The sequence below is a fragment of the Euphorbia lathyris genome, chromosome 7 (genome assembly GCF_963576675.1).
Source record: "Euphorbia lathyris chromosome 7, ddEupLath1.1, whole genome shotgun sequence".
Lineage (NCBI taxonomy): Eukaryota > Viridiplantae > Streptophyta > Magnoliopsida > Malpighiales > Euphorbiaceae > Euphorbia > Euphorbia lathyris.
In genome coordinates, this window is record NC_088916.1 from 79,796,060 (window position 1) to 79,868,148 (window position 72,089).

The window sequence follows — 72,089 nt, forward strand, 5'->3', positions numbered from 1 at the left end:
AATATATTCATGTAGGCTCTTAATCTACATGGTATCCCATGTATTCTAGTGTATTACATGGTCTGTTACAGTTTGATTTGCTTTCATGAAGTATATTGTCATTTATTTATATAGAGTATGTCAGCAGTGACATGTGTTTAGATGAAGTAGTACGATGAATTATACAGTTTGACACCCGAGCCAAACGGTATAATACATCGGACTGCTGCTTCATCTAAACACAGTCCAGTGAATAAAGAATATAAAAAGGCGGATGAGAATTGGATGTGCCATCTGAAGATTTCAATCCTCCGCCTGTTTGATAGGCGTGTTAGACAAAAAAAAAATGCCACAACTCCACAAATCTATGAAGCACGGACTCTTCCCCGGGGTCGTCGTGGCCGAGTCGGACTCGCCGGACTCGGGGACTCGGCGGGACACGGCGGGGACACGGCCGGAAAATGGGACACGGCGGGACACGGGGGGACACGGCGGGACACGACTGGGGACACGGCTGGGCTAAAAAAAAGTTAAAAATTAGGGTTTTTTATAAATTTTTTTATAAAATTTAAGGATCAATTATGCAATTTGTCAAAAATCCTAAATTATAATCTCTCACGAATTAGAATTAGGTCTTCTCTCCTTCCTGCGCAAATCACGATTTCAACCCCTGTGCTGCTTACATCGCAGTTCTCCTAACATCACGATTTCGTTTTTGTTTGGGAATAATCAGAAACAATTTCTTCTCTCCTGGGTTCTTCTCCTAACATCACGATTCTGATTTGTGATTTAGCACGTTTTTTATATATTTTTATATCTAATATATATATAATTAATTATATAAAATTTGCCGTGTCCCCGCCGCACCCGTGTCTCATATTTTCTAAAAATGCTGTTTGCCGTGTCCGCACCCGTGTCCGTGCTTCATAGCCATAAATATTTTAAAACCGAAATACAAAATGGGAAATAGTTTGGATTCTTACTACAAAATGTGTCAATATCAGTCTTGGTGATAGGAGCTCAGATGACATAACATAAACATAGATACCTTCCTAAGTAATGCAAAATCTTTTATATTTCCTAAATCATCACAAGGTAAAGCCATTCTCTTTATATGTTAGTGTATGTTATACTCATGAAGTGGATATCCATTTTATCATTTCGAGGGAGATCTTGCTCTTGTAAAGTGAAAGAATAGCTGTTAAATTTACTGGTTTTTTTCTCGTTCTTCCCTTTTTCCTTGTTCGAGCTTAAATAGGTTTGTTTGAGTTTTTGATTGGTTTCAATTACTTTCGCATGCTTTGATCATAAATAGACTGTTTTGGCCCTTGATTATCTTATATTTTGGATTCTCTCTTTGGTAGAACTGCCAATTTCTGACACGACAACATGATTTACAGAGAAACCTGCTTGACACGGCCCGTTTGACACGATTATCATTTTTGTGTTATTTATATAATATATAATCATGTGAAATTTATAGATCGCATAACACGATAACCGGTTTTGACACCCTACTTTTTGGTTGCAGGAAGAGTATGAAGTTGTTAAGAGAGATCATCATCGGCTACTTTTGTAATTATAGTTGGTACGTGGAAAGGTTTAGCATATAAGTGGTGGGTTGCATCCGGTCCTTCAAAGTTCGGCACATCTTAAATGACTTTTCCTGTTTCATTTTATGAGTTCCAGAGCGAATGGCAGCAAGGTGCATTGCCTGCCTCTGATTGCGTTGGTTATCAGATATCTATTGTTATTGACATTCGTGATGGATTTACCTAATTTTCGTGTTGCAGGGTCCTCTTGCTGTCCCAGTTCTTCAGTTTGTTGCTTAATTAATCTGTTGAGACTCAACATATATAGCAGCAATAGGTAGATAATGAATCTTTCAAGCATTTATCTTTGCTGGAAGTTATGAGGCCTGTTTTGATTTGGCATTTTGGCTACTATATTGCCGTTTCCGATTTTAATTTCAATTGATATCGGAACAGTTATGATACAGAACTTAAATATACTTGAGGATGTTTTCACAGTTGGACTTACTTGGACAGCTTAACCCGGGAGTCTGTTTATAGTGAATTGAATTTTTCGGTCTTTACTTTCAAGTGATTACTAACCCGGCACAGAATCGATATGGAATCTGCATTCACTGTTAGGTTATGGATGGTCAAGAATAATCGTGTCAAACAAGTTGTGTCAGTCAAGTTTGTTTCTGTAAATTGTGTTACCGTGTCAGATATTTTCGTCCCTAGTAAGACGGCATTGATAGTTCACAGGGTAGTGTAGTTGGATATTCTTTTGCTTTAAGTTAATTGATTTACGCATATGTAGAGGTACATTGAGCCGACCATTTTCGTCGATGGAATTTTAACCTTCTTTTATTTGCTGATTGTGCAGGGATTCAGAAAGATTAACCTGAATCAATGGGAGTTTGCTAATGCAGAAGTTATAAGAGAGCACAAGCCAATCCGTATTCCATAGCCTTTCTCGGCAGAATCAACTCGGTATTAACTGAACAGAAAACTGTGTCTACTCAAAATCGGTACGATTTATAGAACTATATTTGGCTCAACCATGAATGACACTTATTGCAATTGTTTTCTGAATAATAAAAGTATTGACATGTAAAATTTATATGAAGAAATTGAATAAACGGAACTCGCAACTATAAATTTCATGTCGCCGAGAGTTGAAGAAGCTGATCTCTCTACTTTATGAACTTGACATCTGGATTTCTCATTGGTGTTAGCCACATATCCGCCATTATTCTCGATGAAATGCTCCACAACAGATCTTGCCCCTTTGCCAATACGTGTTTCGCTCTTTTCGCCCCCTTCCCTAGTCCATACTCGAGCAGCCATTGCATTGCAGTTAGCCTCTGCCTCTCTGTATCCCACATGTTCTTCTTTTCTCCCGTCTTCACCTTCAAGCCTCCAATGTGTAAACTCGCCACTTTGAACTTCTTTTCCTCGTCATACTTGTCTTCTTTCGTGTCAATGCAGGTTGCAGGAATTAGAGCTATTACAGGGCCTCCGACTGCCTCGTACCCTCTCAATGGATCCCTTAGTTGGACAATAACTGCCACGGTTATTGTCCGCGAGTCCTCATTGTTTTTAATCCAATCCTCGAGTGGAATTGCAGAAGCCAAAGGATGATTTCGTTCTTTAACTGGGGAAACATCAAATGGTGCTTCTTCGTCTGTCATGTCTGCCTGAATTTTCAAGGCGTCAACTGACATTGCTTCGATTTTAGCCAACGCGAATGCCAAAACTTCCTCCAAGGCCAATGGATTTTCATCTACGTTCCAAATTCCTGTCGAAACCCTCTCTTTCCTGCCTGTACTCATTGCGGTCGCCATGGTTTTTACTGAAGCAACGGTACGAGCAGCGCTTGAGCTTGCACCCTCTTTGTTTCTCCCTTGAATGATTGCCGAAGCTATACCCTCAAAAGCTATCTGTTCAGCTGTTTTTCCCATCAGTTCATCCATCGGCATCAATGACGAAATTTGAGAGCTAAGCTCTTCAAAACCAGCAGCTGCCATTCTTTGAAATAATTCGACTCCATTCATCGATTTTTCGGATGGGATGATCACTGGTTTTGATAACTGCATAGCTAATTTAGGAGTGTCTTTCCTCGCAACAATGGTATCTAGAGGATTCATGGCGGCTAAGTAGCCTCCGTTTCTGGTTTGCACCACACAGCCTAAGCCCTTGCCAAGATCAGAGAGATACACAGCGGAATCCGCCTCTGTAGAATCCTCCTGTAAATTAGTGATTTCAGTCTTACTGAATTTATATGTTTCGAGCTCTTCCTCCTCGAGCAATTGAAGAAACTCTTTCGTTACAGTCTCTTCATCAGCATCTAGTATTTGTGATTCGCTTTCATCATCTATATCAACGTTTTTCTCTTTCGCCATCATAGATTCTAGAGCTTTTATCTGCTCCGCAATGGAGTCAAGCTCGGTGAGTCTCGTAAGGTGTAGCTGATCATGTATTATCTCCTTGACAACCTCACTTGATGTTGATTTTGCTTCAACATTTTCTTCAGAGTCTTCATTGGCAATCTCTTCTTTCTCTTGAATCTCAACTCCTTTATCAACAACATCGAAATCTAGGAGTTCGAATTCTTCGATCTTCGGTTCAGGTTCTTTCGGTTTCTGAACTTTAGGGGATAATGCAGGAACCAAGGCTGGCTCATCGAGATTCAGCTCATCCATTCCTTGAAGAGCTGCTGCTGCTTTTGTCTCCGAAGGAGTCCAAGCTTCAGTTCGACTTGACATCCTCGGACTAGGGACACTAAACGATGTTTTCGACTGTTTCCGACGAAATGAAGGCGAACTTCTCGATTTACCGGACTTAAATCCATCAGCCTGACTGTAAATATCAATTCCCCCATCTTTCTCCATGATCTGAAATCCCAATTTCAGAACAAGTTCACCTCCTTTCGCCTTCCCAAACAGGCTGAAACTGGTGTCCCATTGCCGAATCCGAGAACCTTCTTGATTCTTCTCCATTGATTCCTGAATCAAGTAACTTAAATCCACAGAACCTCTCCCAAAATCAAGCTCTTCAGCATCAACAGCAAAAGCATAAATCCAAAACGGCCGCGGCTCAAATTTCAGCTCCCGCTTCCCCTGGCCTGGAGTACAGTACACATGACATTTCACAAACAATGTCTCTTCAAAATCAGCAGCTCCCTGCGAAACTCGTGACGGCATTGTATGAACAGCACCATCCTTAGTCTCCTTCTTCCTGATACAAACAGAAAGCCGGAGTCCATTCATAGAAGCCGGAAGACCTTGTACTGCAACAACTTCAACAGAGAACAAACAACTAAGTTTCTGCATTCCAATCCGCGAAAGAGCACGAATTGGCTTCCACTTCCAAATCCCCTTCTTCTCAGTTGTATCTTCTGTTTCAAACAGCTTCTTGGTCTCTTCTTTCTTATCTTTCTGCTGAATTTCCTCGTCAGGTTTCGGCCTGGAACGCCATGGAGACAATGACATCCGCCTGGAACGAGTTCTGGCACTGGATTTGTCATCATTAACTTTAGTCTCATCAACAGAAGTGAGAGCAGGAACTGAAGTTCTTGGAAGTACAAGAGAAGCAGTCCTCCGACCGGCGGTGGCGGTGGAAGTGTGAGTTTGGTATAGAGATTGACTGAGTTCTTCCAGCTCTTCCAATAGCTGAGTATTGGAGTTTCTTCTACCGGATGCTGCAGCCATTTTCACTTGTGGTGAAAACAACTGAAATCAAGTGAAAACAACTGAAATCAACTGAAATTAAACTGAAATAAAGTGAAATTCAAGTGAAATCGTGTGAAAATCAAGTGAAAACAACTGAAATCAAGTGAAAACAACTGAAATCAACTGAAATTCAAGTGAAATTTAAGTGAAATCAAGTGAAAACAACTGAAATCAAGTGAAATTCAAGTGAAATTGAGTGAAATTAGAAGAACCAGAGAATGGTTGCAGAGAGGGAATGGAAGGATAAGAAATTTCAGGTGTTTGGAAGGGATTAGAGGTGGAGAAAAAGCCATGGAAGATTGATTAATTATTTGGTAATTGCTGGTCCATCTGAAGCCATGAATTTTTGTATGGGTTAGGATAAGAGAAGAAAGTTCTGGTTTTTGTTCTGTTTTTGTAATTTTCTCTCTCTATGATAAAGACAAGTTTCAGAACTAACATATGAAAAGAACTGGTATGGTCCCCATACTATTTATTGGTTTTGTCTGTTCAATAAATTTACTTGTCACAGAAACATAGTTTCTTGCCTTTTCTGTAGTTATTAAAATCAAACATTAAACCGGATTTAGACCTGTTTGGCAAATAGTTGTTAGCTATTAGCGAATTACATTAACTGATTGTATAAGCTTGGTAAAATTTAGCCGATTGGTAATATCTGTTTGTAAAAATGACAAATGAGGACATGGTAAAACTTTTATTTGAGGTTAAAGAGTAGTAATTAGGGGTAAAAATGTCCATAAAAAAGATGGAGCAATAAGCTAATTTTGGACCTAATAAGCTCGTTGTTAGAGATTTGACTAGTCAAACTCTTTAAAGTGGCTCAAATTTCTAATTTTATTCCAAAATGCTCTTTACTAAATTGTCATTTGCCTTATTTGGTAAAATTTGGTCTGTTCATACTCGACTCTTTAGAAAAATTGATGAGCTTCAGCTTAATATCCTGTTTGTGAGCTGCTCACGAATTTGTTCGTTAATTTTGTTAATGAATTTCTCTTGCGAACAACTCATCGATTATGGTCATTTGAAATTTCTTTAACACAAAAACCACGTAATTATGGAACCTACAAAACTATGTTACCGTACATTTCCCCTTTTATAGGAATATTATTATAAAAAAAAAATCGAACCAAACTTGCTCGCAGAGTGTTCATGAACATTATAATCGAGTTTGCTCATGAACCTATAACAGAGTCTGCTCGCAAACTTTCGACTCGAATTTCCTATGTTCAAGGTTTGCTCATTTATAAATCGAGTCCAACACGGTTGAGATGAACATCAAAACACTCATGGGTAGATCGGTTCATTTATAGCTCCAGTTTTTGATGGAAAATTTACATGACACAAATTTTTACATGTGTACATATAACAATTGTTTTGATTTTTTTTATATATATAAATTTAATACGTAGATAAATAAGAAATTATTTTTTATTTATATATATCACGTATTAAAAATTGTATTAAAAATTATATTATATCACTGCTTTATTCCTAAAATCAATTTTGTGACAATAAAATTAAGTTCAACTATGCTTGTCAATAAAGTTATTAATATTATAGCCAAATTTTAGGAATGAAACAATTTTTCTTTTTCTAAGAAAAAGATTTTTCATAATTCTTTTTACTACGTGTCGGTATGAAATGAACAAAAAAATGATATGCAATAACTATCATTGAAATGTTGCATTTGTGCACCAATTGATTTGACACGTCATAGTTATAGTTGTTTTCTCTTATCAAATTTGGGTCGGTGATTTTAGGTGCTCTTTGACAAAACTGAAAATTAAGTATTAAAAAATAAATACTAATTTTTAAGTGTTAAATATTATAAGTTCTAAAAGTATTAAATGATATAAGTGTTATAACAATATTAGTTGGTAATATTTAATTTAATATGTTAAGTTAAATATTTTGATTTATCAAAATAAGTGTTTTTTAACTTAATTGACTAATTTAAGTGGTGAAAAATAATCGTTATCAAACATACTTAAATTAAACAAGTGTTTAACATTTTAATTTAAGTGATTATTAAAATTATCAAAAAAGTCTAACTATTCTAAAAAAAAAATTATCTAATCGAAGAATCGAAAAAAAATAAAGGGAATTAGGATTCAGAAAAATCTTATGAAAAGTTATATTTCTATACACAATTAACTTTATAATATATTAACAATGTTAACAATGTTAATAAAAATTATACTAATAATAATATTTCAGTAGCTACAAATTATTTTATTTTTTTTAAATAAACATGGATGAAATCTAATCGGACCAAGTAATTCAACTGGGACTGGATCAACTGATTCATAATTAATTTGGCGATTTGAGTTCTTATCGATTTTTAAAGATAAAAAAACGAATTACTTTTTGAAAATGTGACCGGTTTCAGTTGAATCGAGTTGATCCAACCAATTCAGTCTGGATCTAACAACTATGAATTTTATTGATACAGAATTGATCCTAGTGATCAAGGACATATAAATAGAGAATTTGTGACTAGCGGTGCATTTCACCCTTTTATTACTTAACTTTATTTTCTTATAATAAAGTAGAAATTTGGCACATCATATGACATCAGTTGTGTTCACATGGATCCTAATAACAAAATGAATTTGGTTATTCACCGTTAGATCTAAACTTATTTTAGAGATTCGAATCTCCACCATATGATTTAAATGAGTTTAGATCGAACGGTGAATGATCAAATTTATTTAATATAAATGAATTTGGTTATTCACCGTTAGATCTAAATTCATTTTGGAGATTCAAATCTCCACCATATAATTTAAATGAGTTTAACTCGATCGGTGAATAATCAAATTTATTTAATTATTAGGATATATGTGAACACTATTCTGTGTGACATTTATTTAAAAACAACTCACATTTTTATCTAAGGGTAATTAATTTATTAGTCCCTATATTTTGACAAAATACACTGTTTAGTCCCTATATTTTTAAAAACACACGATAAGGTCCTTAATCTTTTTCTCGATGAACTGTTTACTCCCTAACGTTTTTCTCGGTGAACTGTTTAATCCATGTCGTTAGACTCTCATGAAGATTCTGTTAGTCAATTTGGATTTGAGTCAAAAATCTATTTAAAATAAAAATATAATGCCTTAACTACCCTTTACCATAAAATCAAATATATACGACCATTATCTTCATTGATTCTCATCTCTGCATTCTTCTTTTCTTTTATTTTCCTTTCCTTTAGACTCTACTGCATCTGAAATCAACTTTGAGTGTTCTTCTTAATCGTTCAGATTCATAAGGATTGGGTCTGTGTTCTTTTGCTTGTTCTCCATACAAATAGCTTCTTTTTCTAAATTGTGAACGCGATTTGTGAGAGAAAGACATAGAGGTGTGAATTGCTTTTGACCGATAAATAGTAAAGGGTAATTTAATCATTTCTGAATTTATAAACGGTAAAAGAAAATACATATATTAGATGTGAAATCAAATCATTTTACTGAAAAATATTAATTATAGTGACCCAAAACTTTAATACAGTCCAATTATTTATTTGACTATTTTGTAGGAGAAAAAGTTGACCAAATTTAATGTTGTGGAGCCCATAAACACTATGGGTTTAGATGGGCTCTACTACCTAAGCCCATTATTTTAGGTTATGCTACATACCAAACATTAGAAATTGAAAATTTATATGAAACTATAGTTTTTAAAAATTATTTAAAATTCTTAAAAAAAATAAATATTTAAAATTATATCAAATTATTATTTGAATTATGATAAACTAATCATTTTTAATATATTTTAAAGAGTTGGATTTATAAGTTACGAGTTTAGGATATATCTTTTAAGATTAGTATTTATAAATTGAGATTTAAAATTTATAAATTAGAATATAAAAACATTCCTAAAAATATAAATATAAATTGAGATTTAAATGAAGAAATCGAGAAGCATATCCGTAGCTCAGTACTGCTGTCCTTACTTGCCTTTTTCACTTTTTAGCCGTCGAAGCGTCCCGCTATTACTCATGAGAACTCGAGTAAAGGTGGGCCCGGTGAATTTTGAGTGACGAGCAGTGTATATTCCATTTGTTGTTTGTTTTAATGGTATCTTTAATAACTTTTTTTACTCTTCGTAATTTATTTTTTGTATTCGTGAATCATGTATTAGATATAACATATCTTTATATAAGGTTTTATTTCTTATTGTTTTCGTATTACCATTGTACTCATATTATCTAATGAAATTTTAGCATTTTAATAAAAAAATATAAAAACATTTCTAAAAAATAAATATTATATTTGGAATTAAGTTTTATAATTGTAATTTTTAGGTGACTTTCATGTAAAAAGCCTAATAATAAATATTTGGATAAGTAATAATTTAGGGATAAAGTACCAAAATAGCTTAAGGTTTTTGGGAAAGTATCAATTTAGGCTCAACGTTCAAAATAGCATCAATATAGGCTTAACGTTTATAATATAATATCAATTTAGGCTTAACGTTTACAATATAACATCAATTTAGGTCTCACGTACAAAATAGCATCAATATAGACTTAACGTTTACAAAGTAATACGAATTTAAGATTAACGTTTACAAAATATATCCAATTTAAGCTAAACATTATAATTAAATTAACCATATTATATTCTTTTCCTATTAACTTTATAGGTTATCTTTTTATTTAGTTCTATATTCTTATTTACTATAATACAATTAATTAGTATTCTTGCCTATTAAAACCTTATATTTGTTTTTCATCAACCATTTCAATTTAGGTCTCACGTATTAGATTTTATATTATTTATTATTAATATTATTTTACATAAGCAATGAAATTTAGTAATCATGTAATGAAAAACAAATATAAGATCTTAATGTGCAAGAATACTAATTAATTATATTATAATAAATAAGAATATAGAACTAAATAAAAAGATAACCTATAAAGTTAATAGGGAAAGAATATAATGACTAATTTAATTATGACGTTTAACTTAAATTGTATATATTTTGTAAACGTTAAGCTTAAATTCGTATTATTTTGTAAACGTTAAATCTATATTGGTGCTATTTTGTACGTAAAACCTAAATTGATGCTATATTATAAACGTTAAGTCTAAATTGATATTATGTTGTAAAAGTTAAGCTATTTTGAACATGGAGCCTAAATTAGTACTTCCCAACAAAAATCGTTAGAACTATTTTGGTACGTGACAGTAATTCACTGGTTACTGTGTTTTTATTAGGTTCCGGCGAGTCGAAGCAGGAAAAGTTGAAAATGGCGATAATGAGAGGAGAGCCGTTGCTGGCGAAAGTGGCTGCGCTTGCTGTGTATGTGATTTTTCCGGGAGCGATGGTGGCGACTCTGATCTATTCTCCGCCTCGATATGGTTCTTCTAAGGAAAACAAACCGCCCAAATAAGATCCAATTAGGCTTTGTTCTTCCTGGTTCGTATTTCTTTATTCTCCACTTCGATAAGTATTCCTTTCGTGCTTAGGATTTAGGTTTCAATTTTTGATCATGTATCGTTTGTGAGTTTAAATGATGAATATCCATGACTTTTCTTTTCTATAAATTATAATCGGAGGGAGCCTTGATTTCGATACTTGCTTGAATAGATTCAGCTCTACATTGTATTGAATCGCAAACATTATAGATTGGATTTAGGCCTGGATGTTCAAGTTTTACTTCAATTATCTGAATTTTAATAGAACACTCACTGATTTACCATACAGTTTGCACAACAAGTGTGAATTTCGAGAATGGAGAATTAGTAAGACTAATCTAGATTTTTCTGTTGAATAAATGGATAAAATTGAAGCCAATTAAAATTTGGGGCCTCGGCTTCGCAACTTTTCCTTATAATAGTTAAATAGAATCTCTTATTGGCAATCCTAGATGACAGCTTCTCCTGTGGCTGAGCTTCACTTTGAACCAGATTTTTCCTCAGAATAAGCATTATTTAGTTAAAAAAATCCCATTGTAATGCTAATTTTAACCATGTTAGAGGGCGTACAAATACACACAATGCCGGATCCAGGATTCAGTGATAAGGGATGCTCAATTGAAATTTTTTGGGTGCATTTACTCTAAAAATTTATAGCTCCATATAAAGGTTTAATAGAGTTTTCCAGTGACTAGTGTGTACTCGAGGCCTGTCCAACTCCGCCTGGATCTGTCCTGAATACAAATAACCCGATGGTTCAATCATCTACTCTAAAAAAATTATAGCTCCATATAAAGGTTTAATAGAGTTTTCCAGTGACTATTATGTGCTCGAGGCCCGTCCGACTCCGCCTGGATCTGTCCTGAATACAAATAACCCGATGGTTCAATCATCGGGTTTTGTATTAGATGTCAATATCTAACACGCATTACATCTGACACCAGTGTTTCAAACACCGGTGTTAGAACAGTTGTTGCAACTTTCTCAAGGAAACAACATCTGTCAGTGAACCTGGTTTTTGCATTTGAAACTTGTGTTTTGAACACCAGTTTTGTACGCACTCTGACAACCTAGACAAGATTATTAGGCGCGAAATTTTTTTAACCATTCCTCACTTAAGGAATTTTCCTCAAAAGGCATTGTTCTGAGGAAAAATCCCTTTGAAGCTTCTAAACGTCTTTTACAGCTAATAGGCAACACTTTAAGTTCTGTTTATTTCTATTACGTTATAATTGTTGATGTTATTACTATTCATGAGTTCTTGCTTGTATCTAGACTTACATATAGGACACGCAATTAACATATCAGCTTGGCAGTTGGTTGCGGTTTGTTCGGGGTGTATGGCTGATGTTAAAGCTTGCCATTAGCTTTGATGGCTATAGGAGCCCTGTATCATACTGCCACAACCAGTGGCGAATACAGGATTACATCGCCGGAGCCAATTTTACACTAACTAGTAACTGCACCTTTTTTGGGGCAATTTTTTTTTTTCAATCTCATTTTACATTTTTCTCAGCTAAATTTTTTTCAGCAGATGCTTTTGGGGGGCATCTTGCACCCCAAACTCTCAATTTGACGGAGACAGGTGATTCCAAAGCCGGAGGCCCCCTTGGCACCCCTGTCTCCGCCCTTGGCCACAACGATAGTCATGCTAAGTTTTGCAAGTGTGACAAAGTTTTTTTTTTTTTTTTTTGTGCTGCAAATACTTATGACTTTTTTCAGCCGATACTTTTGGGGGGCCATCTTGCACCCCAAACCCTCAATTCGATGGAGACAGGGGTCGGTCGGAACTATCGCTGCTAGGGGTGATTCCAGAGGCCCCCCTTGGTGTCACGGGGCTAACTCGGTGTCGAGCCAAAGCCCCGTGTGGCGCCTCGACTTCCCCAAGTCTCGGCCAGCCAACTCCTACCGAAGGGTCCCGTCAATGCCTCTGTCGGTATTCCGTCCCGGAAGGGTCTCCCTGTGGGGCGAGCCTCGCCCTAGAATGGGCTCGCACTATGGGGCACTCACCGGCCCCCATAATGTCCGTAGGGTTCCACCCTACGGAGACATCCGCCTTCCTTCCTGAAGGACGTATGCCCGACTCTCCTAGTCTCTAGCAGACTAGGGTGGATCACTTAAGCCAGTACCGATTACTGACTCCGGGGGCGGCGGAGATCCATACGCCCGGGTAGCCCCTGTCACCCTATAGTGTTTCTTATACCAACTCGGGTCCTCCCGTCCGCGTACGTTGATATGCTCCATACGCCACACAGCTTGCCAATAGGGTTGAGTTTGCCTATGGCCAAACTCCCCCCCTTACACTTGGCACCCCCTGTCTCCGCCCTTGGCCCCAACGATAGTCATAGTGCTAAGTTTTGCAAGTGTGACATAGTGCTAACCACGTTTTCTGCTGTCTGAACCTTCAAACCATTCCAACTGGCTGCCATAACGAAAATATATGGACATGTCTATGAATTTTAAAATTATACAATTGTATGCTTAATTTATATATAATGCATCAAAAAAAATTACATAATAGAGGTTGTGAAAGTTTATAGAAGATAATTTAGAAATATTAGGGATTTAATGAACATGTGATTAGCATGGATCCACTTCTGAAAACACTATAGGAAATTATTTTCCAAATTTTAAGAAACAAGTTTCCAGTATTTTTAAATTACAAAACCTGAAGTTTCAGAGAGTATCGAAACGTGAAACTCTATAAATTAAAAGTTTCATTGCAACATAGCAATAAATTGATAGCAGTTTAGTTCACTGTTGTTAGAATCTTAGTTCACAAATGGAATCGTACGATTTCGAGTCGAATCTATAGGTTAATCTAAATTGTAACAGAATTTTACGATTCGCGATTCGAATCATACGTTTTGATTCAGCTCTATTTCGAGTCGGATCTTCATCAAAAACTTCAACAACACTAACTACTAAATCCACTATCCTCTAGTCCGATTGTTATTTAGCAAGTTAAAAGAGTAAGAAGCTCAAACTTCCATCTCCACTAAGTTATTAAACAGAGTCCGATTTGTAAATTAGTTTTATTAGGATTGTATTTGCATTAGATTAAATTGTAAGTACTTGGTTGATATGATTTCTTTTCTTTTTTTACATTAAAATTGCATTTCTAGACTAATATTTGATAATATTTTGAGTTCAACATGGTAAATATTTTATTTTTTTATAATATTTATGAATTTGAACTGAATCTTACAATTCGATGAATCGTGGATTTCGATTGACGAGTCGAATCTCGTTTTGACAACTATGGTTTAGTTTCTTTTTTCTGTTGAAGTTTGAGAATCTTCTCATTTTTCTGCTACAATTCACCCAAATAACTTACTAACTTCAACTTATTCTATTGGTGCAGGGGTGTAAGATTTTGTAGGTGGATTTTTACTCTTTCTTGTATGATTGTCCATGTAATAATCCTCAACTTAGGACCTGGATGAGTAGGTAGTTTATGAATGAAAGCTTCAATGAAAGAAGTTTTTGTTGGATATTTTCTGCTCAAAACTTGCTCCCTGTCAAGTAAATCAAAGCTGCCTTTTCTCATCAATGAACTGATCATAATGTTGAAGGTGTGCTCTCTTCTGGTTCTGCTCAGCTCAGGTCAGGTCATTTTCAAACCGTATATTTTCGTTTGGAATTAAGGGTCAAGCGATCTCTAAAGTTGCACATTTTCATATAGTCTAAATCGAAGTTTAGATATGAATTCAACCAGTGGCGGAATCAGGACCCCAGATGACTCGAGGCTTAAACATATCAGTAAAAAAAAAATTCAAAACGTAAAAAAAAAATTCGAAATTAACCGTGCGGTTGACGGTAAATTTTCAAAGTCCAGTCCGCTAGGACTAGGCAAATTTTTTTTAGCCCCCAACGTGTTAAAACTGTAAAAATGTTATTATTTTTTTTAGAAACTAGCATTGAACTAAAAGAAAATTAAACATGTTTACTTTTTTTAATGGTAAAAACATAATAAAAATGAATATTAAATATGTTCACTTTTTTTTAATGGTAAAGACATTAAAAATGAATTCAAAATAGTTATCAAAATAAAAATAAAGAGTCCATTTAAATTAATTAATAATGGTAAAATGTTTTTATAATTATTGAAAAATAAAACTAAAATAAATAAAAACTTTTTAAAAGAAAATGAGGTTGGAGGGAGTTGAATATATGACCTCTCAAATAGAAGTATGTATCCTTAACCATTTCATCTACCTTTAAACATTGAAATAATACTAAATAAAGTCAATATAATTCTCTCCAAAATATTACCAGACACCATTACTAAATTTTTTTTTTCTCAATTTTCCGGTAGCTTGCCTGGGCTCGAGTCCACCCAACCCCCCGATTCCGCCCCGGAATTCAACTATGAAATTAGCAATATTTGATAAATTAGTATAAATATAATCAGTTTTAAGACAAACTTATAAAATCTGATGTTAATTGATCAAATATTATATATACTCAAGATTTGTGCCAAGTTCTAGTGAGAGAAAGCTTCTCTCTACTTTTGCAAAGCTTCTACCTCCTTTTTCTTTTTAAGTATCCATTTTTTCAGCTCCCCGCCATCATTATTGTCGCGGCTCAACTGATCAAGAATACTTTCTTCCTTCTCCCATTTATGTTTTAGAGTTAGATTTTAGCTTCATATCTACTTTTTCTTTTTAGTTTGAAGTCCATATTCCTTATCGAACTTCTTTTTCCGTCAGATCTACACTTGCTAGCTATACTTCTTTTGTTTATTCTATTTCCGATCTTTAGCAAGAGTGGAAAAAGTTCATCTTATCCGTAGATGTAGAGATCTACGTGGTTACAAAAAAGAAAGGACTCAGATCCGAACGTCTGAAAGAGCCTCAATGAGAAGAATAAACTACAATGTTTTTTCAACGGGATTCGACTTACGAGAAGGATATGATTCTTATTTTTGTTGTATTTGTACATTTGTTTGTTTTTATTACTCTTTGTAGTCTATTTTTTTCAATTTTATGGATCTTGTACTGGTCTTACCCTATATGGGTAAGAGGTCTTATTTCTCTTACTTGTTATGATGTATATGTACTTTTTATTAATATATGACATTTTTCTTAAAAAAAAAAAATCAAATATATTAATTTTGCAATTGAGTTAATATCTAAATCTCGATTAATAATCTCAGTTGTTAACTTTAGGGCCTTGTTGACCCTTCATTCTATAATTTTATTTTTGTTGATTAAGCTACTGATATTTCGAGCTTTTTTTTATCAATTATAACCATACAATGCCAAATTAAAAAATGTAATTTATTTTATTTGTATTTTTTAATAAGTTTTTTACATTTCTAAGTAAAAATTGTAAAAACTGTAATTCGAACTCAAATAAAATGAAATTAATTTTTTTTATTAAAGATTGGTTAGCGAGGAAGGGTAAGCGGCGGACATCCCAGCTATGCTGGCACCCCCACCACAGACCCAAAAAAGCCCCGAACCAAATTTATTAAAAGAGTAAATAAATGTCATAATACAAAAAGAAAAAAGAATAAAATGAAGCTAAAGAATTAGGAAAAGCGATAAACGCAACGTCCTACACGATCATGAAAAAAGACCGATCCACAAAAATCTGGGACAACATCCCACCAAGTCGAAGCTGTTGCCGTCCGTCCATAATTTGCAAGCGAATCCGCAATATGATTTCCTTCACGAAAAATATGAGAGACCACAAAAGCCACAGAATCGGTCTGATTTAAACAATTGAACCATTTTTGTCTAAGCAACCAAGGGACCGAACAAGATTTAGATTTGAACATCTGCACAACATACATTGAGTCGCTTTCAAGCCAAATTTTCCGCCAACCTTTGCTGATAGCCATGTCAATGGCGTAAATAGCAGCAGATAGTTCAGCAAGATAAGCAAAGGAACTTTCAATCGGAAAGGCAAACGCACCAAGGCACATGCCAGTATGCGAGCGATAAATACCTCTGCAACCCGCAGGACCAGGAGCACCCATGACAGACGCATCAGTATTGATCTTAATCCAATCCCTCGGAGGTGGTTGCCAAAAAATCGGAGTAATGTGCGGAGCCTTAGCAAGACGCTTTTCAATCCCGAGCTCACCTAAGATTTGAAGTTCAACTAGCGAATTCCAAACGGAGCCCCGTCCAGTGTGAGCAGATTCACGAACAGCTCCCCAAATCCGTCTCAGCGTGATGGAAGTATCAACCCTCTCATCCTTAAAAATGGACCTATTACGAGCAAGCCATAGAGCCCAAATTGTATTAACAATTGCAGCCGCCCATAAATCAGCGATTTGAGTACTGAAACGTTGAATAACAGCATGATCAACTAGATTCTTAAGAGTCGAGTCTGTGTTAATTCGTCTTCCAAACAATGAGCTAACACCATGCCAAATAAATTTGGAAAACCGACAGGAGACAAAAAGGTGGTCCAACGTTTCAGAATCTAACAAGCACAAACTGCAACGAGAAACAACTTGACAGCCACGCAACTGAAGCTGATCATGTGTTGGCAAATACCCAAGATAAGCCCGCCATCCAATAAGCGAGTGTGCAGGAGGAACACTTTGACACCTTAAAAAACGACTCTAAGGCTGTTGAGTAGGAGGAAATCTAAGCCAAGTGTACAAGAGCTTAACAGTTAAAACCCCACTCGTAGCAGGCTTCCAAACACAAATATCAACATCGTCCCTACCCCGCCTAATATTCCGCAATCTATTCTTCACATCCGCAGGTAACACGGGCAGATTGTGCCAATTATTACCATCCAAATAATCCTCCACCAAATCAAAACAACGACGCTGTTGACTAGCAGATAGGCCAACCTGTGCAGCCAGTGAAGGACGCATCCAGGCCCCATTCCAAAAATTAAGTTCAGAGTGCTGACCAATCCACCAAAAACAGTGATGCTCAACTTCAGAATAAATGGATTTTATCGAGCCCCAAATAGAAGAATTCATGATATAATGTCGTGACTGTCCCGCTTTATTGAGAAAACGAGTTCTAAGTAAGTTAAAGCAGAGAGACTTTTCTTGAAGAAGACCCCAAGCCATCTTTCCATTCAACGCTTTGTTTAGAATAGATAGATTCTTGATTCCAAGACCTCCATCCTTGAAGTTTTGACAACAAATTTTCCAAGGGACAGTGACAAGCTTCTTGCAATTAATGGACCCAGACCAAATAAAATTCCTCATATGCCTAGTCATACGTGTAAGCAGCGCAGAGGGCCACTTATAAATGCTAAAAGAGTGAATGAAGCTACCAGTAATTACAGAATTTACCAGAGCCACTCTCCCAGACATAGACAAACAATGCCCTTTCCATTTAGCAAAGTGAGCAAGCACCCTATCCATCAAACTAGTCAGATGTCGTGTCTTTGGTAAACCAAAAAACAAAGGGACTCCAAGATAGCGAAATGGAACAGACCCTTGACAAATACCAATAATATCAGCAAGACGATTACCACGTCCAGAAGAAACAAAGGAGCCCAGAAATAATTCAGATTAGTTCCAACTAACACACTGACCCGAGATAGATCCATACAACTCAAATACACCTTTAATAACAACTAGATTACTCGAAGAGGCTCTGCAGAAGAGAAGAATGTCATCGGCATAAAATAAATGAGTCGGAAACACCTTTGCAGAAGTATATTGCATTGGATCAAGTCGCCCAGTATCCACGAGGTGAAGCAACCAACGACTAAGAAAGTCCTCGGCAATACCAAACAATATAGGAGACAGCGGATCGCCTTGTCGAACCCCTCTTGAACATCTGAAATATCCACTAATGGCTCCATTGTTCAAAATTGAAATCCGAGATGCAGATAAAACATTCAGAATCCAGTCTCTGAATTGAATAGAGAAACCAAAAGCGTCCATCACGGCAAGTAAAAAATTCCAATTTAAAGTGTCAAAAGCTTTCCTGATGTCAACCTTCAAGGCTAAGTTCCCTCCAAAACACTTTTTACGAAGCATATTAGTGCCTTCAGAAGCAAGTGAAATGCATTGGTGAATACTTCGTCCAGGAATAAATCCAAATTGATTCTGAGAAACAATGCGAGATGCAATAGAAGCGAGTCTATCAGCCAAAATTTTTGCAATTATTTTATAACTAAAGTTGCTCATTGCAATAGGCCTATACTGATCAAGAGATATCGCACCCTCCACCTTCGGGATAAGGACCATAATACTGGAGCACAGGCCAGGATGTATCATGCCACTCATAAAGAAGCTTTTGACAACAGCAAACACATCAGCACCAATAATATCCCAAAAAGACTGAAAAAAGACCCCAGAAAACCCATCAGGTCCAGGAGAACTACTGCTATCCATGGCAAAGACTGCCATACGAACTTCATTCATATCCGGACAACGAGTAAGCAAATCATTATCCAAGTCAGAGACAAGATGTGGAACAACCTCATAAACTAGATCATAATTCTGCGGTAAGACCTCGTCATTTTTAAAAAGACTTGAATAAAATTCATCAATATGCGTCCCAATTTGATTCGGATTAAAGACCAGCTCATCCTCAATTTGAAGCACCGAAATCCCAGAGGCAGCAGCTCGAATAGATGCCATACGATGGAAGAAGCTGGTATTTCGATCTCCCTCCTTAAGCCATCTAACTCTGCTCTTGTCACGCAAAAAAGCCTCCTTTCTATGCAAAATATTATCCAAGTGTGCATGAGCATTCATCTCCTCATGATGTAGTTCAGGAGTAAACCCATTCTCAGAGATTTCTGCCTGCACACGGGCCAGATCCGTCTCAGCATCAGTGAGACACATATCAATGTTACCAAAAACCACTTTATTCCAGTGACGAAGCACCGGCCGAAGTCGCCTGAGTTTATCGCATAAAGCTTGCATAGGAGGTAAGCTAGGATGCATTCCATTCCAAAAATCAGCAATCACCTCCCTAATCCCCAGATGCAGAATCCACATAGACTGAAATCTGAATCTAGAGATAGGGCTATAGAATCTACTAATATATTATATAATTAAGAATTATAGATATAGAATATTCTATTCTAATCGAAATATAATAATATAAAAATGAAATAAAAATTCGAATTAGAAGAAAAAAAATAGGTACAAATATTAAATTGAGGTGCCCCATTCGATGACAATTCTCAACAATTTACCCTCCATTTTTGTGCATTTAGTGGGCTTAGTATTTCCGGCAATTGCAATGGCTTCTTCATCTCTTCATGTTCAAAAAAACAAGATTTTTTAAATGAGATAGGGCGATTCCCCTTGGAGCAGCTAAACATCAAAGGGCAATGGTCAGAGTGATGTCGCGGCAAAGCCAAACTGCAAATCGATTCCCAGAAGTCCGAGAATAAAGCAGATAATAAAACTCTATCCAGACGACATTCAACCCGCGCAGAGCCAGACCTACCATTAGACCAAGTAAAGAAGGCCCCATGAGTAGGACCATCAACAAAAGAACCAGAATCAATAAAATCACGAAACTCCCTACAAGGACGCAAAGCAGGAGCCCGTCCTGATTTCTCATGAGATCCAAGGACAGAATTAAAAGCTCCAAGAAGCACCCAATGCCCATTCAACCTATTTTGATGAGCCAAAATATCATCAAACATAGTGACACGTCTATTTGCCCAAATGCTCCCATAAACAAAGCAGACAAAAGTATTTAAATTAGACAAACTCAGAATAACAAATTGTTCGTGTCTGAAACAAATATTGGTAACCATGGAAGAATTAATCTTTGCAAAAACCCATAGAGTTGGAAGCTCCTTATTGTTCATAGCAATTAAAGACAAACCAAGCCTTCTCCAGAAGGCCTCATTAACAGAACTGAACTCCACCATAGGCTCAGCTAAACAAAGAAAATCCGGTTTATGAAGAGAACACAAATGATGCAAGTAACCCTGAGTATCCCTATTAAGAATACCCCTACAATTCCAGTAAAGAAAGATCATTTAAAACGGACCGGAGGTTTACTGGCTCGTTTGTTTCGAGCTGGCAAATTCTCCGTTGTTGTCATAATTTTTTCCCTCCGCCTTACTTTCTTAGTGCTAACTGTGTTCCAGCTATTGTCATCATCCTCTGCCATATCAGCCCAGGATTTAGTACGGGATGATGATTCAGATGCTGAATCAGCTCCCTCATATCTAGTGAGAATATTGTCCATTCCAGGTGAATCTGGCCTATCAGTTTTATCACAACTGAATTCATCCTCCTTCCTAAGTTGCGGGCTGCCAGGTAGAACAACCTCCACCACACAACCAGTATCAACAGGAGGCCTAAGCTCAGAAACAATCCGTGAAGTGGCATGTTGAACAGGCACCTCGGTCTGAATTGCATTAGGCTTTTTCACAAACTTCCTCTCCTGTGAAACCATTGTACGTTTTTTTTCAATAACCGGAGCCTTTAGAACCTTTTCCAATGGTTTTTTATTTTTCCTGCAGTCATAAGCCATGTGGCCAATGTTTGAACAAACTTTACAGAAGCTTGGTAATCTCTCATACACCACATCAATCCAAATTTGTTTTTCTTCTCTCTCAATACCCATTTTAATAGGAAGCTCATTCATCAAATCCACATCAATTAACATTCTAGCATAATGACCAAACTCACCTTCAAGAGTGGTATTATCAAATCGTATAAGCCCTCCAATACCCTTTGAAATATCTGAAAGAATTTGAGGATCCCAATACTCCCATGGAAGAGAATATAATCTAACCCAAACCTAAGCATTTGTAGACTTCTCAGCATAGGGGTCAAAGTCCGGAACCCATGGTTGCAAACGGAAAGTACCTGGCTTAGTATTGATAATGCCCCGCGCTAACAACTGATTCTTGATCTCTTGGGATCCCAAAACCACATGAAAAAAGCCTCTCCCGATAGATATCAGTCGCCAAGAATCCTTCAAACCCCAAACCTTTGTTAAAGTTTCCTTAAGAGAAAGAACCTTCCATGGGGCATCTCCTTTGTTTAAGATTAACCTGCCAATCAGAGATGAGGAGCAAAGGGCCGCACGCCTATCATAGGCAGATTGAGAAATTCTAACCGACCGAAGACCGCCAATATCAGAAATCACAGCAGACGAGCAAGGAGTCGGATCCAGATTCCCAGCAAGGACCTTCGTAAATGACCTGCCCTGCACCGCCAAATTAGGCTTTCTCAAAGGATCCTGTGAAATCGAAGCAATCTGTGGTTGCGGGATACGCGATTGCGAATTATGAAAAGGGGCCTTTGGATTAAAGAGAACCTCTATACCGAGGTAGTTATCTAGATAATCCATGGTGGATAAAGAGTGATTCCTAAATGATTTGGAATTTAGTAAGGAAGGTTTTGGAGTCTTTTTAGGCAGATTTTAATCTCCATAACTTTATAGGATACTTCCTTTTCTTGCTATAATTGATTTATAATTTAGTAAGGAAGGTTTTGGAGTTTTTAGGAAGGTTTTAGTTTTTCTTCTAATTTTCCTTAACAGTTGCAAATGTCAAATTGTATTTCTTCCTGGAATATGAAATTGCATATCCAACGACTTGATGATCAACAAACCTGATCTTACGGTGGTACTTGGTGACTTGTGAGAAGATAGCTCTGAAAAAGAGAAGAGAGACAGATCTGAGAGAGAGAGGATAGATCTGAATAGATCTGAAAGAAAGAAAACAGATCTCAGAAAGAGAAGACAGATTTGAAAAAGAAAAGAAAGACAAAAAAATAATATGAAAATATTTTCACATACTCTTTATTTAATTTCTTTTACGAATAAGAAATAAGCTTTTCAAATAAAATGAAATTAATTGAATGTTATATTCAAAACTGATTTTATTTATTTTTTTCCTTTGGAGTTAAATGTGTGAAATTATAAATAGTTTAATGTAATAAATTGAAATATTAGAGGTTTAATTAATAAATTTTGATGTTTTGATCTTGTATTATATGCGGGGTAAATTGCACAGACGGCACCAAAATTTAGATTTTTTTTTCACTTGGAAAAAGTGAGTGAACTAGTTCTTATTTTAATAATATAATTCCTGTAATTTGATTATAAAAATGTGTCATATAAAGCCAAAATATGGCAGGATAAAGGATTGGGCCTCCTCTATTATAAATTATAATACATAGAGCACTCTGGTTTCCAAGAAATTCTCTAATAATTTCTCACAGATTTCCTAGTCATTGAATGATCAGTGGATTCCCAATTACATTTTGTTTTTTTCATCCCCAATTATTTATATTCTATTTAGAGAGCTAATCTTATCATTTTAAATAAATTCGAGGGTCAAAAAGATACTTTATAAGTTTAGGGATCAATCGGATTTTTTGAACCAAATTCAGAGAGTTAAGTCGTAATATAACTTTATTCCTTCTAATAATTTTCGTGTTTTTGTGTTGTATTTGTGTTTTTTTTTCATATAATGAATATATCTGACATTTGATATAGGCTTAATAAATCATTTGCCTCCTGAACTTGTCCAAAAAGCTTTATTGGCCCTCTAAACTTTTAAAGTATTCTGATAACCCCTTGAATTTGCATAAAATGTTCAGTTAACCCACTGAACTTGTATAAAATGTAATCAATTCATCACTCGGTCGTAAAAAAATAAGTTAAATGCGGAAGATGTATTGTACGAGTCTTAAAAAAAGTAAAACGACCAAAATCAGGGTATGCAGTTCTAATATTAGGGAAGACAAGTTGTATAGTTGAATAAGTAATAACTTCATTTTTAATCTATTTTTTAACTATGTAATAACATTCTAAGATGCGTGGAATACATCTTCCGTATTTAACTTACTTTTTTACGACCGAGTGATCAATTGATTACATTTTACGCAAGTTCAGGGGGCTAACTAGACATTTTATGCAAGTTCAGGGGGCTATTGAGATACTTTGAAAGTTCAGGGAGCCAATCAAGCTTTTTGAACAAGTTCAGGCACAAATGATGTATTAAGCCTTTTATATAAAAAGGAATTGCATGTAAATAGATAATAATATAATAATTTATTTATTTAAGGTTGAGTATGAATTTTGGAGATTTTCTTACCTTCTAGTATCATATAAAAAAATCAAGAATTGGAGTGAATTGTTAGATTTTTTTTTTTTATTATTGAATCAAATTTTAACTTTATTTTATATAATTCTTGAGATTTACTTTAGGTCTTTGTTTGGATAAAGTGTAATTAAAGTAAAGTAGTTGTAAGATGAAGTAAGTGAGTTGTATGAAATAATTTGTTGTGTTCGGATGGAAGGTAAGGTAAGTGATGATTTAATAATGTAAATATATATATAATTATTTTTATATCATTTCATTTATATAAATAAAATAAATGGTAATTTCGGAAAAAAAAAAAGTTATGTACCATGATTCTCCTCTAATTTGGGGTGTAAAGAAAATTATCCAAAATTTACCGTCACATACCTTAATTTACTATACTCTTCAATTGGGTAAATTACACCCATGACCACTGAACTTTACTATTTTAACATTGTGGCCATTGAACTTCAATTCTTAACATTATGGGCACCGAACTTTACACTTTTTAACACCAGTGGCCACTCAACACCTCAAAACGACCGTTGACGGCCTCAAAATAAAAAAATCAAAGAATTAATGATATTCTAAGAAACTTTAATTCTTGAAAATTTTCGTTTCGAGGTTATTTAGGTGTTGTTTGGTTAGAATAGAGAAAGTAAACTTTTAGAGAGAGAAAGCTCCAAAAAATGTGATTTTGGAAAATAAAAAATGTGGTTTCATGGTAAATGTCATTCTGAACAACTTTAATTCTTGAATATTTTCATTTTGAGGTCGTTAACGATCATTTTGAGGAGTTAGTTAAAATTGAATGGTCACCGATATTAAAAAAGTGTAAAGTTCAGTGGTCATACCGTTAAGAATTGAAGTTCAGTGCTCATAATGTTAAAATGGGTAAAGTTCAGTGGCCATGGATGTATTTATCCCTCTTCAATTACACCTCCAAACAAATAAGGTTATCTAATTACATTTAACCTCACTTACCTTCAAATATCATCATCCAAACAATTTCTTTGGATTTAGTTTCGATTTGGGATGTCGATTAAAAAGATTTAAATTGGATTCTGATTTTTTTTAGGACCGAATTGTATTATTGATTATATGTGATACAACTAGGTATGAGTACGGTCCATTACAATTCAAGGATTTTAAAATCTCCAAAATTATATCTAATAAAATAAATAGTATAATTTAGTTCGGTTCTAAAGAAAAAGTAAACGGATCAATCCGGTTCTGGATTTTTTTTCCTAGATATTTGATGTGATTCTAATCTCCGTTATATTTATTCAATATTATTATAAATTTAAAAATCTCTAAAATTATACTTAATTAAGTTAAAGGTGTTGAAAAATTTTGAATAAAATTATATACAGTAAAACCTCTATAAATTAATACTCGATAAATTAATAAATTCTTTAAAATAATAATTTCTTCTGGTCCCGACTTGGGCCAGTTCAAAAAATGATCAATTTTAATAAATTAATAAGATAATAATTTTCTGGAACGACCCTTGATAAATACATTGTACTATTACCTCTATAAATTAATAATTTCTCAAATACATATGAGAAATATATATAGATATATATACTTATGATAATTTAGCAAAATATGAATCTATAGTATTTTGTTTTTTCTTGAAATTTAAATCTAGTTGAATTTCATCTTTAACCATTCTTAGTGCATTCAAAAGTTCCGGGGTATCATTGTCAAATTGTAATAAAAAAATTATAAAGAGTGGATGATGCTATAATTGCTTCCTTTCTTGTGACTGGTTTCAAAGGTACCGAATCATCATCAGCTTCATCCCTAATTGAATTTTGCATAATGCTCAACACAATTTCTTCTAAACTTTGGACTTGTGAGCATTCATTAATTTCACTTGGATAATCCAATATTTGATTGACATCCATTGGATGGCGGTAACCAAGCTGAACAATCATTCCCTCAAGTTCATAAATCTCTTCTGTAGTTGCTTCCTCTAAATTCGTTATGACAAATTCATGAGAAGCCTATTTTTGGTATGGTTTGAAACAACACTCCCTATAAATTTATGTAGTAATTCATTAACTATGATACATTGAATATTTTTAACATAAATACAATGAACTTCAAAGTTCAATTAACTTATATAATGCACATTTAATTTTATTTGTTCATTGATTTTAGACAAAAACTTTATTTAAATTAGTAATTTAAAATTTATTTTTAAAAAAATTTAAAATCACTCTATAAATTAATAATTATTAATTTATCGATTAATTAATAACTCTCTAAATTAATAAAATTCTATGGTCCCAACATTATTAATTTATAGAGGTTTTACTGTATTAATTTAAATACCAACAAACACTTCCTTTCATGATCAGCCGTGTCCAAACGATTACATCTGTCTTAAGAATGTTAGACAAATAATTACTTCTGTTTTAAGAATGTTAGATTCTTAAGAAAATAATCTATCTGTCTTAAGAATGTTGGATATGATTAACCAAAACACAAAATGAACACAGAAAAGCATATGAACAATAAAACTAAAAATTAAAAGGAAAGAGTTAGACAAATCTGAGGTCTGTATTAGCAGTTTCCTTAAGACAGATGTCGTCGCTATTGACGATCGTCTCTCAGGATACAACAGATTACACAAACGAACTTAAACTATGTGTAGACCCGTTAGCACCGGAGTAGGAAAACAAGAACATTAGGAACAAACAAATAATTTTTTCAACAATTTCTTCAACAACTTTCAACTTGACAATCCATCCATTTTATATAAATAGAACTCGAAATGATATGTCTTTTCACGAATGAAAACGACTGTACACGGACAGATACGAATATTCATGTACGAACATGATTGTTTACGACTGATCATAAAAGAAGGTGTCTGTTGGTATTTAAATTAATATATAATTTTATTCAAAATTTTCCAATAAAAAATTCAACCCAATTCTGATCTTTTTAGTTGGTATTCGGTCCGATTTAAGATTCTAAAGATTTATATACAACCATAAAAAGTTACAAATCTCAAATTGAATTTTTTTTTTTTTTTGGGTAGTAGAACAAATTGAGGATACAATTATGATGGAAAGATGCAATGCTTTTTAGGATAAATACAAGCTTTTGATAGGCCGTATAGTATAGATGGCAGACCATGGGATGGTACGGTACGCATGCATGGAAAGGGGGGCCCTAATCCCATCATCAATCATACACATTTTATGACGTCATAAATTATACTATACTATAATATTTGAACAATAATCCAATCCCATCCACTTTGTCACATCATACATACATACATACTGTAGAAAATAGAAAAATTTTATTTCCTGACATCTGAATTTAATCTGGATTTTTTCCTTAAACTATTTTTGTTTTTATTTACAAACTATGTTATTTTTATTTCTACATTTAATTTGTTAAAGAACTTATATAAAATTGATGTTTAAAATAGGGTGTTGTTAAACCCAGCCCTAAATTCCCACCCCTAGCCTCGTGAAAGGACGAAAATGCCCTTTCATGGAATTTGAGAGGGGAATTTCTAATTTTTTTTGCCAATCCGACACGCGGGCGTGTGGATATCACGCCTCACCGCGTGGTCGGACGTGATATACACACGCCTCACCGCGTGGTCGGACGTGATATACACACGCCTCACCGCGTGGTCGGACATGATAGCCCCACGCTTCACCGCAAGGTCGGACGTGGGGCTATCACGTCCGACCACGCGGTGAGGCGTGTGTATATCACGTCCGACCATGCGGTGAGGCGTGATATCCACACGCCCGCGTGTCGGATTGGTAAAAAAAAAAGCTTTTTAACCCCGTAAATAGTTCGTGAAACCCGTAAATAGGCCGTGAAGCCCGTAACTACAGAATTGTACGTAACAAATAAAAATAGAAAACTTAAAAATTAAAATAAACATTAATAAACATAAACATTTATAAACGTAAATGGTTAAATATAATATATACAACAAAAAGTGTTAAAATGTATGAATTTTTACAACAAAAATTCAGCTCGCCCGACGCCACGCATCCATAAACTCATCCATCTCCCTCTTAATGCGTGGAACATCCTCGTCAGATCGGTGGGTAGCCGATAGTTGGGTGACACGCCACAACTAGCTAACCCACTGCAAAAAAAATAAAACTTAATAAATAAATAAATATTAACAATTAAACACATATAAACTAATACTAAATAATAATATTAAATAATAATAAACTTACAAATTCGCTATTGGCGCGAGCATGCTGTACCGGTGCAGCCTGTGGTGCATGAAGGAGATGGGGATGCGAATGTCGCCTATACCAGTCCATATAATCAGGCTCACAGCCAACGGGTCGGCATCTCCTCCGATCAATGCCCCGAGCCGATGGAAATCTCCGCCACGTATCCTCAACTGTGACTAAGGAATGCGTGAGCTTATACGCGATAGATCTCCATGGTCGTACTGCTTTATCAGGTCTAATACGCTCAGCTGGGATATGCTGAATATATCCGACCTGTCGCAGCGCTCGATCGGGCATATACGGCTCGACGATGTCTCTACACCGTATCCAACCGGCGTAGGACACTCAAAGCCGATCATCATCGGCGACAGGATCATAAGGCAACCACGTCACCTGGAAAAAAGTAATACTCAATAAAAAAATAATAATATACTATAAATAATACTTAAATAAATTCTAAAATTTTATAAAATACCTCTGCCGCCGTCATACGATCCAGCTGCCCACGAAAGGTATCTAGTCGAGCGGTCGTCTTGCCTGGTACCCCGACCTCCCATCTCAGTGCACGGACATGGTCAGCTGGGATCAAGTGAGCTCCTCTATGCGGCCGGAACACCGGAAAATACTCGTATATCCATGTCTGCAGTAGAGTCAAACATCCGCATATACCTGAACAGTCTCCCCTGCTCGCTATCCCCAGCTGCCGGTACAACATGGCTAGTGTAGCAGACCCACATGATAGTCCAGCTGCCCCGCTGACACCACTGTAAACCTCAGCAAGATGGGCCGGCCTAATCATATCTCCACTCTTGTCAACAAACAGAGTGGATCCAAGCATAAGCCACATCCACGTTGTGGCCCGAGTAGCGTCATTCCTACCCTCGGCGAGAAGCCCCTGTACAGCCCCAACAAATACACCTCCACCTGCCCATAAATGACTAGTCGGCAACAGAAGCTCGGTCTGACTCACCCCAAACATCATCATGCACATGGCATGAAGCGAGTCAGTAGGGGGAGACTCGGACACCATCGGAGCGTCGATCGGGATCCAAAGAATCTGCCACACATCATGCAACTGGATAGTCATCTCCCCGAACGGCATGTGGAAGGAGTTCGTATCAGGCTGCCACCGCTCCACGAACGCAGTCAACAGCGGAGTGTCGAGGTTCTTGAACATGGCATGTGGAAGGTGAGACAAACCAGTCCTCTCGATCATCTCCCTCAGCTGTAAAATGACACATATACAATTTATACAATTACTGAATGTTTTTTATGTTTATAGTTAAAAATACAAATTACAATAAATGTTGACACACTATATTATGTTTACCTCGGGTGACGCATCAGAAAACCACTGACACAAATCTTTGCATGTTGCTGATCTATTATAGCATGTCAGAAACGACCGAATCTCCTCTCCCAACATCCGTGAGGCAACATGTCCTAAAAAACTAGGAATCACGGAACCATCAACGGGACCACCATCAACCGGTGCAGTAACTACCCAGCTCTCGTCCTCACTAGCTTTGGGACGTTTGCTTGTCCCTGAAAATTATAAAATTATATTAAAATTATAAATTATAAATTATACTAAATACTATAATTATACTAAAGTTATACTAAAATTATAAATTACTAAAGTTATAGTAAAATTAAAAATATACTAAAATTATAAATTACTAAAGTTATACTAAAATTATACTAAAGTTATAAATATACTAAAGTTATACTAAAATATACTAAAATATACTAAAATTATACTAAAATTATAAATATACTAAAATTATAAATATACTAAAATTATACTAAAATTATACTAAAGTTATAAATATACTAAAGTTATACTAAAATATACTAAAATTATAAGTTATACTAAAATTATAAAACATACTAAAATTATAAATATACTAAAATTACTAAAGTTATACTAAAGTTATAAATATAACTAAAATTATAAAAAAATACATGTATTCGCAAAACGACCTCCTACGCGCTGGGTCGGCTGTCTCCCCGGGGTCGGCTGTCTCCCCGGGGTCGGCTGCTCATCGCTCTCCTCAACCTCGCGATCATGTGCAACTGCAGACTGTCGCACTGCCCGGGCTGCCACATCCAGGTAGTCCTCAAAATCAATCGCCCCCTCTGATCCATGAATATCGGGCTGATCCGCAATCGGCCCCCTCCTCACCTGCTCCGTCGCAGCCCCTCTCCGCCTACGACCAGATATATCTATACCACGTAATCTCGTATGCCGTGGTGTATTATCCTCGTCGTCCATATCTAGACGACGAGCAGATGACGGGATGGATTTTCCACCCCTAGTAGGCCGCTCCATCTACAAAAAAAAATTACACTAAATTAATAAAATTGTAAATAATGTAAATTATACTAAATTTATAAAATTATGCTAAAATACTACTAAATTAATACAAATGATAATAATAAATTACACTAAATTAATAAAATTATAATACATTATACTAAAATAAATAAATTACACTAAATTAATAAAATTATAATACATTGTACTAAAATAAATACTACTAAATAAATACTAAAATTTTAAATAATATTTTTTTTATACAAAAACAGCGTGGGGCGTAAGGGAATCACGCCCGAACCACTGGGCGGGCGTATGAGCATCACGCCCTATCAGTGGTCCGGGCGTATGAGTGTCACGCCCTACCACTGATTCGGGCATGTGGCTATCACGTCCGCACCACTGGTCGGACGTGATACTCATACGCCCGAACCGCAGATCGGGCGTGATGTTCATACACCCGACTGCGATGCCGGCGATTTTTTTCAAAAATCCAACAGATTCAATTCGAGCTACAAATCAACGAAATAAAGCGGTAAATCTTACCATTTTATCTTTTCCTTTACGAATTCTGTCACCATCCATGATTCGGTTCAGTAATTTGTCCGGATTTGAGCAAAAATCGTATAGGGTTCTTGAGAGGTTTTGGGTTTTTTGAAATTTAGTGCAAAGGGTAGTATGGTCTATTCCAGGGGCTAGAAGTATAAATTTGGGGCTGGATTTAGTAACCCACTTAAAATACGGATGTTAAAAAATAAGAACCCAGTTTATGGCAGCCCCGAGGAGTGATTTTGTCAAATGCAATGTTGATGGAGCGATTTTTGTAATCGAGGGGATGTGTGTTTTGGGAGCAGTGGTTCAAAATGACGCCGGACATTTTTTGTGTTGTAGTAGTAGCTTGATTTTGGGGATAAAGGAGCCATGGGTCATTGAGGCATTAGCAATGAGGCCGAATTTGTTGTGATGGCCGGTCTGGGTTATCAACACGTTGAATTTGAAATGGATACTAAGACGGTGGCTGATAAAATTAATTCCAAAGGTATTGATTTGTCTTAGTACGAGTCATTAATTCATGACTGTAAATCTATTCTTCATTGTTTTCCAGACTTTAGTATTTCATTTATTCCTTGTCTAGCGAGCGGTGCAGCCCATCTTATGGCTAGGCACACACGTTTCAGTGCTAGTGATTTTGTTTCAACAGTAATGCCAGTTTGGCTTTATGATGTAATTTTTAAGGATGTGAATTCTTCAGTTTAATAATACTTTTGATTCCAAAAAAAGAACCCAGTAATTGTATTACCAGATTGAATGTTAGATATCAATATTTGGTAACATAACAGTTATGTTGAGGAAGTCAATTTTACATCTATATATAAAATCCACATTATCTTGCACTCTCACCTCAATATTCCGAAGATAGGGGAGCAAGAACTATCCATAATAGGGGTGATTTTGGCGATCGGAGGGTCAAGGCATATCCAAGCCCCTTTTATCTACGTATCTAAGTACAACCTTAATATCTCATATCGGTGTTAGATATTAGAACACTTGTTGTAGATATACTTCTAACGTAGTTAATGGTAAATTTTTGTTCTTAACGTTTTCAACCTAGAACAAATTTAAGTCTAAATAACCGTATAAGAAGCAATTCTATTTCTTATCTTGTCTATGCTGACATGGAGGTACAGAGGCATGGAGTGACGATGCACTCTCGATCTCCAGGAGCCACTCCTTTAAAGTGTGATCATGCCCTCTCGACCTTCAGGAGTGGCTCCAAAACAATTAAAACCGATTTCGACATTGTCTTGGTCCAAAATTATTCTACATTGAAAACATGAAGATAAAATTTTACTATTTTTTTTAGGGTAAATTCCAAAAAAACCCCCTGTGGTTTGATGTTGTTCCAGAAAAACCCTTGTGGTTTGTTTTTACAAAAAAAAGGACCATGGTTTCACCGTTATCCGAAAAATGGAAAATGACTTAACACCGTTAAAAGTGATGACGTGGCAAGGGGTAGAGTTGGAAAAATATTTTTTTATTATTTTTTTTTAATTTTTCTTTTTCTTTTTCTTTCTTCTCTTCTTTTTTTTTCTTCTTCTTACTCTTTCTGGAAAATTCCAGAAATTCTGGAAATTTCTAGAATTCTGGAATTTTTCCAGAATTCTGGACGTCTGAAATCCAGACGTTCTTAAGAACGTCTGGGTTTCAGACGTTGAACGTCTGGATTTCAGACGTTGAACGTCTGGATTTCAGACGTTCAATGTCTGAAATCCAGATGTTGAACGTCTGAAAACCAGACGTTAACGTCTGGGTTTCAGACATTGAACGCCTGAAATCCAGACGTTCAACGTCTGAATTTCAGACGTAACGTCTGGATTTCAGAAATTTAAAAAAAAAATAGAAGAAGAAGAGGAGAGGAGGAAGAAGAAGGGAAGAGAGAGAGAGGAAGAAGAAGAAAAAGAAGAAAAAGAAGAAGAAGAGGAAGAAGAAGAAGAGGAGGAGGAGAGGAAGAAGGAGAAGAAGAAAAAGAAAAAAGAAAAATTAAAAAAAATAAAAATAAATAATTTTCCAACTCTACCCCTTGCCACGTCAGCACTTTTAACGGTGTTAAGTCATTTTCCGTTTTTCGGGTAACGGTGAAACCACGGTCCTTTTTTTTGTAAAAACAAACCACAAGGGTTTTTTTGGAACAACATCAAACCACATGGGTTTTTTTTGGAATTTACCCTTTTTTTTACCTTAACACTTAATCTAAAATGTCAAGGACAAATTTATTATTCTAGGAAAAAATCCTAGATAAAAGATGCTTATACTTATTTTTCAAGGAAAAAAAACTTATAATTTTAAAGTCACTCGTCTTTTTCATTTTCACTAATTATAATCGCACACATTGAATCTACGAAAAATGTATGATTTACCATAAACATGGAATCCACTAAAAATGTATAATTCATTGTACGAAATCATATTCTTTACGGTTTGAATTGGAGTCATATAGCTTTACGCTACCCACATTTACGTAAAGATTAAGAAGTTAGGACATGTTTCATTTAACGAGTTGTATATATTCTTCTCAATTCTAATCAAACACTACTACTAAACGGAAATTACAAACAGAAAAACCAAACGAATCGAAAACACAAAGATGCTTTTTTCCCCAATTTTCATATACATTAGATTAGACACTTTAACCTCATAAATATCAATCATTCCCAAGATTAGATTACATTAATCTCAATTAACACAAACTAAAATAATCTAGAAATGGTATAAACATCTATAAAAACAACTTCAACATCTTAACAATCTAACGGCTAAGATTCCACCTAGATTCTCCTCTGTTCTCTGAAACAGACATCTCATCTCATGGACAGTAATAAATGTCTGAATCATCAGCACCTGAGATTCCTGTAACTCCATTACAATCCATAAAATTACACAACATGTTTGGATAAATCTGATGATGATTCTTATCCACCCAGTTCATCAAATTAGAATCTAGACTGTTCTCTGGTTTAATTTGAAGAAGAACAGATGAAGAACAAGATCGAGATGATGATTGTTCTTCCTTGAAGTTGCGATTTTGATTTGAAATTAGGGATTTTAACAGCATTAATTGAGATGGGTTGCTGTTTAATTCTTGTTTTGTTGCTTCATTGATCTCCATGGAATTTGGGGGAAAATAGGGGAAAATTAGGGTTTTTAAATCATTGTTTTGATGAGGATTCATGGTGAAATTATGATGATTCTCTGTGGAGATTTCTAGTAATGAAGGTAAGGAAGAAGATGAAGTACATTGAGATTCAAAGAAGTAATTTTGCCCTTCAAATAGTGTAGTTTTCTTTTCCCCATTTTTGTGGAATATCCTGCAAATCACCCATTCTTCCTGCAAGGAAACAAATTTAGAAGTTACGGGTTTCTGATATGATAACACGATTTACGAAAATTGACCCGGTAAAGGGGTGTGGAGATGCAATTTGCACTCACATTAGATGAAGAATGAGATATTCGACCCTTTTTTCGGCTTAATATATGAGTAAGTCTCGAAACGAACTAATTTAGAAGTTAGGGTTTCTTTCTGATACGATAACATGGTTTACAGTGATTACTCGTTTGACACGACTTGTTTTACACATTTACATCATAAGGGTGATAAAGGGATGCGGATGTAATTTGCACTCCCGTTAGATGAAAAATGAGATATTTAACCCCTTTAAAAAAAACTGAACTGATCCAAACCGAATTGAAATCCCTTTCAAAATAAAAACTAAATCAAACCAAATAAGCGCAATAATTGAATATTACCAATCTGGATTTTATAGGGTCAGTTCGGTTACTAACCAGACACCAACCAAAATTTATTATAGGCACGATACTTATTTGACCCTTTAAACTATAATTTCAAAGTCAATTAGGATTTTAAACTATTAAAATCATTAATTAAGTCTCTGAATTAAGTAAAAATTATCAATTGAGTATTTATTTTATTCTAAAATCAGAAACTGTGACTATTTGACATGGACTATAATGGTCTCTGTGTTGGGTAAAATGAGTTTAAGAAAGAGGGTCTAAAACTGTTCCACCAAATAATTTTCAATAAGGACTCAATTGATGGTTTTTACTTAGGATGAGGACTTAATTGATGATTTTTACTTAATTTAGGGACTTAATTAATGATTTTGATAGTTTAAGGTATTAATTGATTTTAAAACTTTAATTTAGAGAGACAAATAGATATTACGCTATTTATCATAATAAGGTAAAAAATAAAATAAAAATCCATAATAAATATGAAACCAAAAAATAAAAAATAGTAGTATACATATATAAAATATAGTTTTATATTATATACATAATTCAGTTTTCGGTTACATTGATAACCGAACCAATTACTAAAATATCTCATTTTCAAAATCGAACCGAATCAAATTACATTTTCGATTCAGTTTCGCTTCGAGTATCAAAAATTAAGCATATCACACTAAACAAGTTCATAACACTAATAAAACGTTCTTAAAATTTAGGGTTAAGGTGCAAAAATACCCCTAACGTTTTGGGTCAGGAGCAATTTTACCCCTAACGTCTAAAATGGTGCAATTTTACCCCCAACGTTTGTAGCCAAGAGCAATTTTACCCCTAACGTTGATAAATTGGGTCAATTTCAGAAATAATTCATCAAACTGTCTTCTCGGTCATGAATTTATCATCTACACTACACATGTGCATCATTTTATCAACAACAAATCATAAACATATGTTGGGATGTGAAAAAAATAAAAAAAAAAAATATATATATATAATGTCTTTTCTACGAATTAGACAAAAAAAATTCAAAAAATTCACCGAATTTATAAATATTAATCTCCAATTCTATTATTAAATTATAAAAAACATGAAATCCTTTTTTTTAGAATGAATTGATATGCAATTGGTGCAAAATAATGAACAAAAATATATGTGTTTTATAATATTGTCTGAAATTGACCCAAATTACCAACGTTAGGGGTAAAATTGCTCTTAGCTACAAACGTTATGAGCAAAATTGCACCATTTTAGACGTTAGGAGTAAAATTGCTCCTGACCCAAAACGTTAGGGGTATTTTTGCACTTTAACCCTAAAATTTAAGGTCAATCGTTTTTTTAACCAAATTAGACACGTAATAATAAAAAAATATGAACAACCCAATAAAAATAATATCATTTCGGTACGACCTACCAAAAAAAGTTTTAAACTTTCGCACTTATCGGTTCAAGATTGACTCGTATATAATTACGTGACATATATAAACACATAATACAATTATGACATGAGAATCTGGTTCGGACCGACATTATTAGAAGCAATTCCCAGCAATAATGGACATTTTATAGGTGAGCAATAAATGTTAAATAAAATCAATCACATCAAGTTAATAATGAAATAGTGTGAAAAATAGTGTAGCTAGCTAGCGTGTAAACTTGTAAACACACTAGAAGTCAACCCACTAAAAGACAAAACATATAAACCCAAACCGAAATACCCGAAATACTCAAACGTCTAAAACCGAACAGAACCGGAAAAAATCGAAATGAACCCAAATATCGAAATGTACTTAAACGTGTAAAAACACTTACCTTACACGAGTGGCGATACGAGAAATCCCCGTCGAGACGATACTCGTGCATGACCCATTTGGTCTTTTCGCCTCTCGGAGCTCTACCTTTGTAGAAAACAAGTGTTTTTTTCATGCCAAGTAAACCACCACTTGATGCACTGTAAACTTCTCTATCTTTCCCTGTTGCTTTCCAGTAACCGGCGCCGGTAGCTCTGTTCGTTCGTAGTCCGGTTGGGTATTTCCGATCTCTCAAGCTGAAGAAGTACCACTCTCTTTCCCCCATCTTCGCCACATCTGGTTTTTTCACATAGTTTCACTTGCTTTTAACTTAATCACAATGATAAGATATGTACATTTTCAAGAAAAGTTTTTCACTTTTTTGAATTTTGGGCAAAATGGTCCGGAACCTACGGGTTTTGGACCACTTAGATAGCGACATGTTAATAGTTGTGATGACGTGTGACAATCGGAATGGTCCGAGACTAGTTTGGTTCCGACCACTTTTAGAAAATTTTCTTAGGCACATTAGTATATTGAAAAAAGTAAAGAAATTAGGGGAAACGATTTAATTTCGCGTAGAAATTTTAGTTCAATTTTGTATTTTCCGAAGTTAATACGAACAAAAATTAGCGACGAAAATAGTAAAATTAAAAATGGAAGTACCTTGATAATTTTAAAAGCGAAATTGACTCGTATCCGTACTATCATCATATATTGAATTTTCATTAATAAAATTTAAAAGTGATAAAACTCGGAACGTTTTAATACTATGTCAATAAATCATTAAACCCGAGAATAATTTTTAAAATGAGTAAATTCAAAGGCGGAGAGAGGAGGTGCCCTCATCGTGTCAGAATCCACCTTAAAAAAGTGGTTTCAAACCGCTTTTTTACTTAAAAAAGTCTCGGGTCATGATCCATATTGCATAAAAACAAAAATAGAGTCTGAAACGAAAACGGACACAGAAAAATATTATGTTAAAAAAATATAGCTAGGAAATTGTAATGAAAACAGAAAAGAAACCCGAATGGAAATAAAACATGAAACCGCTAACGAAGAATTGTTTCCGTGCAACATAGCTTCTGATCCTCGGTCCAACATAAATGAACTGAACTTGCTTATACGGAAATTAAGTAAAAAAGAACCGAGCCTAAGATTGAGATGGAGTTCATACCAGGAAGGTCCCAAGGCTCGCATCTGTTAAGATCAACTTCAGCAATTTCAACACCACAGAAACTTCCATTGAAGACCTTAGAAGCAAGATAGAATGTGATAAGTTCTTCATCTGTTGGGTGAAAACGAAAACCAGGAGGGAGACCTTGTTCATTCTTGTCTTCCCCAATGAGCTCGCAGAGAAGCTCTTCCATGGCTAACATTTGAAATAGAGCTTGATTGAAAGTATGTGAAAGTGTGTGAAATTATGTGAAAGTGTGTGAAATTGGGAGAAAATGAAATGAATTTTATAGGGAATTTGGAGCACTGAAATCGAAGGGTGAGTGAGAGAGAGAGGAGATTTAGGGGATAGATTTGGGGTTCATAAATGAAGAGAGAAGGGTATAGGGACCTACAAAAGAAAGGAATGCACCTGAGAGAGAGAGAGAGAGAGAGAGAGAGAGAGATTTCTAATCAAGAAATAGTTTTTGGTTCTTTTTCATTTGTGTAATAGTGACCAACCATGTTATAAAGTTTGCATTTTTTTAATGCCAAAAAGTTTTTGATTTTTAAATGTCTACTTGATTTAGGTGTTTTTAGTAGCTAGTAGCAAGGTTGAGTACGGTTTGGTACAGTTCGGGGATTTGAAAGTGTAACCCCCCTCACTAGGATCACATGATATCTCACACAACATTCGTTTCAGACATGCTTTCAAGTCTCCATCATATAAACGTCAATCTCATATAAACTTTACATATTATACATAAGAGAAAACATTTACAATTTACAATACACGTTTAAGTCATTATCCTACTTAGAGGTTTTACAAAACAAAAGTACATCACAATACTCCAAAATGCCTAGATGAGAATGGACTGACACTGCCGGTGCAACCTTAAGCAAGAAGAACTCCACCTAAACTCAATTAACCAATCGTTACATCTTAACAACATACTAATCGCCTCCTAATCGCACGGTAATCGCATTATGAATAGGAAACTTCTAATGACAATGAGATGAATCTACAATGTATGTATTCAATCATGAAAACATATATGAATGTGGGAAGACTCATATGCTAGGGTTTTGGGGATGTTACAGAAAGTCTCTAGAATCATATTTAATCAAGTTAATGGTACAATTTGGTTTGATTTTAAAAAAAAGTCAATGGTTTAATCCGGTTTTGGAATCTCCAACATATTTGAGTAATTTTGAAAATCCTAGAATTGTACATAATTAAGTCAATGGTACAATTCGGTGCGATCTTAAAGAAAAAGTCAATGTTTCTAAATCTTTTTATTTGGGTATTCGGTCTAGTTCAAGAATTCCAGATCCGCACTCAGCCCGAGCTAATAGATTGTGGCCGATCATGCAAGTTTAAGTTGTTAGTGGCCAATAGGACGGATGAGTACGGTTTGGTATAATTTGAGGATTTCAAAATCTTTAGAATCTTATTTAATAAAGCTAATGGTATAATTCGGTTCGATCGTAAAAAAAATAGTCAATGATTAAATCCGGTTCTGGATTTTTTCTGATATTCGGTTCTGTTCTAGAATCTCTAACATATTTTGCTCAGTAATATTAGGAATTTAAAAATCTCTAGGAATTATACCCAATTACTCCGTTAAGTTTTATCAATTGTACTTGAAGTGAGAAATCAAAACTTAGCGAAGTAATATTAATGACATGTCACATTTTATTATCGATGTCTAAATTGGTACCTTTTTTTAAAAGTGAAGTCTATATTAGTGATATTTTGTATGTAGAGCCTAAATTGATACATCTCTAAAACTATAGACTTATTTTAGTACTTTTTTTTGGTATGATTTAAATGTCTACTTGATTTAGTTGTTCTTATTAGCTAATGGCATGGGTGAGTACGGTTTGGTAGAATTTGGAAATCTCTAGAATCGTATTTAATAAAGTTAACGGTATAATTCGGGTTGGTTCTAAAAAAAATTACGGTTCAATCCGGGTTTGGATTTTTTTCGAATATTTAGTTCTGTTCTAGAATCTGCAATATATTTACTTAGTAATAGTAGGAATTTAAAAATCTCTAAAATTATACCTAATTAAGTCAACGGTACAATTCGGTTTGATCCAAAAGAAAAAGTTAACGGTTCAATTCAATTTTGAATCTTTTTATTTAGGTATTTGGTCTGGTTCAAGAATCTTCATATTCACGCTCAGCCCTAGCTAATATACAAATTTTTTTGTAGCCTAGGACACTACCGGAGACAATGAGGGGCTTGGCGAGGCTCTAGTCGTTGGAATCATCCCTGTTAGGGGTGGTATCGGTCTACTAGTCTTCGGAAGATTAGGGCTGAGGTGTCAAGATAGCGTGGAAGTTTCTTTTATATATACGCAAGTGTAAAATTGGGGTCCACGATGTAGCAGTTGTATATTCACCACTGGTCGAGGATTTGGATTTTTGTGAAGTCCTTAGTTGGCTTAAGGAGCTCAATGTTGATCGATTTTGGTTTGAGACATATTTTTTTTTATGTTAGTTCAGTCACTCCAAAAAAAATAATCATTATGATTCCTATATAGATTTCTCAGTTGCGTTCACATGGACCCTGATGACCACGTACATTTGGTCATTCACCGTTAGATTTAGGCGGATTAAATATAAACCTTAGGATATTTTGAATCTCCACCTTAGGATTTTAATCCGCCTAGATTGAAATAATATTATTCATTTAATATGCATTAGAAATTGCATTTTTAACGGTGGAAAATTAAAATATTCAATCTCTGTATGAATGAAATGTTTAACACTATTTAAACTAATTTTTTAGAGTAAGGTACAAAAATATTTCTATAGTCGAAAGGAAAAAGTAAATTTCACCATTACATTAATAGTATAATTAAGGACCTAATATTGACAAGTTTGATCAATTCTATACATTATTAAAAAAATCCAAATATTTTATTTATATGTTTTGCACGAGTTGTATATCAATTGATTCTGAAAGTAAGAGTTTTGCCTTTTTATTTTGGTATTTTTACAATAAATTTGAGGATAAAATGTATGTTTGAGTTTTTTTAATTTATTTGTCCAATAAATACGTAATACATGATAAGAATTTCAATAAGATGGATCCACAAGATGTCACGGATATACACATATTTTTTGTAATATACATATAAATGGATTGTAGATAACAACATTTATAACTGGGAAGAGAGTTATGTTGATGATGTAGTAAATGAGACTAGTTTATCAATGTTCGACTCTCAATATACTGTTTATAGTGTTAGTGGTAAAGTTATTCTTGATAGATAATGATAGAAGTATTCGTATACATAATGTTGCGCCAAAAATCAATATCCTTTTTTTAAACTATTTAAAAAAATAAAAAATAAAATGTGTTTGATAATGATTGAAAACAATTATTTTTAGCGAAAAACCATTAATATCTACTACTATCAATAATATTATAGCAAATAGTAAAGAGTAAATAATTTATTAGCTCCTGTCTTTTTACGTTATTATTTAACTCTTATTTTGAAAAAACACATTATAATATCTCTATCTTTTGTTACCGCTAATCATTTGGTTCATTTGTCTATTTTATAAATTTTGAATCAAATATATCTTAGCTTTCATGATAGCTATAGTGTGATATAAAATGACGATTATTTTGTTATTTTATGTCTGCCTGTTTATGCCGGATATTACGATTAAAAATCTTTAAAAAAAATAGACAGAATGGTCAAAAGGCTAACAGTGACAAAAGATATGAACCTTATAATTAACAAAGATACGACTAATATCAATAACATGTTGGAAAAAAATATATAAATGAAATTAATTTGAATTCCAACAGACACAGCCCTTTATGATCAGTCATCTCCGTTCATGAATGGTCGTGTTCGTTTGTGGACATCCGTGTCTGTCTGTGAATAGTCGTGCCAATTCGTGAACACGCTAATTTGTAAGCAGACATGTCCAATCAAGTTCTATTTATAAAGAATGGTGTTATCAATTTTAGATATTGAAAAACAAAACACTTTCTGAAATTCTCTGCTCTTTGTACGTTTATATTGTTCATGTTTTTCTAATTCAGTGATAACGAATTTATGCGCGGTAAGAGTTCGCTTACGTAATTTGTTATATCTGGAAGACGATCGTCAATAGCGACGAAATTTGTTTGAAAGAGACGACTAATAACTCACATGTGTGTTACTTTTGGCAAAAAGTACAATTAAGTCTCTGAACTTCACCTGTTTTAAAGATCAAGCCCATAATCAATTATTTTTTCATATTGAGCCCTTCATCATTAATTTTGTTATGAATTTGACCCTTATTTAACGTTTCTGTTCAGTTTGGGAGAAGAGAAGATCGATTTGACGATTTTAAGAGTGAAAATCACAAAATGAGAGAGGAGAATATCAAATTTGGAAGAATCAACTAGAAATTAATTTCTGTAATTTCTTGTTACTTTTTACTCTCTATCTATCATAGTCTGTAAACTCTTATTTTTATTTATCCACGTCAATAAGCTGAATCGTCCTAATGATGCGTGTCAGCCCAAACTCGACGGAAAAGTTAAATAAGGGTCAAATCCATAACAGAATCAGTGATTAGGGGCTCAATGTAGAAAAATAATTGAACAGAAGCTTGATCCTTAAAACACGTAAAGTTGAGAGACTTAATTATGTTTTTTTTCCTTTACTTTTTTTGAATTAATATGCTAAATTGAAAGATTAGCAGGTTAATTAATAAAATATGGAAAAATCAAGAGGTAAAAATGAAGTATTTTCTAGTAAGTATTAGTTAAAGAATAGATGGAAAGAATCCATTGAAGGGATTGAAAGAATCCATGGAACATAGAAATAAGAGAAAGAGAAAGAGATGAGTGCGTGTGTGAGATGTCTTGTTTAGTAGCCTTTAATGGATAAACACCACCCTATCATTCTCACCACTCTTTTTTGTATATTTACCATACATCATCTCTTCATCATCACACTCTCTTTCTTTCTCTTAATCATCTTTTACCCTTATGTGTCATATAATTATAAACCTAAATGTCTTTGTGTTTGAATCTTCATATGCTTAATGGGTAAATTACACCCATGGCCACTGAACTTTACCCTTTTTCACATTATGGCCACTGAACTTCATTTCTTCCCGGTATGGCCACTGAACTTTACACTTTTTAACACCGGTGGCCACTTAATTTTAACTAACTTCTCAAAATGACCGTTAACGATCGTTAACGATCGTTAACGACCTCAAAATGAAAATATTCAAGAATTAAAGTTGTTCAGAACGACATTTACCATGAAACCACATGTTTCATTTTCGAAAATCACATTTTTTGGAGATTTCTCTCTCTAGAAATTCACTTTCTCTCTCATAGCCAAACAACACCCAAATGACCTCAAAAAGAAAATTTTCAAGAATTAAAGTTCCTTAGCATATCATTAACGCTTTGGATTTTTTATTTTTAGCCGTCAACGGTCGTTTTGAGACGTTAAGTGGCCACCGGTGTTAAAAAGTGTAAAGTTGAGTGGCCATACCGGGAAGAAATGAAGTTAAGTGGCCATAATGTGAAAATGGGTAAAGTTCAGTGGCTATGGGTGTAATTTACCCTATGCTTAATAGATTTTAAAAAGGCTTAATACATTATTTGCCCCGTTGAGGTCCAAAAAGTTTGATTGGCTCTCTGAACTTTCAAAGTATCTCAATAGCCCTTCAACTTGCATAAAATATCCAGTTAGCTCTCTGAACTTGCACAAAATATAATTAATTGATCATTCGGTTGTAAAAAAAAAGTAAGTTAAATGGGGAAGATATATTGCACGAGTCTTAAAAACAGTAAAACAACCAAAATCGAGGTATACGGTTCTAATATTAGAAAAGATAAGTTTTATAGTTGAACAAGTAATAACTTCATTTTTAATCTATTTTTGAATTATGTAATAACATTCTAAGATGCGTGGAATGCATCTTCTGCATTTAACTTAATTTTTTGCAATCGAGTGATCAATTGATTACATTTTACGTAAGTTCAATGGACTAACTGGGCATTTTATGCAAGCTCATGGGCTATTGGGACACTTTAAAAGTTCAGGGACCAATCAAGCTTTTTGGACAAGTCCAGGGGGCAAATGATGTATTAAGTCTAAAAATAATGTTGTGAGATTGTAGAAAGATAAAAGTAGATGATTGATTTCACACAATTTATCATAATACACGTGGATAAAAAAATGCTACATGAGTCAACAGTAGTCGTGTGAACCAGTTAAAAGAGACTTTAATATCATGCATAGTCCTACATGTGTCTTATACCGTGATTTGAGGAATCACATGTGTAATACCCTGGTCCAATACCATGTAGATATTGTCCGCTTTGGTCCAAATGCAACACTTTGGGCCTCACGGCTTTAAAACGCGTTTGCATGTATTGGATTTTCATCTTTTTTTTAATAAGAATCTGGGACGAGGAGATGTGAAAGCCTGACATCCCAACTAGGTCGGTACCCCAGGACAACACAAACTCCAAACCCTTATATATAAGAAAAAAGAAATAAATAAATGTCTGTACAAAAGATTAGGAGAAACGAATGTAAGAAAAATTCAAACGGTCATTAAAAATAAAGGAGGAACAGAATGATGGCGCTGAGGGCCACCAAGTGATGCCAGGGGAGCTATAGCCGAATCCAGCTAAGGCATCAGCCGCCTTGTTGCCTTCTCGAAAGATATGAGAAATCAAAATGTTCATGTTCCTGCAATGAGAGAGTGCTCTAAGCCAGTCTTGTCTGATCGCCCAAGGAACAATAGTAGAACGTTGTTTGAGTAACTCAACAACAAAAGTGGAGTCCGATTCAATCCACAGGTTTCACCATTCTTTCTCCCAAGCTAAATCAATCGCAAAAATTACAGCTTTAAGTTCAGCGATGTGAGCGTGTGCGTTTGCAATAGGGAAAGCAAAACAGCCCTTCGGGAAGCCTCTGCAATTCCGGAAAATACCGCCCGAGCTTGCTGGACCAGGGGATCCTTTTGCTGAGCCGTTAGTGTTCACTTTTATCCACCGAGCGGAAGGCGGAATCCAACGCACATAAGTGAAATTTGGAGCTGCGGGCGGTCTTGTCAGCCTCGGACTAAAAAGAAACACTTCCTTGACGAAGTGGCAAAGCAGAGAGGGCACCATTTGGATTGAAGGGAGCTCGCTGTCAAAGATTGCATTGTTTCTGATATGCCATATAAACCAAGGCGCCGTGATGATGGAAATTCTCCAGGAATTCACCCTGGCATGCGGCAATTGCTGCTGAAGCAAAGACAGGAAAAAACTGGAGAACGTACATGTGCAAGTAATAGCCGTGGAGAGAAGAGAACTGTTCGTATCCCAGACCGCCCTCGCAAACGTGCATTGAATGAACAAGTGATCAATAGTCTTTGTTTCACATTTACAAAGCTCGCATCGGCTGGCAAAGTGGAAGCCGCGAGTCTGAAGCATGACCTGCACAGATAGCTTGTTGTGCAGCAACAGCCAACAAACAAGGGATCGACGTGGAGGAATATGAATAGACCAGATCAGATTGCCCCAGTCGATTGCAGGGGAAGCCGTGAGGTGTTTATAGTAGTCTTTGACGGATATCAGCCCCGAGGAAGAGGGCGTCCAAAAACAATTGTCCGCGGCGTCTAAACCCCTTTTAACCTGCCTGATATTTGCTTGTACTTGCTCCGGCAAAAGCTGGATATTTTCCCAGTTATCTCCAATAAGGAAATTGTCGACACCATCAAAGATGTTGGCCTGCAGCCTGCATGGGATTCCTAGTTGATCTGTAACCGAGGGCTGAATCCAATGATCAGTCCAAAAATTCAAATGGGAAATCATTCCGATCCACCAATTTGATTGATTTCTGATATCAGTGAAAGTTTTTCTGTAGGAGCCCCATATCGTGGAATTACTGATATACTTCCTCGGCTGCCCAGAGGTTGTCAGAAACCTAGATTTGAGAAGGTTAACCACAAAATTGTTCCCCTGTAATAAGTCCCAACTAAACTTTGCCATCAGACTGTGATTAAACCAAGCCAGATTCTTAATGCCCAGCCCTCCTATGCTAGAACCCTTACAACAAATATGCCATGGCACTATGATGAGCTTACGGGAGTCTTTATCCCCTGTCCACAGAAAATTCCTGATCGCTTTATTAATGGTGGCAAGTAATCCTATAGGCCATTTGTATATCATTAGAGAGTGAATTAAGGCCCTAGTAAGTGAGGACTTGATCAAGATTAGTCTACCTGCCATGGACAGAGAGTGACCTTTCCAGCAAGTAAATTTGGCCAAAAACCTATCAGCAAGAGGCTGAAGATATCGTTTCTTTGGAATGCCTCTGAATAAAGGGACGCCCAGATAGATGAAGGGCAAGCGACCGGTTCGGATGCCAAGAGTAGAGGTCAATCTCATTCGTCTGCTGCTGTTAACGGAGGCTCCAAAGTAAGCAGCCGATTTTTCCCAGCTTATGGCCTGACCGGAGAGCTTCTCATACAGCTTAAAAAGCTTGCTAATACATCTCATGTTTCCCAAGGGTGCCTTACCAAATAACAACATATCGTCTGCATACAGAAGATGAGTTGGAAAATTCAAGCCAGAACCATAATTCATAGGAGCAAAAGTACCTTCTCGTTCGAGTTTGGAGATCCACCTAGTAAAGAAGTCCTCTGCAATTCCAAATAAAATTGGAGAGAGCGGATCTCCCTGCCGGACACCATACGAACAGCCAAAATAACCTTTTGGATTACCTCCCAGAAGAACTGAGATTTTAGCAGACGACAGAATACTCAAAATCCAATCCCGAAAAACTAAAGAGAATCCAAAAGCTTCCATTACTGACAGTAGGAAATTCCAATCCAGAGTATCAAAGGCCTTTTTGATATCAATCTTAAGGGCCATGTTTCCCCCATAACATTTTTTGGCAAGCATGTTTACTCCCTCAGAGGCAGCATCGATACATTGGTGAATATTTCTACCCTGGACAAAACCGAATTGATTAACAGAAACAATTTTCGCAGCAATAAGAGACAACCTATCTGCCAGAAGCTTAGAAATAATTTTGTAGCTGAAATTACCCATCACAATAGGTCGGAATTGAGAAATCACAGTAGCTTCATTCAATCTAGGGATGAGATCCATGAGGTTGGAGTTCATACCAGGGAGAATGTAACCTGTGTCGAAGAAGCTAACCACCATGCTGCAGACGTCTGTGTCGATTATATCCCAGTACTTATGATAGAAAAGGCCTCTGAATCCATCAGGACCCGGAGCACTTTCTCCGTTTAGGCTAAAAACGGCATCTTTGATTTCTTCAGCAGTGGGACGCTTAGTGAGAGAGAAATTGTCTGCATCAGAGACCAGATTTGGGATTACCTCACTGATTGGACTCAAGTCGACGGGGCAGATTTTACCAATGAAAAGAGCCGAATAATATTCAACAACATGCTGCGCAATTGTGTTTTCATCAGTGATGCGTACACCCTCAATTGTAAGTGCGTCAAGAGTAGACTGAATTTTCCTTAACTTTGCACAGCGGTGGAAGAAAGAGGAATTGCGGTCTCCCGCCTTGAACCATTTAACACGGCTTTGAACCTTAAATAGGAGTTCTTGCCTGTGAAGCTGCAAATCGAGATCCTCCTGCGCCTGATTATGTCTACAGGCTCTGTCCGAAGTCATTCCCATATCAAAAATTTCTCACTGAATAGACTCAAGTCTACCTTTAGCTTTCGCAATGTTGGTAGATACCCTACCAAAGACATTTCTGTTCCAGCTTTTCAAGACTGGTCGAAGAGATTTCAATTTGTGGATAAGAAGCTGTGCGGGCGGCAGTGACAAGTGCGAGTTGGACCAATGTTCCGCTATTACCTCTCGGATTGAATTATGAGTTGACCACATGGCGAGGAATCTAAATCTAGCTTTGTTGGTGACTCCCGAGGTACAACTTGCAGTGATCAGATCTATGACGGCCAAGAGCAGAGCCAGTGATACGATCCCAAGAGTCCACAAAGTTTTCATTAACTAATGCCCTGTCAAGACGACATTCTATATGGTCAGCTCCTTGACGCCCATTAGTCCAAGTAAATTGATTTCCCGTGGTATTAATCTCAATAAGACCACCATTGTCAATGAAACCTCTAAAATCCAGACAAGAACTCCTAGCGGGGCATCTCCCAGTTTTCTCATGAGAACCAGTAATGGCGTTAAAGTCTCCCAGAACTAGCCATTTATTATCAGAGCCACAGAGATCCAAAAGTGAAGACCAAAGCTCTCTACGGGTTGCAGCTGAGGTGCTCCCATAGACAAAAGATAAGAGGAAGTCCTTACCTTGTGTAGGGTATTTGACCGTGATGTGTTGCTCCTGGGAGCTAATAATCTGAAGCATCGAGGGAATGCCAATTTTCAAAAGTAACCAAAGAGAGCCACAAATTTCAGATTAAGCGAAGACCAGAAAGTGTGATGAATTTTCTCAAATTGAACCATTGGTTCCATACCCGAGCCGATGATGACTTATGCAAGTCTGGATTGAATCCGGGAGTCCAGGGAGTGAATCTCATAATTCCAGGCTTTAGTGGGATGGCTCCGAGACTCCATACTGATTGCAAAGCAGCAGCAGTAGGCATAATAATGTGGTAGAAGCCCTTACCGAGGGATATGAATTTCCAGTCCATATTTCTTTGCCATATCTGGTTCAGTTTGTGTTTGAGCTCAGGGTGCTTCCAAGGTTGATCCCCTTTTGATAGAGTCAATCTCCTAATTACTGAGTGTTCAAATGATTTGATTCTGCCATGGCCACAAGGCGGGGACGGCGGGGCGGCGATCGGATTTTCATCTTACTAATAAGCCCCAATCACTCCCTCTCCATTTCCGATGTGGGATTCAGTTCATTCCTGCCCCCATCGCCATCCCTTAGGGTCGCTCCTTGGTCAGGCCTTCTACCTTGGCGCCACCCACTCCGGACCGGGTCGTTACAGGCCCACCAGCTTCCACCTGGTTCATCCCGGAACCACACATCGTACGTGGAGAGCTAACTCTGATACCAATTGTAACACCATGGTCCAATACCTTGTGGATATTGTCCGCTTTGGTCTAAATCCAACACTTTGGGCCTCACGGCTTTAAAACACGTCTGCATGTTTTGGATTCTCATCTTACTAATAAGCCCCAATCACTCCCTCTCCATTTCTGATGTGGGATTCAGTTCATTCCTGCCCCCATCGTCATCCTTTAGGGCCGCTCCTTGCTCAGGCCTTCTATCCTGGCGCCACCCACTCTGGACCGGGTCATTACAACATGTGCAACTGTGACAACTATTTCCGATTGACAACATGTTCTCATCATTGACGATTGTCATGTCACAACTTGATCCTCCTATAAAAATAAGGAACACAATAAACTAAAAGTACTCAATTTATCTATTTTGATCCTCTAGATTTCATACTACTCGTTACTTTTCTCTCACCTACTTAGGCATTAGAGTAAGGTCACTAGTCTCGGACCTCTTGATGCGTGCCGTCTAGTGGTGTAAATATGAAATGTATATTACGATAAGTGCGTTACGACTATGGATGTGATCTTTCGAAATGCTCTATATTTACTAGACGTCACTACTTAGGGGCAAGTGTACCCCGTTGTATCAAGTAATAATCCGGTTAAGACCGGGTATTGAATCCACGGGATTTATAACTACAAGTATTAAACGACTCGGTTTTATACGTTATCTAAGCGGTGAATACTTTGAGTTGATTCGGGGAACAACTAAAAACTACTCCTAACTACGGGTGAGACAAGTTTATATAACAAACCTCTATGAAATGATGTGGGTGTGATAAGTTATAAATATGACAAATAACGACTCCTAATGCATATACGGTTGATGTTTTGCTCTTGCAAAGACGACTACGTGTAGTGTAACCGACCCGTGAAGTACTTAGACTACGTGGTTCCTAGTCAAGGCGTGTCTAATGCTTGGGACCAGAAATTAGGGCCCGTAAGTTCCGTGGCTTGTCAATTCCTACGGTTTTCGGTTTGTCACTTCCGGTAAGGCAACACCTATATGAATCCCTAAAGATAGCCCGAATGGCGTCGGAAATCGCGTTCTCCTACACAATAATCAATTATTAATATCAAAACAAGTAACAAACATCAACACATATATAGAAAAGAAGATTATGAATCATAAATTATAAATATGGAGAATGTATATGTGAATTACAACCAAGCCTAGTACATAGGAAGAGTGCAAGCTAGCTAGCAAGTAAAAAGGGAAGAATCCACCATCGGAACTAGCTAACCGGACTCAAGGCCGTCTCTTAGAACTTGGAGGTGGAGCTTTCGAGCTTGGTGAGCGGAGATGGAACGGAACTTTGACGGAATGCCGGGATCAACGAGCAAGCTCTCAAGGTGGAAGAGAATTGTTATGTAAACTATAATCTCCAATAAAATAACAAGAACTTAAACTATACAAAAGTTGTATATCAAAAAGGGTGTGTACATGAGTGCTAATCACTCTTATTTATACATCAAGATGGGGGTAAGATTGTAATTCCACAAGGTGCAAGTATGGAGGAACATAATTTTGTGCAGAAATCCCATAATACGCCCCGCGTATGGTGGTATACGCCCTGCATGTGTGCCCATTCCGTCAGAAATCTCCTGCATGTGGACCAATCCCAGATCTTGTTGTCTCAAACACGCCCCGCGTAGACTGGGATGCGCCTCGCGTGTTTGAGACTCTGACTTTTTATTGCTTGATTTGGTCCTTTTACGTCGTGCATAGCTTGAGGCACGCCCCGCGTAAATGAGTCTCTGAACTTTTATATTGAAGAATTCCCTCACACGCCCCGCGTGTAAGGTAGTACGCCCCGCGTAGGGATAGTTGACTCAGGGAGACCATGCAGTCTGACTTTCAGGATTAGGCTAATCATTTCTGACATGTGTCATACGCCTCACGTAGGTTGGCATACGCCTCGCGTATGCTGACTAGATTCCACATGGTGCTTGTGGATAGGGCAATTATTTCTGACTCCATGTTTCACGCCCCGCGTAAGGAATGAGGCGCCTCACGTATTGAGTGGATTTTCACTCCTTGCTCGTACCTGAAATACAAATCTCGAGAGCCGAGTTAGCTTGACGTTTTTATTTCCTAAATTAATCAAAAACAAGGAAAATTAACTAAAAGCCCGGAATTTATTTTTATTTCGTTATTTTATTAAAACACTCTATTTTTGTAATTAAACTTATTTATTTCTTCTAAAATTAACCTGTAAATCACGCTAAAAGATAGGGGTAAAATACCCCTATCAAACCTCCTCGAACTTTAAAGTTTTACTTGTCCTCAAGTAAAAGAAATCGAAAGACAAGGGATTGAGATTATTAAGAAATAAACCGTTGGTTGGTTTTACCAAGTGCGTGATTTCGAAGTTACAGTTTTATGTAAAGTTTTCGGTAAGTACCTACGCAAACAATCGAGTGACCAAAACTTGTTTGAAACCTCCATGATCAAAATTAATAGGCAATATTAACGGGGGTTGATTATCTTTTGAGAACCCGATAGTACCTCGCCAAGGGATTTCACTCTTACGCTCAAACTTTGGTGGGTCGGTGTTTTAGCACTCTACTTTGCACTTACCCGAGATCACTTTGAGTTTGCATTTTCATCCGGGTTTTTCCTCCTATGTTATGGTTTAGACAATACTAAAAATGAACCCGGAGGGGGGTTGTAATGTGGGTGGCTTTTTAGTGGTTAATTTTTGGAAACTCGAGTTTAAATACCACTTTAGTGATTGCACCGTATTTTTATTTAGGCCTTGGCGAGTTCGTAAGGTATGGCTCGAAATTGCTCGGGTGGAGCTTGAGAATGCCTTTTTGCTCTTTATTATGTTCTTCTTTTTCTTTTTGTTTTGAGAGCGGCACAAAAACGATCTCGAGAACTTATGGTGCTCACTTATTAAGGCCTTGACTTATTTCGGGTGCGAATTGATTTTGTTGGTATTTAAACAAGAGAAAAAAAAAGGGTTAATTGTTAAAAGGGTATTAACAAGAAAAGTCGGTTAAGGGGGTTTCCTAGAGGTTGATAAAAACGAGAAAAATAAATTAAGAAAAGAATTAGACTAAGTGGGCTCGTTTTATCATCTATTGCCATTTTAACCAAAATAGGTGTACTTAACCCGATATTAGGTGCAAACTCTATGAGTCGAGTGAAGTCAAAGCTCTCGAAAAATTGTGAAAGGAATAGAGTTCTCGTACAACTCCTTTAGGCTCAAATTACCTCACAAAATTTTGGGTTCAAATTGTGTACTATCGAGTCTTCGCTAAACTTTCAAACATCCCGTTTTTATTATGGAGATGACATGTGGGTTAGGACTCGATACTTTTGTTTAGTATAAACCTAGGCTTTGCATAAATTCTAGAACTTCAAAATTAAGACTAAAATTTCTTACTAAAACTGATCCTTTGTGTTCCGTCTTTTTATTTTAAGGACAAATAACGGAACTTTTATTTTATTTCCGAGGGGGAGGTAGTGTGTCGGAAAAATTTTAGAATCGATAAATTAGTTCAATTATTTTGTTGTTTATTTGATTTTTATTTATTTTTATTTTTGTTAGTGCAAAACAAACTGAAAGTGCGGGGTTGCACGACCCTCCGCGTTATTAAAATGACGTCTATTCCAAGGACGTCGCAAAAGAAAAGAAAAACAACAACAAAAATAGACATGAAATTAAAATTAAGATTCTTTTAAAGGTCTGGTCCTACGCGAGGCGTGCCCAGGGGGCGCCCCGCGTAGGAGGTGGATTTATTCTCTTTTCTGGGCAGAGACTCAAATACGCGGGGCGCAGTAAGAGGGGCGCCCCGCGTGTTTGTGTTTCTGGACATTTTATGCAAGAAAAAGGAGGGTCACACGGGGCGTACAAGGAGGTACGCCCTGCGTGAATTTTATTGTCGGTGCAAAATTAAAAACATATTAAAGATAAAACGATTACAAAAATAAAACGACATAACACGAAACATAGAAAAAAATTATAAATATATTAAAAATAAAAAGGAAAGTACAAGAAAAACACAAAAGATAAAAAAACGAACTACGGAAACATCAAAAATAAAAACGAGAAAGCAAAGAAAATATAAAACATAAAAAGAAATGGAGACTATGGTTGAGGCGGAGGGGGATTTCCGTGGATGTTGAAGTGGGTGTAGAAGGCGTTGGTGAAGGCGTCGAAGTTGGCCCTATCCGCTTGCCTTTGAGCCTCGGAGGCGTCGAGGCGAGCATCGAGGGAGTCGAAGCGGGAGTCAAAATGGGCCCGATCACGACATTGGTTCTCCTCCAAAATGTCCAACCGGGCATAAAGAGCATTGAAGTCGTGGAGGGGTGGAGGGCTGAAATTGAGGCCCATGCTCGAGTCCGAGTCTCCTTCTTCATTGGAGCGGGCCGCCCCCGAAGTCTCACCCGGGCCGGAGGTCGGACGCTTAAGAGACTTAAAGGCGTTCTTCTCCACGGGCCAAGGCAAAAGGCTCGGGAGGCGATCAAGGGCAGCTTCACCGAGAGCGGAGGTGGCGAAGATGGTGACGAGATGGCCTAACCCAATCTTGCCACGTTTCCGGGTGGAAATGTGGTGGAGTTGGACGGCCATGAGATAGGAAAGATCGTAGGTGCGGTTATTGGCACAACAATAGAGTGCCAAAAGTTCGTCCTTGTTGACCTTGGTGGACTCCGACTTCCCCGAAAAGTAGAAGGAGATGAAGCGGTGGAGAAGTTGGAGGATCGGATCACGGATGAGAGATGGGCGGAGGTTGGAGACATCGTAATCCTCGGACCCGGTGATGGAGGTCCAAAAATCACGAGCGGAAACACCCTCGAGCCAATGTGCAATGCCCGCCTCCGCTTGTTTGGTGAGATGATTGCGGATCCATTGGGTGTCAATGGTGAAAGGTCGGTTGTGGAGGCGAAAGTTGAAGAGGGCGGCTCCCGGAACATTGTTGGATTCAAGGGAGGTGTAGAATTCCACGACCAACGAAAAGTAGACGTGGTGGCGTGCCCGATAGTGATCGAGCCAATTGAAAGCATGGAGGCGGTCCTCGAAGGCGCCCCCAAAATCAAAACGATCAAGAGTGCTACGCTCGATGTAAGGAAGCTCCATAATATGGGCGGGGGAAAGTGTTTGATAATTTTGGGCTTCCTCTTCGGTGAGGAGATGAAAAGGAGCCCGGTAGACGTGGGTGAGTGGTGGTGTTTGTTCCCGTTCGGGTGATGGTGGTGGTTGTTGGTTTTGTGCGGAACGGGAAGACCGGGCCCGAGTGGACCGTGGGGGATACATGTCGGCGGTTTGCTTTCGCCTAACCATGGTGTGATTTGAGGGGTTGAGAGAGTGTGGAGGAAGGTTGTTAGAAGGTTGAGGGAGTTGTGAGGAAGAAGGAGGAGAAAAGGAGGGGTTTATATAGGGGAGAAGTGGGGAATCCAAGTAAAACTCGGATTCCCAGAGGGGTACGCGGGGCGTGAAGGGGCCACGCCACGCGTATCCCTCCCCCTAACCTTTATTAACGCGAAAATGGCATGGTACGCGGGGCGTGAAGGGAAGCACGCCTCGCGTATCATGCCTCCTGCCCCTTTTTGATGGAAAAAGGGGCGAGGACGCGGGACGTACTTGGGGATACGTCCCGCGTAAGAGGAGGAAGTTAAAGGATTTTTTCGGTTTTTTAACAGTTTTCTCATTTTTAATTTTATGCTTTATGAGTTTTTAATGAGTTTTTAATTGATTTTATGATTTTTATGTTTAATTATTAACTCTTTTTAATATTTTTATGTTTTTCAATTGTAATTAAGGGGGTAGTTAATACAAAATTTATTGTGGAGGGAAGTTGAAGATTTGAATTTGAAGAGATGGAGTTTGATTGGATGGAAGAGGAGGTGGAGTGTGGAATGGTGTATGGGGAAGAGGAGTGATGGGAAGTTAGGAGAAAAAGCTGCCATGGGAAGTTGTAATTCACAACTCCCCGAGGATACGCGAGGCGTGCCCTGGGGCACGTCCCGCGTGTCCTCCCACGTGGCATTTATTAAATGCTAAAGCGTACGCGGGGCGTGGTAAGAGGGGCGCCCCACGTAACGTGTCTTTTATTTAGAGAAACGGGTCAGAAACGCAACTACGCGGGGCATACTGGGTTGTACGTCCCGCGTGTTTAAGAATTTTTGGATTATCAATGGGATTTGATTTTCTTTTAATTTAATAAAAATGAAAATAAAAATATGGCTAAAAATAAAAACGAAAATAAAATGAAAATAAACGTAAAAATACAAGTTTCAAGTTAAAAATAACAATAACTCAAAGGGGAAAACTAAATCCGTATAAAAAAAGGGTAACTAAATGAAAACAAGTTTATGATACATATAAACAAGAGGTTCGAGAAATTCAAACCAATGCTACGTTTAGAGTCGAAATAGCTCGACTTTCTCGTGCGGCGGCTCAATGTAAGTTGTCCGAGTTGGAACTTGACGGGTCCGAACCTCCACTATTCTGATTAAATTCGTTTTCTCAAGGTTAATAGAAAAATCGTTAAATGGTTTAAAAAGGTTTCTAATTCTAATTTTGGTTATAGTTAAGATTACAATTTATAGAAATTTTGTTTAGATTAAAGTTCATTTCAAGGCTAATTTACACTAAGAGAAAAACACAATTATAACTTTGATTTGTTTAGGAAAATATAACAAATTTACTCAATTTAAAAGCATTGAACTGTAATCAATCTTTCCTTTCACTTTCGATTGACTACCTTAATCAAATGTGGTGTTTATATCCGATTAATTGATCTCTCACAATGATCAAATATAAATCTGAATTTGCTTAAGTGCCCAACAAGTTTGTATGAAAAATACCAAGATCTTTATAAATTATTTTGCATGAAACACCCATTAGAACTTCTCAAAGAATGTCGATTGACAAATCAAACTTTAGAATGAAATAACAGTAAAAATGGAATTGAATTAAAAGATATTCATTAGTTTGAATTGAAACGTCTTAAGTTAACAAAGAAGAAGAAGTTTGAATGGCATTTGACTAGGAAGAGTTCCGGGTTGTCAATCCTTTAATCAACTTCGTAGGTTTGTCAGACCGTGGGTCGTCCCCAATACTGGTTCTTCTCGCTGAATCCTCGAAATATAAATCTTCCAATTGTCTACGAAGCATAAACTCGACTTGAGTAAACTCTAATATAAACAATAAAATCTGTATCTTGTATCTATAACTATTTGCACAACTTGTAACTTTTGTAACTTTGTATAACAAGTTTGTATCTAACTTTTGAACTCTAAATTCTTCCTCTATTTATAATTATCCAAGAGGTGTGCTGAAGAGACGTGTCCGTTGGTGAAGAGTCGCTTCTATCCGGATGAAAGGATGCGTCGTTTGGAAAATAAAACATGTTAAATGTGCTGAAATGCTTGCTGTTTCTGTAGAGATTTCAAGAATCTCTATAGCCACAAGGGGAAGAGGAAGGAATCGGGGAAGGGTCGCGCTATTGCTGCTACTGCATATGTCGCTACAGAGATTTTCAGAATCTCTGTAGTGACAGAAACTATTTTCTCCCTCTTTTGGTTATGTGCTTCAAATCTCTGACGCGACTTTTGATTCTCATACGCGGCTTTCACTAAAAGCTTGATTTCTTACTCATTTCTACTCCATTTTTGCTCCTATTTGGATTTTTTCAAATAATTAACACCTTGCACACAACGTGAAATCTTTCCAAAATAATATAATTAATATATTTTTTACATGAAATTGACATATTTATGCATGCTAATTTAGGTATATTTTGGGCTTATCAACAAGCATCGTCATTACTCTAAAAAATTATATATCCAAAGCGTAAGAAAAATATCCAAAAAAACTCTATCGAATCTCACTATAAAGAGTAGAATAGAAACCATCTTAAAGCTCCGAGTCTAAGATCTTATGATCGACGATAATTAAAAACCAAATCAAAGAGCTGGAGATAGTGAAACGCTTTTTGTTAAGGATGAAATGCACAACCTTATTCATAAAGAGCTCCAAAACGCCAAGGCAGATGTCGACATTTATTTTAGGATTCTAGAAGTAACAGACGCTAGCTCACCACTATGTGCAGATATTTTGACCAAGCACATTCCAAAGGGATTCAAATATCCCTCTTTAAAATAGAATAATGGATTGACGAATCTCATTGTACGCATGAATTTTTTTTGAAGATCTTCAGAGGCCATGATAGCCAAATGCCCTCACGTGTAGACTTTTTTATACCAATCTGAAGGAAGTCACGACCTATTGGTATGAGCAACTCTAACCTGGATCCATCCACACTTTTAACCAAATAGTGAACGAGTTTGCTGAACATTTTATTACATACAGACTAGAGATCAAAACAATGTAAGGTATGAACTATTTAGTTAAGAAATCTCATGAATATCTTCATGAATGGATTGAAAGGTTCCAAAAGACAACAATTCAGATTCAAAAGCTAAATATGGACGAATTCGTTAATGATATGGTCTCAAACTGCATAAGCAAAGACTTATCGAAGGAACTCATAACTCGATGGCCCAAAACATTCTGAGATCTTATGTGACGGGCCATAGACTTTATAAAGTGGGATGGGCATGAAAGACAGATTGAGTCCGGTTAACACCTCAAATGGATCTAGAAATGACAGAGACAGATATGGAAAAAGACCATTAGAGCAATTAGAATGCGACTTCGCACCATTAAATCCTCCATGAAAAGAAATATTATATTCGGGTTAAAAATAACAAGTAACAGATCTAATACCAGTATAAGCTCAAAACCACTGATTGTCGCCAAAACAGGATGTACTCTGAGTTCTAAAAAAGTGAAGGCTACGACACTGAAGACTATGGACAGTTGGGCATAGAGCTAAACAAAATGGAAGAGCAAGGAAAGTTGTATAAGTTCTTAAAAGATCCAGAGAAAGCATTCGAGCAGCGAGATAAACACCCGGACGAATACGCACCCAGAGGGTTATAAATGTCATTATCGAAGGGTCTCAAGAAGATAGACAAGTCAAGTGAAAAAGGATTTTTTAGGGCAATAAGAGGTTGTATGAGTTCAGCTTCGAATTCTCATTTTGGGGCCTAAAAAATCCTTCAAGGTCGTACCGTGGAGATGCTTTAGTTATTGAAATTGTAATTAAGGACTTCAAAGTCGAGAGGGTGTTCATAGACACGGGCAGTAAACACCATTGCTAAGAAGGCATTTGAAGCCCTTCAGCTTGATCCTGAATGATTGATGCCAACACAATCTCCACTACTAGCAATTAGCGGACACAATGTACTTGTGCTTGGTATCATGAGGATAAAGGTCAGAATCAGGGATGACCGAACAGAGTGGCATATTGAAACAAAATTCTTAGTAGTTGATATGGTCTTGTTGTACAATGTTATTATTGGAAGGCCCCTACTGTCTGAATTCGTCGGAGCTCTCTTAATCTATCATTTGGCCTGGAGAATGCCTACATTGAAAGGCATGGTTATTGCGTAGAGGAACCATATGATTGCACATGAGACGTACTAGCCTGATTGAATATAAAACCTTTTGCAATAGATATAGAAAAAATAAGATTTGCCACGCATGACGGAACTTATTGCTATAAGGTCAGGCCCTTCGATCTCAAAAATTTCGAGGCAACGTACTAGAGGCTGATGAATAGGATTTTTGAGGATATCATTATCGGTAAAATTGAGATATATGTGGATGACATGATAATTGAGAGTAAAACATTGGCAGAGCATGCTTAAGATGTTTAAACGGCCTACACCATATTAAGAGACTACATGCTTAAGTTGAATCAAGAAGTGGTTGGATTTAAAAAGGATTTGCTCGTACCAAAAGGCTACTAGCTCATTTAGAGTTGTGGGGAAGAGACAACAAAGAACTATGGCAGTGGCCGTAGTGGCTTCCATGATTCACCTGAAGTTTTTGACGTGGTTTATCGAATCTCCACCACCTCTGTATTAGCTGAAGGTAGGGGTACGAAACCCCTTAGGCATTAGTTGACGTTGGATTTCTTTAGACAAAGGCGTGCATATATCTGATAGGACCGAAGAGCCGGTGTATGTACTATATCTGTTTAAAATTTCCTTCCCGGGGATTTCATACATGTCATTTTTACTGACAAGCTTGTCTTCCTCTTCGTCCTTCAGCTTGTTCCTGTTATGTGCATGTCATGATTAGTTGGAGGTTTCTGAGGAGATCATTTTTTGCTTCTACTCCGCTCTTTTGAATGGTTTCTGTCTGTTCTTGGGACTTCTTGGGTTTTCCCTTCGCCTAGGGCTTCTCAATCGGAACATATTTTTATGGGGGAGAGGCTCCTGGAGTGTCTTTTAGGTGTTTTTGTTGATTGATGGTTGGATTCTATAGTGTTATTGAGATTGTTTCGTAAATCTTTTTCGACTTTCCTTAATTGTTGTTTGAGCTCTGCCCATCTCTATCGCATACTCTCATGTCGTCCATCTTTTTTGCATGGCCACCAGGTTTTGCCCAAATCTTCCGGAAACTTCATCCACCAGTAGTTGGTATTGAGGTTCCAATTGTGGCCGACGATCAGCTTCTTGAATGAATTTTTCTCCATTATTTCGATAGACTTCCGATTGGATGCGATTTGATTCTGCCATCTCTGAATTGTTCGATTTATCACGTGTTTTGTTCAAGGTCCACGCTCGCCGCACCAATGATAAATGTATTTATGAACCCATGACAGAAGGTCCAGACATCTTTATGTATCTTCCTGATTGAACCTGTAAAACAGAAGAAATGGTTAGAGGGGCCGGAGTTCGACGAACCCGTTCCAATGCCTAAGTCAGTAAGTGTTTTCGGAAAGGTTGAATAGGAATGACTAATTGTGAGTTGTTGAGTTAACTTACTGTATGATGTGATTATACCTATCTATATACAGGGTCAAACCGAATCCATTGTTCTAGGAATCCTTTACGTATTGGACTCCTCCTACTAGGAGTCTGGTTCTAGAAAGTCTTCCATAGTGTGGAATTTTTGACCTAGCCATACAAGAGTTCCTTTTAGCAAGGAGAATTTCCATGGAAACTTCACAATAGAGCTGAAGGTCCAAATTAGGACACGTGATAATGAATCCGAAAGTTTATAAAATGCCACATATTTGATTCATTTTATATGATATCAGCAGTTAACCGCGAACTGAGTGGGTGTTTGGTTGCTCCTTTTCATGCTCCTTTTTGCCTTTTCACTTCAAAAGAGAGAGTTTTAGGTGTTTGGTTAGTGACCTCCTGTTTACCTTTTACATCTGAAAAACAGCATTGGATGTTTGGTTAGTGATCTCCTGTTTGCCTTTTACATCTGAAAAGCAGCCATTTACAAAAGCAGAGAATCTCTGCTTTTTGGAAATCCACATTTTTCCAACCGCAAACAGCAAATCGTAACAGCAACAGCAAACAACAATAGAAAACAGTAGGTAAAACAAACCGACCCTGAATTTGCATTACAGTAATTCCCACTTAAACACTTGAATTGAAACTAATAAATTGGAAGAGATTAATATTACATGAATTCTTCATTAAAGTAAGACCCAAAATTTGAAATTTTGAGAGAAAAGAGGAGTTGAAAAATAATCCCTAGAAAAATGACATCAGGTAATGGTAATGATAGAGTAATTAGTTTAAGAAGCAGGTAGCCTACAACAGCAAACAGACCATTAATGGTGTCGGCGTTGCACGTGCGCTATCCTCTATTTTAATTCTATTATATTAAAATAAAAAGATTTTTAGTGACTCAGCCAAGTAAAAGATCATATAACACTACGCACCCTAGCTTATCCTAGCCTAGCTGCCTCTCAATCTATTGCTGGGGATTGCATTACCCTATTTTATGCAACCTATTCTTATAGCAAAATTAAATATATTCCTAACTCTGTCACATTTTATTTATTTATTATACTACTTTACAAGAAAAAAAATTCAAATATAGTTTTGTCATTATGTGAGGGATTCATCATCTCTAATGAACTATAATGAACCATTTATTAGGTGTATGTTTCAGCTTTTTAGAAAAGTGTTTAGCATTCCACTTCAAATCACATGAAATATACATCGTTTAGTTAAATTTATATAACCGAAGCGTTTTAGAGTTTTTCACGAAAAGCTTATTTTTTGAACTTTTCATGAATAGTTTTTTTTGTGTTATTTGTTATTGACAAAATTATCATTCTTATTTACACAAAATATGTTTATTCTTTAACATTATTTCTATTTCTATAACATAATTACCGAAAGAAGTGCGTTCAATAAAAATTTTATTTTTATTTTTTATTTAGATTATTTTATTAATTTGTGTAATACTTTTTTATTTTATACTTTTTTTTATTGATTAATTTAAAATATGTCCATATTAGACATTTTAAATACTAACATCAGCTATCCTCCTTTCTATGGATTTGTTGTGTTGGAATGTTAGAGGTGCGGCTAGCAAGGCTACCCGTATCCATGTTAATGATCTAATTAAACATTTTAACCCTTCTTGTTTTGCTTTAATGGAAACTAAGATTAGTGGAGATAAAGCAGATGAGGTGGTTAAAAAGTTTAGGAGCTGGAACTGTGTTAGATCGGAGACTACTGGCCGAGCTGGGGGGGATTTGACTTTTCTGGAAGCCAGATCGGATTCATTTCGATATTATTAGCATGGACAAGCTGTCACACCCGACCCTAAATGACCTCAATCGGCATCGGGCGTGAAATGGAAAGATAATAATCAATACTTAGGAGTCTCCAATTTATCCACATATCATTATATTACAATTGCAATACCAAAGTTCTAACCATAATTCTAACAATAAGCAGCCAATTTCCAAACCTCGCCTAATTGGGCGGTAACCTTCTCTCTATCATGTACTTTTTCACCTAAAAACATTAAAACATTTAAAAATGTGAGACAAAAATCTCAGTAAGAAACTATCCGCTATAAAAACCAACTTTACTTAACATAGCTACATATATACCTTTATAAAGGGATTTAATCAAAACGTTATTAAATATACTCAAAACCAAAGTTCATAATATAGTCAAAGTAGTAAACCAAACACCAAAAATATATAATCTTGTATCGACTCTTGAGTTCAAAACCTTATTAAATAGTATAATCAAATAAGCGTTTTATCAAACCCAAATCGTAATCAATATCCTTTGATTATATATATATTTATATACATCAAACTCAAAATATAGTTGATAGTTACTTACCTTGGCTGTTAATTGAAAACCACAAACCCGTTCAATTCGCCTCTAAACTCTGTCTAAGCCATTTCTCTCTAAACACTACCGAAACTCAAAACCTCTTCGGCTAGGACTTAGATCTATGTATAAGGATGCTATGGTTCCAATTTCAAATGACTCGGACGGTCGAATCTCCGTAAATCAAAGAAACGGTGGAGAAACGGTTCAAGAACGATAAAAAAAAGTCGAAGAAGCAGAGGAAGGAAGATAAGAAAAGAAAAAAAAAAAGAAAAAGAAAGATGCTAATGATGATGACCAATCCTCTGGTAATATATATCCAAATTTGGAAAAAATACAATTTGATCCTCCATCTTTATATAATCTTTTAACAATTATTCTAAACTTTTAATTTATACCTAAAACCACCAAATGAACTCCAAACTTTTACTAGAACACCAAATAAAAATCACAAACCTAATAATTATAATATATAATACTATCAAGGTATAAATTCTAGAAATTTAGACCCGGACGTGACACAAGCAGTTTATTCACTGTAAAGTGAGTGTCTCCGGTAATAATTCTTTTTAGTTACCCTGGTGTATGCTGACCCTATTTTAGCCAATCGGAAACGGCTTTGGGAGGTTCTTTACTCTATGAGTGTCAGCATATCTGAGCCCTAGTTTGTGGCGGTTGACTTTAATGATATTGCTTTTATGAGTGATCAGAGAGGAGGTTCGCATCATTATGTTAATTGCTGCCTTCATCATAAGAATAGTATGGATTTATGTGGGCTTTCTGATCTTGGAGCCTCCGGTCATAAGTTCATGTTGAGCGATTTCCGCAAGTGCACGGTATACGCTTGTAGTAATAAAAGATATCGATCCCACAGGGAACGTTTTTTAACAAAAACTTATTTTGAATTGGTTAAATATACTTTTAAAATTTATAAAATGGAAAATCGTTAAATCGGATTTGGTTTTGAAATTGCTAGAATGAGAATTAGATTAGAGTATGAAAATGTTAGAAAATACTTCTGATTAGGAGTGAATTTGCAAGACAGGAATGTTTAGTACTTTTTAGAAAAGTAAACAAATATATTCGTTTGCATTAAGCAAAGAAAACAACTTTAAACTTTGTATAAATTATGACGATGAAATAAATGACGGAACCTCTAATTTTTAGGCTTTGAACGCAACAATCCTCCTAACTGGTTTAGATTGCTTCCTTAACCAAATTAAAACTCTACCGAGATAATAATTTGTCTAAGTGTTCAACAAAGTTTCCTTGTAAAGATTTTGAATTAAATACGTTTTAATGAAAACACCAGCATCAATCCACTTTGGATCCTTTACCAAAGTGCTGCATAAAAATCTATCGAATAGAACAGACTTTATTAGATGAAATATAAATTGATACAAGTTTACAGAGAACATGGAGCATGGAAACATCCGACGACTTGCAAGTGAACGGGTTGTCAATCCTTTCCTTGGGTTTCGTTAGAGTTTGTCAGACTCAGGGGCGGATCCTCTATTCAATCTTCTCGTTGAATCTTCGTAATAGAGACGGGGTCTGTCTACTACCAAAATGTAAACTAAATTTGAACAATGTCTAAACGCTACTATGTTTGTTATTATTGAATAAACAATGTGTGTACATCATATTGCTTTGAACAGAAATGAACTCTAATCTCTGACTCATTTTTGAGTCAGAGTTTCTGCATAACTCTTGCACTAATCTTAAAATCTAACTCTCTCTTTATTCATCTCAACTCTCAAATCAACTCTTTATTTATAGATGTTGAAGAGTCGTGATTGAAGTGTCGTGTCCGTTGTGGAGAGTCGTGTCCGTTGTGAAGAGACGTTTCTATCCACCCGAACGAACGTGTTTCTTGGAATTTGAACATGTGTTTGTTGTGCTTGCAGAATTTCTGCTCTTACCGAGAATAATTAATTCTCAGCCGAGAATGGGGGAGTGATTTTTCAGCCTTCAGACGAAAGGGAGAAGCTGCTGGTCGACGCGTGTCGCGACCGAGAATTTGGGATTCTCGGTCGCGGCCCCCAAAATTCTCTACCGAGAATTTGGATTCTCAACCGAGAATATGAATTTTTCTCCTATTTCTGACTTTGTCCTTATCTTCCTTATATCAGTGTGCTGATTTCTTCGTCTTTTGGCTCCTAACTTAGGGTTTTTCCTTCGTTTTTGACCTCTTTTCGTTCCTATTTGGATTTAACCAAATATTTATATACCTTGCAAGAAAGAAACATATTCGAGAGTAAAAGTTTTCTAAACAGATATAAACAGCACGAATTTATAGCAAAACTGATGTAATTATTGATGATATTTAGGTATATTTTGGGCTTAACAGTTCACTTGGAAGCGCAACAGTACCTTTGTTCGGTTGGATAAAGTTTACGCTAATGTTTTAGCTCAGACTTCTTTCCCTGAGAGTTATGTGTTAAATCTCCCGTTCCGCCATTCGGATCACTGTCCTATTTTATTTAGGCCGTTGAGTGGCAATCGTCCTAGGGGTGAGAGACCGTTCCGTTATCAATTGGCTTTGGAGTCTCATCCTAAGTTTAAGGATTTCGTTCATGATAATTGGAAACCTCACTCGAATGTCCTTCAAGCTGCTGAAGGATTCAAGAATAATGTGCTGGGGTGGAATAGAAATGTTTTTGGGCACATTATTATAAGGAAGAATAAGTTATTGAATAGGATGGAGGGTATTCAGCGTAGGTTGGAGGTGAGGTTTGATCACGGTTTGGATGGCCTCCTTAGAACCCTTCAGAAGGAGCTGGAGGCTGTGCTCAGGCAGGAGGAGCTTCTTTAGTTTCAAAAGTCTAGGAAGTCCTGGATAAGAGATGGGGATTGTAATACCAGGTATTTCCATCTTTCTACCATTGTTAGAAGGCGGAGGAATAGAATTGATGCCATTAAGGACTCTAATGGTGATTGGGTGTATGAAGATGAGGAGATTCAGAGATTGGCCCTGGAATTCTATAAGGATCTGTTTAAAGAGGAGCCTGTTTATCTGGAGAGGGCTCACTCTGTTGCTACTTTTCCTATGATTGGAGAGGATAACATTCAGGATGCCTTTCACCCTATATCCCTGAAGGAAACAGACCAAGCCATTTTTAGTATTGGGGCTACTAAAGCTCCTGAGATTGATGGTCTGCCTGCTGGTTTTTACCATAAGCACTGGGAGGTTGTGAAGGAAGGTATCTATAATTTTATCATAGGTGTTTTTAATGGTTCTCAGGATATAGAGCTGGTGAATAGAACCCTTCTGGTTCTGATTCCTAAAATTGAGAAGCCTTCTTCCTTTTTGCATATGAGACCTATCAGTCTTTGTAATGTTCTTTATAAGACTGTTACAAAGATTGTGGCTAATAGAATCTGTTGCATTCTTCCTGAGATCATCTGCCAGAATCAGGGAAGTTTTGTGCCTGGTAGACAAATGATGGATAATGTGGTGATTGCCCAAGAGATGGTCCACACGATGAAGATCAGGAAGGGGAAGAAAGGCATTGTGGCTCTTAAGTTGGATTTGGAGAAAGCCTATGATCGCATCAACTGGAGTTTCCTGATGGAGAGTCTGGAAAGAGCAAGGATCCCTGACAGTTGGAGAAGGTTAATTAAGGTTTGTATCTCTTCTCCTGTTTTTCAAGTTATGATTAATGGTGATATGTCGGAGGAATTCTCTCTGGGCCGGGGTATCCGTCAGGGTGACCCAATGAGTCCCTTCCTTTTCGTTATTGTTATGGAGAGGTTGTCTCATCTGATTCAATATGCTATTGATAATGGGAATTTCCACCCAGTGGCTATCAATAGTTTCTGTCCCCAGGTTACTCACTTATTCTTTGCAGATGATGTCCTAATCTTCCTGGAAGATAATGAGGAGCAGTTGAGTGTTAGTATGGATATTCTTGATTGTTTCTGTTCGGCCTCTGGGCAGAAGCTTAATGTCCAGAAGTCTAGGATGATGTGCTCTAAAAATATGAACCAGAGAGTCTGTAAAAGGTTAAGTGATCTGTCGGGTATTCCTCTGACTGGCTCCCTAGGGAAGTATCTGGGTATTCCCCTCCACAGTGAGAGAGTGTCTAAGGTGTCTTTTAAAGATACTTTGGATAAAGCTAATATGAAGTGTGCCACGTGGAAAGCCAAGACTCTCTCTCTCGCTGGCCACCTTACATTAATTCAATCTGTTAATTGTGCGACTCCCAATCATATTATGCAGGCTTGTCATCTTCCGGATCCTGTGCTTAAAGATCTTGATAAAATTAATCGTAGGTTCCTGTGGGGGGAAGCTGAGGAGGGGAGAAAGATCCATCTTGTGCCTTGGAGTGAGGTTTGTCAGCCTAAAGATTCAGGAGGTCTGGGCATTAAGAAAGCTAAAGATAATAATAAAGTCTTATTAATGAAACTCCTGTGGCGAATGTGGCAGTGTCCTACAGCTCTCTGGGTCCAGCTCTTATGCGGGAAGTACCAGAAGGATAAGGTGTTGGGGGGGCCTAAGGAGAGAATGGTTAATTGTTCATTTCTTTGGAAAGGCATTAGTGCTGTGTTTGCTGAATTTTGTTTTGGGATTGGGTGGAATGTGGGTAATGGCAGGTCCATCAGTTTCTGGAAGGATATTTGGGTAGGTAAGAAGCCTTTATTGGAGGTTTGTACTTCCTTGCCTCCATTGGACGTTCAGGACTGGAGGATTGCTGATGTTGTGGATTCTGAGGGTGAGTGGATTTGGGATAAATTTGATTCTTACATCAGTCTGGAATCGCTCCTTTCTATTAGAGGGGTTCACATTAGTAATCAAATTGAGGATCATGATAGTTACTGTTGGGCGCTGACAAACAATGGGGCCTATTCGTGTAAATCTGCTTTTCAGGCATTCTATCAGGGTTTAGATTCTTCTTCCCCAGGGGTGTGGAAGACGATTTGGAGCTTGAAAGTACCATACCGCATTAGGAGCTTCCTGTGGCTTGGGGCGAGGAATAGGTTGCTTACTAACTCGGATAGAAAAAGGAGGCACCTGGTGGATTCTGGAGCCTGTGGCAGATGCAGAGGGTTTGAGGAGACGTTGTGCCATGCTCTCAGGGATTGTGAGAAAAGTTTAGAGGTTTGGAGAAGAATTCTCCCTAGGGATGTGCTTCCTTCCTTTTTAGCCCATTCTAAAAATAATTGGTTTGTTGATGGTATTAATGGGATTCTTCTGCCTGGGAATCAAGGTGTTCTTCTTTTTGTGGCGGTGTGCCATCAGATTTGGAGGTGGCGGAACGAGGAGATCTTTGGAGGAGGAGTGGTTTCTATGCCATATGTCCTTGATTTCTTTTCTAAGAAGATTAGTACCTGGGTTGAGAGTTTTGGTGAGGACCCCTTAGCTAGGGTGGTTCAGAGGAAGGAGGTCAATCTTTTAGGCTGGTGTAGGCCGAGTGAAGGTGTGATTAAGCTCAACACTGATGGTTCTTATCTGAGAGACGGGAGAATTGCTCCAGGAGGGGTTCTTAGAGACGATGGAGGCAGGTGGGTTTCTGGCTTCTCTCAGAATTTGGGTATTGGTTCTTCCTTTTCTGCAGAGCTTTGGGGGATTCTCTCTGGCCTGAAGCTGGCTAAGGATCTAGGGGTGAAGAAGCTTCTTGTCACATCCGTGTCCCTAATTTTAGTTATTATACCCTAATATAAAGTTATATTATAGTTGTTTATTGATTGAAGAGTTAATTAAATATTATGGATATAGATTGGAGGCTAATTTCATACCTTAAGTGTAAATTAAAAGTTTAGGGTAAGTTTTAAAAGAAGTTAAAGTTTAGAGGGACCAAAAGGGAGATTTTCCCTTATTGGGAACATCAATCCCAAACATGCATTTCGGATATCCATGAGACAATATTATAAAAAAAATTGATAATAATAATAATAAAATAATAATATAATTTAATAGATAAAAAAAAACATGCATTTAACACATGTGTATTACTTGTCCTAATTTGAGCTACTCTTAAGCCATATGTCCATACCTTAATCCAAATGTCATGTATCTTAATTTAGTTTGTTGAATTTCATATAACAATACATGTAGATAGACATGAGTGAGGGAATTAGAGAAAAAAAAAATGGAGTCCAAGGCTATTAAAAAGAAAATGATAGCAAATTTATAATCAAGTCTTTTTCTATGAAAAAGAAAAGGATTGTCTTTGAAACATGATTTTCACCCATTATGTTCTCTCTTCATAATTTATTCAATGGTGCAATTGTTCTCAATGTTCGGAGATCCGATTTAGAGAGTCTTAGAATAAGTTCGTACGGGACAATTCTAGACAGATTTAAGACTCGGACTGTGTCTTTCATCGATTAATTATCGAAGTAAGTAATTTATCAACTACCTTTTTATGATTTTGAGTATCTATACATATATGTTAAGTGATCTTTATAAATTTTATTTCTTAATCTAATATTTGATTTTAAGATGGTTATATTAGTATTTTTTATAACTTATAATTTATGAAATAAAGGTTATATATATGCTTATTTATGTGCTTATTTTAAGAAATTGAAGTTAGTATTGATAAGTATATTTGTAAATTATTTATTAGTGATTTTAGTACAATTATGGTTTATGATTGAATATTTTTGGAAATTAATTGAGAAAAGTACTTGGAAACTTTATGATGTTGATTTATGATATATTTATGATTTTAAGTTATATTATGAAATTATAATATTTTTAGTATCCATCAAGAGTAATCCGGATAGGTGACTTTAATTAAAGTCCGTATTTAGTGAGAAATACGGCTTGTGTACACAGTTGGAAGACCTATCGGGTATGGCAAAGAAGTGTTGAGTAAGACCATGCGGGATAGGCAAATTATGAGATATCTCGATTCTATTATATTGTGGGGATTGATACATACGGGGATTATCTCTCAGATGGATACGGTTTGTGAAGTATTTATTGAGATACGATTTATGAAGTATTTATCGAGATATGATTTATGAAGTATTTATTGATATACAGTTATGAAATATTTATTGATATACAGTTGATGAAATATTTATTGAGATACAGTTTATAAAGTATTTATCAAAATACGACGAGTTTTATATTAAGTGTTTTAATACAGTGATTTACGTCTTGGACTATGTGTGGTATTTTGATAGCAAACTTGATATTTTAAATTGCATATTTGGTTATTTTGAGTATTTTATTATGGTTTTGTCCATAAAATGTTCAGTTTTAAGAACATGAATTTTATACGATACATTTTGGAAATTAAAATATATATATATATAGTTATTTTGAGTATAAGTATTTTATGTAGTTGATAATTGCTTACTGAGATTTTTGTCTCATCTTTTCAAATGTTTTAATGTTTTAGGTGAGAAAGAGCAAGGTATAGGAGAAGTTATTGGTTGATAGACAAGGTTGAAGTGTCAAGTCATTGACTTTGTCCTTAGTTAGGACATTTGCCTCTCATTTGGAGATTTGATTGTATTGGGTAATATTTTAAGACTTGAATGTAGTAAAAATATGGATTTATTTTATAATATATCTAATAGGAATTCTTGAAAAGTATGATATTTATGATATTTGGATAATTTGGAGACTCTTAAGTGTTGATTGTGATCTTTCTATTTCACGCCCGATGCCGATTGAGGTCGTTTAGGGTTGGGTGTGACACTTCTGGTTGAGTCAGATAACCAAGAAGCGGTTAAAATGATTTCTGAGGGCAAGTCTGTTTGCCGGAATAGCTTGAATATTATTAAAGGCATTAAAAGGATTGGGTCCTCCTTTGAGTCTATTAAGTTTGTTCATATTTATAGGGAGCAGAACCGCGTCGCGGATCGTCTTGCAATGGAAGGACACTCTGGTTTGTTGGGTCTTTCTACCTTTTCTTCTCCACCGGGCTTCATTTCTTCTTTGATCTTGGAGGATGTGGTGGGGGTCAATTTTCCTAGGCTGATCCCGGGTTGAGTTGTTTTGTTTGTTTGTTTTTTTTTCTTTCCTTTCCTTCCAAAAAAATAAAAATAAATACTAACATCAGCATTTTAATATAATTTTACTAAACACTATGAACTGTTTGGTTCAGCTGCTGTTGCAGTTAGCAGTTGCAGTAAGCTGTTTGCAGTTAGCTAATAGTTGTTTGTTGTTAGCTAATTAATAATTAGTGTTTGGTAATTTACAAAGAGTTATTGCTGTTAATATATGAAAAGACGAAAATATTCATTATTTAATAATATAAAATAATAATATAAATAACATGGTGTACAAATATTGATAAAAATAATCTAAATAAAAGATAGTAAAAGTTTATTAATTATATAAATGTCCATATTATTATTTTTCAAATGCTAACATAAATAAATAAATGTAATGTCTAAATACTATTTTTAAATATGATGAAATCATAGTATATTTTATTAAAGCATATTACTGGAAATTTGATGAAATCATGGTATATTTTATCTTGTCTAATGGTATATTTTATCAAAAGGCAAATGTATAATTCGTTGGGATGAAAAATAATATAGAATGATTATATATGTCAGGTTACTAGTAATAGGGATATTTTTTTAAGAATACCCAATGTAAATACGAATAAAAATTGGGCTAATTTTATCAAAAGTTAAACAGCTAAAATAGCGTTTCGTGAAAAGCTATAAATTGGAGCTTTTAGTGAACCGCTCATGTTTGCTTCAAAACCGCTAACCACTGCGGTTTTATAATCGTAACCAAACATTATACTATTAGCGGTTTGGTATAAAACCGCTAAAAGCTCATGCGAAACGCTAAAACAAACACCCTCTAATAATTAAACAGCTAACAGCACACAACAAACAGTTTACTGCAACCGCAAACAACTAACAACAATAGAAATTGCGTAGTTTATTAAATTGATGATGTGACAGTTTACTGCAACCGCAAACAACTAATAGCTAACAGCTGAACCAAACAGACTCTTATTAGACTCCTTTATTAAACTCTCTCTCGTCTTATCAACCGCTTAATAGATATTGAGTAGTTTATTTAGCTTTTGACACTTTTTATATATTTATTTTAATTTTTAAAATATTTGATAAAATTTAATTAATTGGTGTATCCTTTGCGATTGGTGAATCCATTATGATTGAGAAGTTATAGAGTTTAACCATAGAAGTTTGCTAGTTTAATAAATTAAGTTTATTAAATTGATGATGTGACATGTATATTGAATAGTTGTGAGTACGTACAATTGAAGATGCTCTTATAGTGGTCTCTTATTTGTGAGTGTCAAATTGATATTTTTTGAGTGTGTTTATATAAAATTTAAAATCTCATACACAGTTCCCATAGAATTTTCGACGTTTTTTAATGACCAGTGGGTGTTTAAGTCCCTCTTGCTCCACCTAGATCCATATGTAGATGAGCGTCTGTTTTTTTTTTTGTTGCACGACGAGGACGGGGGAATTGTTGTTCACAAAATTAATAACTTTTAAATTGAAACTGTCAATTTGATCGTTGATGACATAAAAAAAACGATTTTTTTAAAAAGAATTGATGATATTTTAAACCATTTTAATTCTTGAATTTTTTACTTTTGATGTTATTTAAATTTGTTTAGTTAGGAGAAATAAAATGAATGTTGAAAAAAAAAAAATTCTCAAAATTGTGATTTTGGAAAATTTATAACATTACCATAATTTTTATTTTGAGAATAATGTCAACCTAAAAGTTTTTATTTTGATAAGGACAAAGATTTCAACCATGTTTTTGAAAAAAAAAACACAGACACCTACTACAAATCAACGAAATTACAAGTTATATTTAGAAATTTCCCTAATTTACACATTGAGTCGCTATTTAAATATAATTACACACCTTAAAAGTTTCTTCAAAAATATTTAAATTATTAAATATGTTAGTTTCTATTAGACCTGGCCACGGGCCCGGGTACCCGCCCGGCCCGTCCAGGCCCGTGTCCCTTGGACCGGGCTTGGACAATGAAATTTACTCTTAGACCCAGCCCGGCCCAGGCCCGCCAAAGCCCGCCTATTTTTTTGGGCGGGCTTGGGACATATAAAAATATCACGGCCCGGCCCAGCCCGGCCCGCCTTATTAATATTAATTAAAAAATTTATATATTTATAATTAAAAATTTATTTTAAGTATAAATTTGATTTTTTATAATTGGAAATTATGTATATTTTTTTAGGTGGGCTTATATGGGTTGGGCTTGGGATTTGATTTTTAGGCCCGAGCCCAGCCCAGCCCGGCCCGAGCCTGCCTAAATTAATACTGGGCTGGGCTGGGCTTGGGACGAGCACTTTTACACAAAAGCCCGCTAGGCCCAGCCCGAACTCGGCCCAACCCGGCCCATGGACAGGTCTGGTTTCTATACAAAGATCTAACTTGTTGAATATAACAAAAATTAA

The 72,089-nt window shown here is 36.2% G+C and overlaps 3 protein-coding genes and 1 long non-coding RNA gene across 12 annotated transcripts in view; 2 read left to right on the forward strand and 2 right to left on the reverse strand.

Annotated features, from left to right (window-relative positions):
• The window catches only part of LOC136235038 (pentatricopeptide repeat-containing protein At2g13600), a 5,906-nt gene extending 3,397 nt beyond the window's left edge, over positions 1–2,509 (forward strand). For 6 of the 8 annotated variants that reach the window (XM_066024547.1, XM_066024545.1, XM_066024549.1 and 3 more), the window contains one exon: positions 1–247. This exon is cut by the window's left edge. The gene's annotated coding sequence lies outside the window, so the exon portion shown is untranslated. Of the gene's footprint in view, positions 248–1,510; positions 1,685–1,772; positions 1,849–2,373 lie in introns of those variants that run through there. The other 2 variants (XM_066024546.1, XM_066024550.1) reach the window with 1 other exon arrangement.
• A 46-nt stretch (positions 2,510–2,555) lies between these two features.
• On the reverse strand, positions 2,556–5,200 carry LOC136235037 (protein PLASTID MOVEMENT IMPAIRED 1). The gene has a single exon (XM_066024544.1). The coding sequence runs from the start codon at positions 5,198–5,200 to the stop codon at positions 2,684–2,686; it is 2,517 nt and encodes an 838-aa protein (XP_065880616.1). The 3' UTR covers positions 2,556–2,683.
• Positions 5,201–10,403: 5,203 nt separating this feature from the next.
• On the forward strand, positions 10,404–15,751 carry LOC136234911 (uncharacterized). 2 transcript variants are annotated; one of them, XR_010691537.1, is made up of 3 exons: positions 10,414–10,654; positions 14,018–14,259; positions 15,366–15,751. It is a non-coding gene; the product is annotated as an uncharacterized lncRNA (long non-coding RNA). The 2 variants fall into 2 exon arrangements; XR_010691536.1 differs by lacking the exon at positions 15,366–15,751 and having other exon boundaries at positions 10,404–10,654; positions 14,018–14,206.
• A 17,620-nt stretch (positions 15,752–33,371) lies between these two features.
• LOC136200469 (protein CUP-SHAPED COTYLEDON 3) lies at positions 33,372–37,790 on the reverse strand. Its single transcript, XM_065990845.1, has 3 exons — positions 37,480–37,790; positions 36,325–36,599; positions 33,372–34,096 (listed from the first exon to the last, which is right to left on the reverse strand). The coding sequence occupies exons 1-3, from the start codon at positions 37,679–37,681 to the stop codon at positions 33,575–33,577; spliced, it is 999 nt and encodes a 332-aa protein (XP_065846917.1). The 5' UTR covers positions 37,682–37,790; the 3' UTR covers positions 33,372–33,574.
• Between the last annotated feature and the right edge of the window lie 34,299 nt (positions 37,791–72,089).

Coding starts and splice junctions, on each gene's coding strand:
- LOC136235037 (XM_066024544.1), bottom strand. CDS start 5,200: ATGGCTGCAGCATCCGGTAGAAGAAACTCCAATACTCAGCTATTGGAA.
- LOC136200469 (XM_065990845.1), bottom strand. CDS start 37,681: ATGTTAGCCATGGAAGAGCTTCTCTGCGAGCTCATTGGGGAAGACAAG. Junction 36,600..37,479: donor CGAGCCTTGGGACCTTCCTG/GTATGAACTCCA, acceptor TGAAAAAACCAG/ATGTGGCGAAGATGGGGGAA. Junction 34,097..36,324: donor CGTATCGCCACTCGTGTAAG/GTAAGTGTTTTT, acceptor GTTTCCTTGCAG/GAAGAATGGGTGATTTGCAG.